At 38.9% G+C, this 70,567-nt stretch overlaps 7 protein-coding genes, 1 long non-coding RNA gene and 1 pseudogene across 41 annotated transcripts in view; 3 read left to right on the top strand and 6 right to left on the bottom strand.

Annotated features, from left to right (window-relative positions):
- Nucleotides 1-2,792, bottom strand: part of LOC125592942 — a 4,276-nt gene extending 1,484 nt beyond the window's left edge. Inside the window, exons 1-4 of one of the 2 annotated variants that reach the window (XM_048768665.1) lie at nt 2,296-2,792; nt 578-2,204; nt 224-494; nt 1-118 (exon numbers count right to left, since the gene is read on the bottom strand). The exon at nt 1-118 is cut by the window's left edge and continues 132 nt beyond it. In XM_048768665.1, coding sequence (XP_048624622.1) covers nt 1-118; nt 224-494; nt 578-2,204; nt 2,296-2,324 — 2,045 coding nt within the window. In that variant the 5' untranslated portion in view covers nt 2,325-2,792. Of the gene's footprint in view, nt 495-577; nt 2,205-2,295 lie in introns of both variants that reach the window. The other variant, XM_048768664.1, reaches the window with a different exon arrangement.
- A 242-nt stretch (nt 2,793-3,034) lies between these two features.
- LOC125592943 lies at nt 3,035-6,713 on the bottom strand. Its single transcript, XM_048768666.1, has 9 exons — nt 6,289-6,713; nt 5,329-6,117; nt 5,043-5,249; nt 4,873-4,962; nt 4,688-4,795; nt 4,374-4,607; nt 3,936-4,286; nt 3,546-3,857; nt 3,035-3,471 (listed from the first exon to the last, which is right to left on the bottom strand). The coding sequence occupies exons 2-9, from the start codon at nt 6,103-6,105 to the stop codon at nt 3,184-3,186; spliced, it is 2,367 nt and encodes a 788-aa protein (XP_048624623.1). The 5' UTR covers nt 6,106-6,117; nt 6,289-6,713; the 3' UTR covers nt 3,035-3,183.
- Nucleotides 6,714-27,402: 20,689 nt separating this feature from the next.
- LOC125592685 lies at nt 27,403-28,742 on the top strand. Its single transcript, XM_048768041.1, has 3 exons — nt 27,403-27,652; nt 27,703-28,171; nt 28,235-28,742. Exons 1-3 carry the CDS (start codon nt 27,403-27,405, stop codon nt 28,740-28,742), a joined length of 1,227 nt encoding a protein of 408 aa, XP_048623998.1.
- A 7,959-nt stretch (nt 28,743-36,701) lies between these two features.
- On the bottom strand, nt 36,702-39,010 carry LOC111213970. The gene has a single exon (XM_022715814.2). The coding sequence runs from the start codon at nt 37,794-37,796 to the stop codon at nt 36,819-36,821; it is 978 nt and encodes a 325-aa protein (XP_022571535.1). The 5' UTR covers nt 37,797-39,010; the 3' UTR covers nt 36,702-36,818.
- Nucleotides 39,011-40,355: 1,345 nt separating this feature from the next.
- On the bottom strand, nt 40,356-42,649 carry LOC106377633. Its single transcript, XM_013817897.3, has one exon. It carries the CDS (start codon nt 41,448-41,450, stop codon nt 40,473-40,475), a length of 978 nt encoding a protein of 325 aa, XP_013673351.2. The 5' UTR covers nt 41,451-42,649; the 3' UTR covers nt 40,356-40,472.
- Nucleotides 42,650-46,853: 4,204 nt separating this feature from the next.
- On the bottom strand, nt 46,854-49,276 carry LOC106362487 (transmembrane protein 245-like). Its single transcript, XM_048768662.1, has 2 exons — nt 47,287-49,276; nt 46,854-47,211 (listed from the first exon to the last, which is right to left on the bottom strand). The coding sequence occupies exons 1-2, from the start codon at nt 49,141-49,143 to the stop codon at nt 47,116-47,118; spliced, it is 1,953 nt and encodes a 650-aa protein (XP_048624619.1). The 5' UTR covers nt 49,144-49,276; the 3' UTR covers nt 46,854-47,115.
- A 14,693-nt stretch (nt 49,277-63,969) lies between these two features.
- LOC111204591 (ATP-dependent RNA helicase DEAH13-like) lies at nt 63,970-66,367 on the top strand. 32 transcript variants are annotated; one of them, XR_007328759.1, is made up of 8 exons: nt 63,994-64,295; nt 64,396-64,469; nt 64,552-64,612; nt 64,695-64,910; nt 64,996-65,031; nt 65,146-65,304; nt 65,436-65,538; nt 65,685-66,367. XR_007328759.1 is itself a non-coding variant. In XM_022699681.2 (7 exons), the coding sequence occupies exons 2-6, from the start codon at nt 64,227-64,229 to the stop codon at nt 65,267-65,269; spliced, it is 630 nt and encodes a 209-aa protein (XP_022555402.1). In that variant the 5' UTR covers nt 63,970-64,128; nt 64,213-64,226; the 3' UTR covers nt 65,270-65,304; nt 65,427-66,367. The 32 variants fall into 32 exon arrangements, 9 of the variants coding, with proteins under 9 accessions (XP_022555402.1, XP_022555406.1, XP_048624618.1 ...); XR_007328769.1 differs by having other exon boundaries at nt 63,996-64,295; nt 64,552-64,607; nt 64,695-64,927; XM_022699681.2 differs by lacking the exon at nt 64,996-65,031 and having other exon boundaries at nt 63,970-64,128; nt 64,213-64,295; nt 64,695-64,927; nt 65,077-65,304; nt 65,427-66,367.
- Nucleotides 66,368-67,830: 1,463 nt separating this feature from the next.
- On the bottom strand, nt 67,831-67,914 carry LOC125593696 (annotated as a pseudogene).
- Nucleotides 67,915-69,701: 1,787 nt separating this feature from the next.
- LOC106352070 overlaps nt 69,702-70,567 on the top strand; it is an 8,995-nt gene continuing 8,129 nt past the window's right edge. The window contains exons 1-2 of one of the 2 annotated variants that reach the window (XR_002657081.2): nt 69,702-70,218; nt 70,339-70,412. This is a non-coding gene — a long non-coding RNA (uncharacterized LOC106352070). The remainder of the gene's footprint in view (nt 70,219-70,338; nt 70,413-70,567) is intronic. The other variant, XR_002657080.2, reaches the window with a different exon arrangement.

The raw sequence follows: 70,567 nt of genomic DNA, 5'->3' as shown, positions 1-70,567 counted from the left end.
TCCACAAACTCATTTTCCAAAGTTATCAGCTTCTCCGCGTCAATAGCACGCTGACACAATCTGTTGAAGTAGTTACATACTCGAGTTACTGCCACTCTTGGTCCTCTTGGAAGCAACCCTCGTAACGCAGCAGGTAACAGATTTTGGATTAGTACATGATGATCATGGGATTTAAGACTTCCAATCATAGGAGGGTTAATTGAAACAACATTTGCAATATTACCGCAGTAGCCGTCAGGGCCTCTAAACGCAGACAACCTTTGACAAAATATCTTTTTCTCTTCCTTACTGAGCCAATAAGTTGCTGGAGGCAAGTAGAATCTCTTTCCCCGTACCTGTGTGTGCAAGTTTTTCCGGATTCCAATATCTTCTAAGTCCTGTCTCGCTTTGAGGCCATCTTTTGACTTAGCACTCTGCATCAGCGTTGATAATAATGCATCAGACAAGTTCTTTTCCACGTGCATGACGTCGATGTTGTGACGCACCGGCAAATCCTAACACATTGAAAACAGAATGATCAGTTAATGGATAAACAAAATGTGACAATCGTATCTCAGTCTAACAATAGCTATAATACCTTCCAGTACGGTAAATCGAAGAATATTGATCGTTTCTTCCACCTCCATTGATCACTCGTTTCATCATTTTCTTCGTCTTCAGCCACCTCATCTTCTGAGACAACATTTCTCTTCCTTTTTTTTTTCTTTGCTAAAGATCTTCCAAAGTCATTCCTGAAGTTCTTTAGTGTTGCAAATATTTCTGCACCGGTTTGAATCCTGTTTGCAGTCCCCTTCTCCACTGTATTATCAAACCATCCTTTCCTGCGTCTGTAGTGATGTCCAGGGCTTAGTCGCTTCCTATTCCCCAAATACACATACTTGCGACTAAACTTGAGCCACCTATTTGGTGTATCCTTTCCACAAACATTGCATGCTTGTTTCCCTTTAACTTTACAACCTGCCAAACTACCTAGAGCCGGGTAGTCGCTTATAGTCCACAACAACATAGCTTTTAGTGTGAACTTCTCTTTCAGGAATGAGTCGTATACCTGAATCCCCTCACTCCACAATTCTTGTAAGTCTTCAACCAGTGGCTCTAGATAAACATCAATGTTGTTGCTCGGAGCCGTCGGTCCAGGGATCAACATAGTCAACATGACGTTCTCAGCCTTCATACACAGAGTTGGTGGCAAGTTGTAATTGACTAACAACACTGGCCAAGTACTATACTTTGTGTTCTGGATAGAGAAAGGGTTCATACCATCTGTTGACAGGCCGAGTCGAAGGTTTCTTGCTTCACTAGCAAACTCTGGCCACTTATTATTCACTTGAGCCCAAGATAACGAGTCAACAGGATGTCGCATTATACCATCTTCAGTGGCATTGTTGGCATGCCATCGCAAATCCTCAGCCATCCTTGCTGATCTAAACATCCTCTTGAATCTGTCTTTGATCGGAAAATACCGTAGGACCTTTGCAGGAATTCCTTTCTTTTCTTCATTACTGTGCTTATCAATTTCCCATCTAGAAGCACTACATCTTGGGCAGGTTTCCAACTCCTCATATTGCTTCCTATAGAGAATACAATCGTTCTTGCACGCATGAATCATTTCGTAGCCAAACCCAAAAATCTTCAAGAACTTCTTAATCGAATCAGTCGACTTTGGTAGTACATTACCTTCTGGTAGCATGTCATGTAATGCCGACAGTAGCTGATCAAAGTAAGCCTCTGACATTCCACTCTTTACTTTGATGCGGTAAAGGGCCATGATCGCAGAAACTTTGGTGTGCTTGCTACATGTCAAGTACAATGGAGTTTCAGCATCTCTCAACTTCTTCCTAAACTCCGAGTCTTCATCAGGTTCACCATGTACAGGCTCTCCTCCAGTGTCATCAGAAGGCGGTTCATCAGGTTCACCACTATCAAAATAAGCCGTCCTTAGCAAACCATAAGCCTCTGTTTCTGATTGAGGGACACTATCATTCATATCAGACCTTCTCTCACCATGAAGACTCCAACAAGAACTCCTCATATACTTCTTATCCATACCCCTAATCACAAGATGCTCCGTTACTTTGTCTAAAACTTGATGGGAAAGGTTTCTGCAGTGAGTACAGGGACATAATATTTCTGTCGGATCTCCTAACCTCCTCGCTGATGCAGTAACAAAGCCTGTTGCTCCTTCGAAATATTCGAGGCTAGCCCTATATATATATATAAGGAACAGAATCAGAACAAAAAATTTGGAACAGAAGAAGAATTCGTCATGAATTAAAATGTCGAAAAGATTACTACCTTGGAAGCCAAACCCATGCTTTTTCCATATCAGAACAATATAACTTCGAGGGAAATCGACTGAAACCTTCGATTTTCGAAAAGGAGGCGTCAGCAAAAGGAACTAAACCTAGATTTGAGTAATCGCAGAAGGAGAATGAACAGATCTCCGATGGAAAGACGGAGATTGAAAGATTAAAAAATCAGATCCTACGGCTTCTATGAAGGCACGTCATCTATCCCCACCATTCCTTCTTATTGGTTTATGTACAATTCTATATTAATTTATTTTTAAATTACGAAAAATGCATGAAAATGATGGGAAATTATGTTATAAACAAAATTTAAATTTTAATAAATTTTATTATTAATTTTTTTTAACAAAAATATTATATGTTTGAAATAAGTATAAAATGATTTCTCTATATGGAGAATAGATGATGATAGGGTTGAATCCTTATGTGTTATATAGGGTTGAATCCCTAAATAAACCCTAAAATCTAAATTTGTTTCATCTAAATTGTATAAATTTGTTACAATAGGGTTGAATCCCTAAATTTGAATCCCTATATGATGATAGGGTATAAATTTGTTACAATAGGGTTGAATCCCTAAATAAACCCTAAAATCTAAATTGTATAAATTTTTATGAACAATTTATTTGTAAAAATTTTAATGGAACACTTAAATTGTATAAATTATTTTGAAACACTTATTTTTTAAAAATTTTAAAGGACCACTTATTTTTATAATTTATATATATGCCAAGCCTACATAATCTTATTAGAAATATGTCTTAACAACCAAACAAAATATGTCTTACAACCAAACAAGCAAAATATGTCTTAAAACAAAACAAGCATACTCCGATCCATAAATATGTCTTTGAGAATACTCGATCGAGTACATTTAAACATACAGAATCTTATCATTTGGCCAAGCCACTGTGCTGCCCACAGCATCTGATATGTCTTCCAGAAAAGAGTTTGGTCTCCATAGAGATGCATCTTCAATCAAGGCCACTTCAACCCAGACCCGACTTGCATTGGGACCTAACGGGACGTGATGGACTAAACACAATGGATCAGTACTACTTACTCTGCCTTCTGCGACTTTCCGTCCTGAGTTGTTGTGGTCCAACAAGATGCACTTCTTTTTACCACCTGAACGGGTGGAACTAGTGCTGCCACTTGGACTCTACAAGCACAACAAATACATCACACCAACTACATCTAAATAAGTTTGTAAAAGAGAGAAGTTTGTAAATTTACCAATGAAGGCCTTCTGACACTAGCTTCCCCTTCATCTTCAGGAACTTTAATTACTGATACATTATGGAGCGGCCATGCGATCTTTTCATTAACAGCATCACTCATTGTTGTCATGTCACTTGTTGGCCTCCATAGAAAAGCTTTCCCATTAATCACCTTAGCAACTCTCATAACTACAGCATTCGGACCCAAAGGAACATTGTTCACCATCTCATATGGGTCAGTCGAACCCATAAAACCTTCAGCGATTACCTCGACGCCCTTAACCCAATCGTAGATCTTGCACCTTTCAAGATCATCTACGGTAGTATTCTATATTGACAATGCATATGGTTAGTATCATGTTGAATTTTATAATACAAACGTAAGTATACGTGCTAATGGAATGACCTTTGATCTTAACACATCCGAGGAAACTGGATGGTTGTTCGATGCACTATCTAGTATCAGTTTATCAATTGGCCATGGAATTTTGCATCCCGCTGCTTCCTGAAGATTACGCACATCCGTAGTTGGCCTCCAAACAGATGCCTTCGGGTTTGATACCGACTTTACAACAACCGCCGCGGCGTTAGGACCAATCGGAATACGACCAATCTTGTATGTACCTTCAGCAGAGCAGAATTCTCCTTCAGCGACAACAACATCTTTTGACTCACACCAATCAAGTAGTTGAACTCTAGTTCCTTCTTTGTATACATAACTAGCCTCAGATGGAGAAACACAATCATCATTGTTTTTCTGTAAAAACATAAAATGAATCATTGATTTTATATCAATCAAGGAAATTCTACATTATATAACCAGTTAAAACTAAAGAAAATTCACCTTATTTCCAGCTAAGTCACGGACCAGAATCTTCAAGTCTTTAATCTCGCTTTCCAAGTCGGCAAGTTTGGAGTCTCTAGCTGACAAGAATGCTAGTTTCGTAGCAGTAATCCCTCTTCCCAACCCTCTGACTCGTCCAGGTTTGTCTACTCCCAACACTTGACTAACAGCATCTTCTTTTATATTAACACTGGATGTGGAGTCCATTTGACTATCAAGTGAAATTATTTTTTCCTGAGACAAACACAATATAAGTTATGGTCCTTTTCAATACCAAAAAGAGTAACTTAATTAATCAGACAATGAAACCTTACAATGGTTTCAGCAAACTCAGGTCTAACAGGTCTACCATCAGAGTGAGTGTGTCCTGCTATCCAGACCTTGCTCCGGCTAATCTTCTTAGGGTCTTCACTCTTTTTTTTCTACAAGAGTGATATATTGTTTTACTTATCAGTTTGTTCTATCTTCAGATATAATATAATTACATACTGTTACTTACCATTTCACAAGCTAGACGATTCATTCCTCTACGACTAGTGGTGTGAGGAATCTGAGCTCTCCTTAGTGCTCTGTACTTTTCACTCTTTGCCTACAATATTATTAAATCAAATTTGATCAATCAAATCTCCGAAGTAAACACTTAAAAACCAAATGCTCTGTATATTTCACCTTGAACACAGACGAAGTCCTACTCTTAACCCAAGCGCTCCAAACCTGAACAGATCGAATGTTGCTTGGTTTCAGTGCTGCTCTCTCTGTGGAGCTTTTTGCATTTCGCAGTTGTGATACAAGCCTTGACTTTCCAGATCTCCACAAACAGCCCATCTGTTTGAAGACTGAATCTTTTTGCCACTCTTCTTTCAAATCAAACCTCGCCTGCAGTAATGTATGCAAATGCCACACATTATAATCCTTACAAAGACATTATACAATAGACTTAAGGGCATATATATACCTGAATTTCCTCCCATAATGTGTCCTTTGTCTGCTTATCAAGATTCCTCCAATCATCAAGAAGTACAGTCACATGTTCGCGTACAAGGGGTCCAAGGAACGATGAAAGTGTCACTGATCCAGGACCTACATGTTCGCCAAGCTCAGTGAATGACACAGAAACCTTCTCTTGATGATCCTTGGCCACTTTACGCATCTTTGTGGGTCCTCTTTTCTTCTTTTGTTTTCCATCAGATGGCGATGCTTCTGCTCCTGAAATGCCATTCTCAGTTTCAATGTCAGCTTCTCTCGGCTGAGAAGGTTCTTGAGTAACTCCATTCTCAGGTTCCATGTCAGCTTCTCTCGACTGAGAAGGTTCTTGAGTAAATCCATTCTCAGGTTCCATGTCAGCTTCTCTCGGCTGAGAAGGTTCTTGAGTAACTCCATTTTCAGCTTCCATGTCAGCTTCTCTCGGCTGAGAAGGTTCTTCAGTAACTCCATTCTCAGACTGAGACTGTTCTTCAGCAATGACATTCTCAACTTCAATTTCCACATGTGGATCATCACCATCACCATCACCATCCGCCTCATTAACATCTTCAGAAACCTTTGTCGGGACTTCGTCAGCACTTTCTTGCCTTATCTCAATGTTTTCTTCTTCAATAGCAACTTCTTTTCCCTTATTTAACTTACGCATTTTCGTACTCTTTCTGGTTATCTCAATGAACTCTGTTTCTGCTTCCAGACCTTGGGAACGTCTGCTTCTTCTAACCATTCCTCCTCGTGTCTTCGGCCCCATGTTAATTTGTTCCTAAAAAAATCATTTTTGAGATCTATTGAGATAATAAGCAATCGATTAATTTTCATGATTGTAGATTGTAAAAATGGAAGACGATCGATACATATCTATTGAGATAATAAGCAATCGATTATTATCATGATGCATGCAAGTTAAAGAAGACAGAGATCAAAGAAGACAAACCTGAGATCGAAGAAGACAAAGAAGACAGAGATCGATGAAGACAAAGAAGACAGAGATCGATGATTCCGAAGGGGTCTCACGAAGAACACTTTGGGAGAGAAAATGCAGAGACGATATTCTTTTGTTTTAATGAAAAAGTACTAAATATTCTTTGCTTTGGTCAAAGATATATTTCCCACAAAATTTATCATTCGCGGGTTTTAATAAAAAAATAAGCGGTCGAGGATACCATAACGATTATTCTTTCTCAGTGCTATAATCTAAAGATCAAAATCCCAAAAACATGCGCGCTTGCAAATTTCATTTTGCCGCTCCAGATATAATAGCTTTTTACTTAAAGAAACGCTATTATATTTCTAGCCACAAACATACAATAGCACAAACTTCTTTTCCGCTATATTACATTGCTATTAAAACCCTTATTTCCTGTAGTGCAACTCCGAAGGAAGAACAACAAGTGAAGGTACTACTTCAAAGACTGTTGCTGAGAAAGTTAAGAATCTCCAGAAGGTGCTACGATCAGAGACTCAGCAGGAGAGAGGATGTTACTACTGTGGAAAACCGGGTCACATCAAGAAGAAATGCTATCACTATCGGGAGAAAGTAAATCAGTTGCTGAGACAAGGAAAGTACTGGAGGAATGGATCTCGAAATCAAGTCTGGATCAGGAACTCTGATTTAGGACATACAAAAGTGAAACCTACTCAACAACCTATCCACAGAGGTCTGAGATGCAGCATGGCATTTGTATCAGAAGCAGTGTGCGGACCGTGCAATCAAAGAAAGCAGGTCAAAGTCCAACACAAGATGATTCAATATATTCAGTCAAAGGATATGCTTGAAATGGTACACATAGATCTTATGGGTCCTATGCAGACAGAGAGCATAGCATGGAATAGGTATGTTCTAGTTCTGGTTGATGATTACTCAAGGTTCACATGGGTCAGATTCATTCGTGAAAAGTCTGATACACTGGAAAACTTCAAGATCTGGACACTTCAAGTTACAAATGGGAAGAGGAGACTAAAGCAGATTCACAGTGATCATGGGGGAGAATTTCAGAATGAAGCCATGAGTAACTTTTGTGGCCAACACGGAATAGTTCAGCAATTTGCTGCACTGAGAACTCCTCAACAAAATGAAGTGGTAAAAAGGAAGAATCGCACGCTTCATGAGATGGCGAGAGCTATGATGCATGGTAACAATGTGAAGCCGAGCATCTGGGCAGAGGCTATTAGCACCACATGCTACATCATAAACTGTGTATATGTCAAAAAAGGAACTATCAAGACTCCGTATAAACTATGGAAAGGCAAAACACCAAACCTCAGCTACTTGCACGTTTTTGGGTGCAAGTGTTACATTCTGAACGACAAAAGAGCATCTTGGCAAATTTCATGCAAAAAGCGATGAAGGAATGTTCTTGGGGTACTCAGCGAATAGCTCAGCATTCAGAGTCTACAACTTGAGGTCCCTGATGATCATGGAGTCAGTAAATTTCGTATTCGATGATGTCACAGCAGTGCAATGGAAAAACGATGAGGAACAGAAGAAAGATACACCATCGGATGCATCAAAGGATCCATCAACTGAATCAATGAACGACACATCACAACCTTCAGAGTTGACTCAGGAGATGAGTACTCAAAATATTCACAGAAATCACTCATCAAGTGATGTTACTGGCAAGGTGAATGAAGGAAGAAGAACAAGAGGTGTGAAGATCAACTTCAGAGAAATGGTGCAATCTGCATGTTTTGTCTCAAATATTGAGCCGAAAGACCACACTGAAGCACTCTCGGATGAGTTCTTGTTCCAAGCCATGCAGGAGGAACTAGAACAGTTTATCAAAAATGATATATGGGAGTTGGTGAAGAAGCCATCTGATGGTCACATAGTTGGGACTAAGTGGATTTTCAAGAACAAGATTGATGAGAATGGAATTGTGGTCAGAAACAAAGCAAATTAGTGGACCAGGGGTTTCGCAAATCGAGGGAGTTGATTTTGAAGAAACATTTGCTCCAGTGGCTAGATTGGAATCTATCAGACTGTTCATTGGTATGGCGTGTATCATGAACTTCACAGTGTACCAAATGGATGTTAAGAGTGCATTTCTGAATGGAGTACTGTCTGAAGAAGTATATGTGCATCAGCCAAAGGGTTTTGAAGATGCAACTAATCCTGAGTATGTGTACAAACTCAACAAAGCCATATACGGCTTGAAGCAAACACCTCGAGCATGGTATGAAAGGCTGACAAACTTTCTGGTTGACAAAGGCTACATCAGAGGAATGTTGGGGTCAAAAACGGTTGCGACGAAGTTAACGTCCAAATCCCCGAAGAAGAAAACGTAGAAACCTTCTTCGACAGATACTTTTTCGAAATAGATTCTTCCTTACGAAAAGCTTTGTGGAAGAAACGCGAGTCATCGGACAAGAGCTCGAAAGGGGTCGTTACGCAGCGACCGAGCTCGAGCCAAAGCTCGGTCGCTACGTAGCGACCGAGCGTCCATTTCGCTCGGTCGCTACGTAGCGACCGAGGTCTTCCAAAACGTCGATACGACATTAGTCCATGCATTCTCGTCTACCCTTCGATGCTATCTCCCGAAGACCGTAGCGAACCCATTTCACGTTCCCCGCCATTCTAAGTTATCGATCAAACTTTACCGTAAAAACTGCGGAAAGTTCGTTCTTTATCGAAAGAAGCCGTAATAAAAGCTTCGAGTCAGAAGACGGCCCAAAGGGACCTAAGACATGACTCGAGGCCCAACTTATGATTTCTTAACCAATAGCCCGTAAGCCGCATAACGGTTTACGCTTGGTTCGCAAGGAAAGATAAATATCAAGTTTCCGCGGAAAAATATGAAATTTTGAAGATAATTACGAAGATCGGAAAAAATGGAATATCTCCATTTTTATGCTATGGCGGCTTAAGGGCAGAAGAGGAAAAGCGTAAACCGACCTTGGAGCCAGTATATAAGGAGTCCTAGGTGAGAAGCATGGGAGATGACTTTTCACAGCAAACTTAGCACTTAGAGCGATTTTAGGCAATTTTCCGTTTTTGTTATTCGAGCTGCGACTCAATTAGGTTTTTGCCATCTAAGGGTTTAGAACTAGGAATCTCGCCGACAGCTCTCGTAGCCCAGGCACTTACCTTGTTGTAAACGCTCAAACGCAGATTCGGAATAAGAACTATCTTGCTCTCTTTTTAGATTTCTTATTTTATTACTGTTCTCGTTTCGTGTTCTGATTGCTTGGACCTCTGGGAAACTAGGATTCTCCTACTTTCCTAATTTAAACAGAAATCGACAGTGCGAATTTCGGTTCCCAAAGTTTGGCGCTAGAAGGAGGGGGGTACGGAACAATCTAACTCTCAACCACATCACGCTCAACCAGACATGTCAACTGACGACACGGATAACGTGCAGACTCCTCTTAACGGAGGCAGTGGCACTGATCTCCACACTCCCGCAGCGGACGTATCCGCGGCCAACGCACCAACCAACACCGCGGCGCTCGAGGAGTTTAAAAAGATGTTTGCCACCTACGAAAAAAGGTCGGAAGAACATGATAAGCTCGTGAGCACCTTGACCAAACAAGTTGAAACTTTAACGGCAAGGACTCGAGCAATCCGCCCCCGCGGAACCACCAAAGTCCGCGGGAAAAGACTCGACTTCGCAACCCCACTCAACAGGCCTGGAGCCGCGCAGGAATGACCTTCGGGTCAAAACCCTAGCGAGAAATCTCCCATCGAAAGGGAAAACTCTAAAAGCTCTCCGCCTCCCGCGAAGGCTTTGGAGGACAACGGAGTCGAGCAAGTCGACCTGGATCCTAGCGATGTCTCCAACGATACTGATGAGAACGTCGACAGACATCCAAGGAGGACCAGGAGCCGATTCACTCGGGAAAGCTCTCTGTTCTACAAACCAATGACAGAAGAGGAGGAAATCCTCTATTGGAAAGAACAAGAAGAGCTGGCTGAAAAGCAAACCGAGCTCACTCGCAGTAAACACCGACAAGCACGGAAATCTGCTGGCGAGACGTCGGATATACGCGATCTTCGCGACTATATCACCAAGACTGCGGCAGAAGTAAGAGCCGGAAAATCTCAAATCCATCACGCTACCAGCGCGGCCCCCGAGATCGACAGGCTGCTGGAAGGGGCTCGGAAGACCCCTTTCACCACTCGCATCTCATATACGAGGGTACTCGATCCAGGAAAAATCAAAGTACCGAAGTATGATGGCACGACCGATCCGAGAGCACACCTTCAGGCTTTCCACATCACGATGAGAAGAGCGAGGCTGAAGGACGGCGAAAGAGACGCCGGCTACTGCCGCCTGTTCGTCGAGAATCTAGAAGGAGCAGCCCTCGAATGGTTCGCACGCCTCAAGCGAAACTCTATCGGAAGTTTCCGACAGCTCGCATCGGAATTTCTAAAGCAATACTCTATGTTCATAGATAGAGAAACTTCCGATGTCGATCTCTGGAGTCTGTCCTAGAGGGAAGATGAACCCCTCCGCGAGTTCATCAGCCGATTCAAGTTGGTAATGTCCAGGGTCAGCGGGATAAGCGACAAGGTGGCCATCGATGCGCTCAGAAAGGCGCTCTGGTACAAGTTGAAATTCAGAAAATGGATATCCCTCGACAAACCGCGGATGATCCAGGACGCCTTCCACAAGGAAACGGACTACATCATGATCGAGGAAGAAACGAAAGTCTTATCGCAAAAACATAAGTCGGCGAGACCATCCTCAAAAGATGTAGATCCAAAAACGAAGAAGAAGAAGAACCCTCGTAACGACAAGTACGTCCATCACGAGGGGGAAGATCTCCAAGGAGCGCATAATTACGCGATCGGCCCGGACCAGGGCCGAACCACGGGTAATACGTGGACTCGATATCAAGGATATGATGAAAACACCTTCTGCGAGTTCCACCAGTACCGAGGACACTCCACGACTAACTGCAAAGTCTTGGGAGCAAGGCTGGCCGCGAAGCTACTAGCCGGAGAGCTCTCGGAAGTGACCAGCGCGAAAGATCTCATCCTCGAGACCGATCGCCCCCCGAAGCCGTACAGAAATCTTCCCGCGGAGAGATCTCCTCAAAGAAACCAATCTGGGGATAAACGCGGCAGGAGGCCAGATGACAAAGGGAACGATAACAATCGTCGCAGAGTCAACATGATCATCGGAGGATCGCAATTCTGCAACGATACGGTTTCGACCATCAAGGCTTACCAGCGGAAGGCGGAGTCGAGCGCAAACTGGCCTACATGGTCGCCTACCCGTGATGATCAGAACTGCTCAATCACCTTCACAAAGGAGGAAGTCGGCGGGATCGATCAACCTCACTACGATCCGCTCGTCATAGACCTCGTCATACGAGATCTAAAAGTCAGAAGAGTACTCATTGACACGGGAAGCACGGTCAATGTAATATTCCGCGACACTCTCAATCGGATGAGCATCAAACTCGGAGAAGTAACTCCAACTCCGAAACCGCTCACAGGCTTTTCAGGCGAAGTATCGATGACCCTCGGGTCGATTCAGCTACCAGTCATGGCCAAGGAGATCACAAAAATCATCGAATTCGCGGTAGTCGATCATCCTGCCATCTACAACGTGATCATGAAAACCCCATGGCTCAACGCTATGCAAGCCGTTCCATCGACGTACCACCTGGGTGTCAAATTCCCGACCCCAAACGGAGTCGCAGCTATCTGGGGATGTCAGAAACAGTCGCGACTATGCTTCCTCGTGGAGCACAAGTTAAGGCAGATGACGACCTCTGCAACGGAAAATCGCAAACGCACGAAGATTGATAAATCTTCGACCAAAAAACTTTCAAGAAAAGACGATTTAACACCGTCTGCTGACGGAAACGCTTCGGGAGTCGAAGCTCAACATGAGTCCGAAGCCGACACTACAACTCAACCGGAACATCCGGAAGAGAACACTGACCCAGCCACGATCATCACGATCAAGGCGGTCAGCACGGCAACAACCGCCGAGTGAAAACGCTCGCGGCATAAAACCGAACTACGAGATGGCTTGATCCTCGAAAGAGGTACGTAGGCAGCTCGTCGAAAGATGAGTTCAGCTATTCTCCTCTCTAAAAAGGGGGGGGGGAGTGGGTGCATATACTCGTATACTCCCACAGAGGAAAAGATGCGTTATTGTAATCGAGTTCTTTAGATATTTCGAAATTTTTTACGATCAATATGCATCGCTCTTTTTTAAGACACTTGCAAAAGTCTCAGAACACGCCTAGAAAATCTACAAACGTTAATACTCTTGCCAGTAGCCTCATACGGCCCAAAATCGCAAAACAATCTCACTTCAGCACCGAAAATATACGTATAGTCTTCGAAATAACTGCGAGACGTCGCCAAGTTAAAAATCGAGATGCTACGAACAAATTGTCTGAACGCGACAACTACAAATCTTCCACTCCGTTCGTCGATTGGCCCCGACGAACACATCAGCCGTCTTAAACAAACGCAACTAGATCACTCTTTTGATCTTCGAACGTCCACCACAAGGACGAAAACGCGCTACAAAAAAAATCCAAATTTTGGTCTAGCACTTCCAGTTGGCTTAAAAATTGTCTCTGGAAAGATGCTCGATTCGTACCATACAAGTCGTATAAGCCGAGAACCTATCGCGGACTTTAAATCGGTACGAACCAGGTAGAAATCGCAACAGGAAAACCGATAGCCGGCTAGTCACCGCACAAACCTTAAAACCGAGAGTAAACCTAGGTCTTGCCCTAAACCCATCGTATTAGTCTCAGACATCTCAAAGACATTATATCTAAACGATATGAGATCCTAAAACATGTCTCTCCGTTCATATCTCAACGTTCCCGAAAAATCGTAAATAATTTTTACAAAAACTCACGTCTCGAACAAACCAACAGATTGAACGCCTCAACAAAGTTAAATATGAGACGACAACTCATGTTTACTTCAAACCCACTCGAAACAAAGTAACTCAAACAAACATCCATTATATAAACCGCATAGCGGTAGGGGTTCAAAGCCACCAATGGTCAGTCCCGATAAAAACGGCCAAAACAGGCCCATACAAAGTTCGAAGGCCACACTCGGCCAGACATATATGAACAAAGACCACACTCGGCCGCTAAATACTAGATAAGGGAAAAACTTCTTCCCGTCAAAACACTCACAGATCAAAGTTAAAATTCCCGGACAAGAATGCTCCGAATGCATCCGCGGGATAGTTCACTTCCTAATCGTCACCGGCAAAAACAGTCGGGGTTTCTACGATATCAGGAGAAACCGGGATGGGATCCCAAAATCCCTGAATCTTCTCATCGATCGGAGGAATGAGCGTCTCAGCGTGAGCATGATCCTTCATGCCACCCTTCATTAACTCCATCTCCCTCTCGAAAACGTAGTCATCCGTCCGCATCTTCCAAAGGCTCCCGACAGAGCCGCGACACTCACGGAAGTCGCCCAGCGAGTTGAAAGCATCCTTAAGATTCCCGTCCTGAACCTGGAATTGAGAAGCGCGAGTCTTCATCACCTCAACAATTTCCCTCTTGCCCTTCCGTTCCACCCTACGAACAGCCCTGGCATGATCACGAGCGAGTTGGGCATCTCGCGCCAACATCTCGTCTCGCATGCGAGCAAGATCCTTTTCCGCCTTCTCCGCTTTAAAGCGATAGATCATGGCCTCTCTATGGCTCGCCTCAATGGCCGTTCCAAGCAAGTTCAAGCCCTATAAAACCGATTGACACGTTATAAGAAAAAAAAATAATAATAACGATCGTCAAAATTCTTAAAGTTTATACCCCGTTGATGATACGAGATCCTTCCGCGACGACTTTCGGCTTCCCCGACTCGCTCGTGGCCGGAGGAGCCCGACGGAAGACCAGAGAAGAAATCATCAAAGTCCGGAATAGGGACCTCGCTCGTACCGCTTCCATCGCCGAAAGCAAGGTCCGGATCCCATCCTGGAAGCATGCAATCGTCCACCAAAAACTCCAGGTCACCGAGGTCAATATCTTTCCCCTTCGAAGGGTTCAGCCCTGTCGCAATCGTGGGAGTGGCGTTGGGACCTTGGTCATCAGGCTCGGAATCACTCCTTGTTTCTCCGCCCAAAGCAGGACTAGGATGCACAAACCTCAGCGCCTTTCGAACTCTCTTCGGCGTAAAGGAAGTCCAGAAAAAAGGACCGTTCCTGAGCAGATCCTTCACCGCAATAATGTCCTCAGGAAACAGAGCAAGAGGGTTGATGAAGGGACGATCGTTCGGCAACCTCCAGAACAATGGGATACAACTCTCCTCAACGGACGCGGCGTCTACACGAACGAAGAAGAAAAACTTCTTCCACGAGTTGAAATTAGAAGTAAACCCCTTCACCACTGACATGAAGTTCCGAGGAACCAGCCTGTATGTGTTCGTATCCTTGATGATCTGTAACCAAAGAAGCGCTTCGAAGTGATCGACGGTGAGGGAGAGACCATGCTCGTAGCTCAGGATCAGGACTCCAATGAGGTGCTGGATACCAAGAGGATCCAGTTGGCTTATCGCCACCCCGAAACGATCCAACACACGGACGATAATCTCGGGGATCGGGAACCACAAATGGCAGCGCACTACGAATGCTTCGTAACAAGCAAAGTAACCCTCTGGGGGACTACTAGCGCATTCTCCTTGACGAGGAACCCTGAATTCCACCGCGTCCGAAATATGGTAGAACGACCGCATGACCTCGAGGAATTCACTAGTACTCCTACTTGGTGCACCTACCTCCACCGGGCGATGGCTCATGACCGGGAATGATTTTTCTTTGGGAGGCGTGATCGAACCGTAACACGCCACCCACCATGCCTCGTCCTCGGCCGGGTCTACCGAATGAGGAACGAATTCCATCTTCGGCACTCGAAGCTCTTCAGAAACGTTCGCGGGCAAGGACCCTTTCTTCGAACTCCTCTTCTTACTCGACATCTCGTGTTTTTCTTTTTTTTTTATCAAGAAGGAAATGATAGAGAGAAAGAGAAAGAAGAAAGAACTTTTCAAGAAACCTCTCTATGAGAATGAGTAAGTGTAAAGATTGTGAAGAAATTACCTCCCTTCTTATAGGCATGAGAAATTACTATTTTCTTGCGGATTTTTGGACACGAACTTCGCCCGAATACACCAATCTCGTCCGAACTCGCCATACCGCGCATTGGGATCTCACTAGAAATCCACGCTCCCAACGAGCTGGGGGCTAACTGTTGGGGTCAAAAACGGTTGCGAAGAAGTTAACGTCCAAATCCCCGAAGAAGAAAACGTAGAAACCTTTTTCGACAAATACTTTTTCGAAATAGATTCTTCCTTACGAAAAGATCTACGGAGGAAACGCGAGTCATCGGACAAGAGCTCGAAAGGGGTCGCTACGCAATGACCGAACGCGTGTTCCGCTCGGTCGCTACATAGCGATCGAGCTCGAGCCAAAGCTCGGTCGCCCTCGACCAGAAGCTCGGTCGCTACGTAGCGACCGAGCGTTCGGTCGGTCGCTACGTAGCGACCGAGCTTGAGCCGAAGCTCGATCGCTACGTAGCGACCGAGCTCGAGCGTTCGCTCGGTCGCTACGTAGCGACCGGGCTCTTCCGAAACGTCTATACGACATTAGTCCATGCATTCTCGTCTACCCTTCGATGCTATCTCCCGAAAACCGTAGTGAACCCATTTCACATTTCCCGCCATTCTAAGTTATCGATCAAACTTTAACGTAAAAACCGCGGAAAATTCGTTCTTTATCAAAAGAAGCCGTAATAAATGCTTCGAGTCAGAAGACGGCCCAAAGGGACCTAAGACATGACTCGATGTTAAGAGTGCATTTCTAAATGGGGTACTATCTGAAGAAGTATATGTGCATTAGCCAAAGGGTTTTGAAGATGCAACTAATCCTGAGTATGTGTACAAACTCAACAAAGCCCTATACGGCTTGAAGCAAACACCTCGAGCATGGTATGAAAGGCTGACAAACTTTCTGGTTGACAAAGGCTACATCAGAGGAATGTTGGGGTCAAAAACGGTTGTGACGAAGTTAACGTCCAAATCCCCAAAGAAGAAAACGTAGAAACCTTCTTCGACAAATACTTTTTCGAAATAGATTCTTTCTTACGAAAAGCTCTGCGGAGCAAACGCGAGTCATCGGACAAGAGCTCGAAAGGGGTTGTTACGCAGTGACCGAATGCGTGTTCTGCTCGGTCGCTACGTAGCGACCGAGCTCGAGCCAAAGCTCGGTCGCAATGTAGCGACCGAGCTCTTCCGAAACGTCGATACGACATTAGTCCATGCATTCTCGTCTACCCTTCGATGCTATCCTGAAGACCGTAGTGAACTCATTTCACGTTCCCCGCCATTCTAAGTTATCGATCAAACTTTATCGTAAAAACCACGGAAAGTTCGTTCTTTATCTAAAGAAGCCGTAATAAACGCTTCGAGTCAGAAGATGGCCCAAAGGGACCTAAGACATGACTCGAGGCCCAACTTACGATCTCGTAACCAATAGCCCGTAAGCAGCATGACGGTTTACTCTTGGTTCGCAAGGAACGATAAATGTCAAGTTTCCGCGGAAAAATACGAAATTTTGAAGATAATTACGAAGATCGGAAAAAATGGAATATCTCCATTTTTATGCTATGGTGGCTTAAGGGCAGAAGAAGAAAAGCGTAAACCGACCTTGGAGCCAGTATATAAGGAGTCCTAGGCGAGAGGCATGGGAGAGGACTTTTCACAGCAAACTTAGCACTTAGAGCGATTTTAGGCAATTTTCCGTTTTTGGTATTCGAGCTGCGACTCCATTAGGTTTTTACCGTCTTAGGGTTTAGAACTAGGACTCTCGCCGACAGCTCTCGTAGCCCAGGCACTTACCTTGTTGTAAATGCTCAAACGCAGATTCGGAATAAGAACTATCTTGCTCTCTTTTTGGATTTCTTATTTTATTATTGTTCTCGGTTCGTGTTCTGATTGCTTAGCGTGTGGTATTAACAGATATCCGGGACCTCTGGGAAACTAGGGTTCTCCTACTTTCCTAATTTAAACAGAAATCAAAAGTGCGAATTTCGGTTCCCACAAGGAAGTGTCGATAAAACATTGTTTGTGCTGAAGAATAAGACAGGGATCTGGTGGTTCAAATCTATGTTGACGACATCATTTCTGGAGGAACATCTAAACAACTTGTAGATGGTTTCACTCAAGACATGACCAAAGAGTTTGAAATGAGCATGGTGGAGGAGTTGAAATATTTCCTCGGGTTACAAATACAGTAGACAGAGGAAGGTGTTTTCATCTCGCAAAGTACCTATGCAAAGGCACTACTGAAAAGGTTTCAACTGGATCACTGCAAGGAGGCAAAAACTTCGATGAGCTCTACAAACAAAAGCTGCAAAGATGAGGAGGGTGAACCAGTGGACACGAAGCTGTATAGAGGAATGATCGGAAGCTTACTTTACCTTACGGCTAGTCGACAAGATCTAAGTCTAAGTGTGGGGAAATGTGCTAGGTATCAAGCAAAACCAAAGAAGTCTCATCTGGAGGCAACTAAGAGAATCATTTGATATGTCAAAGGCACAATTAACCTTGGGATCTACTACTCAAAGGGATTGAATGGAAATCTTGATGGATACTGTGATGCAGACTGGGCTGGAGTGTAGACGACCGGAAGAGTACCAGTGGGGGTGTTTCTTTCTCGAAAACAAGCTAGTTTCATGGTTGATCAAGAAGCAGAACTCTGTATTATTGTCTACCGCAGAGGCAGAATACATTGCTATGGGGAGTTGCAGCATGCAACTGATGTGGATGAAGCAAATGTCTGCTGACTATGGCATGGATACTGGATCATTCCTGGTCTACAGTGACAAAGAGTGCAATCGACATATCAAAGAACCCGGTGCAACACTCAAGGACAAAGCACATTGACATTCGACATCACTTCATCAGAGAGCTAGTCAATGAACAACATGTAGTGATTGAACACGTTGTCACAGAATTACAACCGTTCTGTTACTCTTCGAAACTTCATTGGGGTTTGTGAGATGTAACAAGTGTGTGTAAGTGTACAGGGGATGACGGAAGGGCTGATGCAGAGGCACCTAAAGCTCAGATTTTGTCTTACATCAGAAGCGAGTAGTAGAAAAGAGCTGCCAATTATGCCGTCATGATATCAAAAAGTACAGGTTTCATATTGTTAGGGGATTTTTGTGTACAAGTGATTCGTGCTCAGCACTACGGAATGATAGGAAGAAGGAGATTGGTCATCGTGGTACTTTCTCCTGCTTCGGTCGTGGATAAGCCAGGAGATCCTGCTCTGAGGGTAGTGCCATACGGGTATGGGCTGGTATATGTCGTCAGTGCCTTAGTAGCAGTAAGAAAGGTCGGTTGTTAGGCAGGAACCGCCTATCTGTAGTGAAGATCGCAGGTTCTTCTGGGTCTGCAGTTGATGGTCCCGACTCCAGGATCGGTCCATGGGTGCCTCCTGATCTGTAGTTGAGGGTTCCGGTTACCAAGGTTGGTCCTTGAGGAACCGAGGAAGATGTTTGGGATTTATAGCTGCATCCTTCAGGGGGGATTGCCTACGTACCCTTCAGTGAGGGATCAAGCCGTTCGTAGTTCATGTATTGGTGGACGCATGGAGCCTAAGTGGGCGCGTAGACTAATGGGCACATGGCCTAAGGAGCACGTAGCTCTGATGGAGGCACGTAGCCTGGATGGGCATGTGGCCTTGTAGCTGATAGGAGTCATCTGTTCTATGGGGCACATGGCCGAAACAGATGGTGGAGTAGTCGATATGCTGCAGGGAGCATGGCGCTTCGATATGCTTTGATGAGCATGGAGTGTCCTTATCGGTATGCTGGAGATCGTGACCTGGGCCAGTATGTAGAGTTGTAGACGTGCTGCATGGAGCATATATCTTCCCCTGGTTGATAGTAACCGCCGGGATCAGCCTGTCATAGGCTTGTCCGAGAAGAAAGTTTTCTATGTGTAGAATCTTGCCTTGGCGGCTGTAGATTGGTGAGCTCTGGTTATGGACGTCTTGGACCCCCCCTCTTTAGGTTTAGAAACCTATATTTATAGAAGAGGTTGTGCCTCCCTTCTTAGGATTTGGAAATATTCATTATATCCTTAGATAATAGAATATTTCCATTTTCTTAAGGGATGTCGTATGTATTGGAAAACTTCCTCTTTCTCTTAGATTTAGGGAAGATTTCCATTTATCTTAAGGCAGGAGAAATCACTTGGCCTGGAAGACGGAGGAAGGTCCCAGACTCGGGAACAGGGACCCGGGACCCAGAGGCATGGAACCGGACTTGGGGGCAGGGACCCAGGACCCAGAGGCAGGAACCCGGACCCTGGGGACAGGGACCTGGAAAACGGAAGCTGGAGTAATCTCTTCATGGAATATTTTTCCCCAACAGTTTGCCCCTTATTTTCTGGCTTCATGTTTGAAGGCAGGAAATAACATGACTTTCTTCATAGGACTTTATAAGTTTCACCGTATTATCACGCTGCCTTGTCGGTCGTTCTCAGATGCACTTGCGCTCGGTGTAAAAGGATTTGCAGCCTGGTTGGAGATGTATGACCTTTGATTCAGATGACTTGTAAGACTTTCTTCTTCTGCTTTATGAAGATGAGATGTTGCCCCCATGGTGGGGATAGGCCGAAGTTGTCCGAAAGTTTGATGGAGAAGCCGGGAACATCGGCATAAAGGGTGATGCTTCTGATCATACCCCAGGTGCTTGTGCAGCTTCTGTAGCTATACTCGGCCTCAGCTCAGGCAGGGCTATCTGATTCCACGAATCGTGTGGAGGAGTGTATGGGTCAGTACCCAGCAATTCTGAGAGGGAGAATCTTGGCGACGCTAAGGATCAGGAGGACGAAGAGGTTGAATATGACCCCGAGGCCGAAACTGAGGATCCTCATGCTTGATTTTACTGGCCTTGCTTGTGCCTCTCGAGCTTGTAAAGGCTGTAATAGACTTTCAGGAGGGTCTCCGTGCCGGTTTCCTTGTTGCGTTTAGCATACTTGATTCTCCTTTGGTGTTGATGTTGTAGTTGGAGCTTCTTGCCTCGTCTCTAGATCGTACCTTGACTTTTGGGTAGAGGGGACATTCAGCATGTTCGTCTTGGTGCCTGGAGATAACCTAGTTGATTCTTGGTACCGGAGTAGATCTCCGTGACATGTTGTTTACGCGAGCAGTAGTTTCCATGCCAAATAAAGAAGGTGGAAACATTGGTTGAACTCTGCCATTGATCCTTGGCCACTCTCAACTATGTAGTACTGCAATCTGCCCCTCGGAGGTAAGCCACCATCAATGCTGGGATGACCTTGCGTCGTGCTTTCAGGGAACCCAGAGGATTCTAGGCATGCTCGCCCAAAATCTGGAGGTTTTGAGATACATCTTTCTGAAACCCATAGGTTCGAGGATGTGATCGGAGATTGTATGGACTTTCATCCAGGAACCCGGAGGCTGGATGGACTTTAGTCAAGGAACCCGTTGCTTGCATGGACCTTAGTCCGGGAACCTGATGGTTGTGTGGACCTTCAAGGGGACCTTTCCGTATATCTTTTTGACTTGAAGTCGTCTTCGTCGGGTGGACTCTCGTTGATTGCTAGGTAGGCTTTTTGGAGCAGTGTATTCCTTTGCGTCGTCCAGCTATCCTTTGGAAAGTCTTAAAGACGGAACAAGATGTGTTAAACTCGTGAACCTGGAGTATAGGGATGCTTCACATTCCACCTTCCGTAGATAGGTTACTCGTGAATTTTTCCGATGAGATAGCAGGTCTCTCTTAGGGACCCGGAAATTTAATGGCAGGATCCTGGGATCCTACGGAACCGTGGTACTGTTTCAGAATCCGGAGATGTTGTTGGGACCCGAAGGTCATTTCTGGAGCCCGGAGGCTGCCCTAGACTCGGAGATCGCCTTTAGAACCCGGAGGTTGAGTGAGGACGCAGAGGTCGATGGGGAACCCGGAGGTTCCTCTAGACCCTGAGGTCATATTTAGGACCATGAGGTCGTTTAGGGACCTGGAGGTCGATTGGCAACCCGGAAGTTCCTCCAGACCCTGAGGTCGTATTTAGGACCCTGAGGTCGTTTTGGGACCCGAAGGTCGATTGGGAACCCGGAGGTTCCTCTAGACCTTGAGGTCGTATTTAGGACCCTGAGGTCGTTTAGGGATCCGGAGGTCGGTGGGGAACCCGGAGGTTCCTCTGAGGTCGTATGTAGGACCCTAAGGTCGTTTAGGGACCTGAAGGTCGGTTGGGAACCCGGAGGTTCCTCTAGACCCTCAGGTCGTATTTAGGACCTGAGGTCGTATTTAGGACCCTGAGGTCGCTTAGGGACCTGGAGGTTAGTTGGGAACCCGGAGGTTCCTCTAGACCCTGAGGTCGTATTTAGCACCCTGAGGTCGTTTTGAACCCGGAGGTTGCTTCTTGACTCGGAGGTCGTTTGGGAACCCGGAGGTTCCTTCAGACCCTGAGGTCGTTGTTGGGCCCGGGAGGTTATAAAGAACCTGGAGGTTTACCTTTTCCATGTTCTGAAGAAATTTGTTCAGGACCCGGAGACTGCATGGGGACCCGAAAGTTCTTAATAACCCAGGGGTATTTGATTTGTATTTTAAGGGACCGTATTCTGCCATCCTAGGTGAGGCCACTACCGGTACCTCTTAGGATTTCGCATTCTACCGCTCGGAAGCTGGTCACTATCGAGTTCTCGTGCTGCATGTTGCTTTCTGCAGAAAGCCACTATCAGACTTAAGGGTGCTGGTTATGGATTCGGAAACCCAAGTGCCAGGCTTTTTCTGCTTTCCACGTCTGGAGAAGCAGGAATTTATGTATTGCTCCCTGCACGTGGCAATACTTATGCACTATGCAATCTCCCTGAATTAACCCGGAGGTGTCAAAGTACTCTTGCTTATGCGGCCCCGATATGGCTCTAGGTCTATACCGGGGTTATAGGTAGTTTTGACAAGCATACTCAGGTTGATCAGACCTATTCCTGCCTTAAGTCTCATACCCATTGTTATTGTCGCTCCCTGTACAAACTCTGAGTTTGAATACAGTACATTGCGTTTGCGTAAGAGTTTGGAAAGTTTTTACCTTTCATTTTTACCTGGTGTTAAGGATAGAAGCAGAGGTCGAAGCCGGAGCTTCGTAGTCGGAGTCGGAGTCAGAACTTCTTCATGCGGGTGTATGGAGACCAGGGTCCTGCCCGGAAACAAGAGTAGTATTTTCCAAAATTATTTACTCCCAATAGTTTGCCCCTTATCTTTCGATTTCATGGGTGAAGTCGGGAGATAACATGTGTAGTTTGGCCAACCGGAGTCGTTCCATCTCAGCATGCTTATAGTGGACAGGACGCTGCTTCCCTTTTTCTGATTTCTTCTTAGGCCTGGACCGTGTTAGAACCTGGAGGAGAATTGTTTTTCCAGATGGTAGACATGGGTCTTGATGAGTACTTCCAGGTTCTGGACCTGTTCGAAGGTGATCTTGTAGGATTCTGGACCTTGATCTTGTATTTCAGTGGACGACAAGATTTGCTTTCCGGTCTTGTAACTCACGTAGGTTTCTCCCAGTGATGTAGAGTTCGACGGAGATGGACTTGCTGATGCTTCAGTGAGCTTTGACATTCGACAGCTGGATACAGGGTCCTTAGACCTGTAACAGGACCTTGGAGGAATGGAGATCTTTGTTGAGGCGTGGAGGCTACTTCTCTTGGAGGACCAGTAGATTTATCCTTGAGAGCCTGGAGGCTCCTTGGAACTAGTGCTCTGGCACATGAGGATCTGTAGATATCCTCTTTTTGTCGATGTCGTTTAGTAACTTCTTCTGGCTGATATCTACTCCCTCTTGGGTGAGCCACTCTCAGCGTTTCTTGGATGTCACCAAATGACCCGTCGCTTTGTCTTGAATCCTCCCATTAGTGGGCAAGCCAACAAGATTTGTTGACGCAAGTTTGCCCCTTGGGTTGAGTGTTAACTCGTTTGCCCCCTCTTTTCTCTCAGTCATCTCTTTCATAGAAGTTCAGGAAGGTACGTGCCTTGGACCTACTTCCTTGTAGACTGGCGTATTCTTGACTCCTTCACTGGGAATTCCCGTTTCTTACAACTTGTCGAGGGGTGCAGCCTTGGAGACTTGGAAAGGCACGGATCCTGAGTTTCCCCGGGAGTTTGTAGGGGGTAAAAGGCCTTAATTTCCTTTAGAGGTATATCAGGGTTTGTTACCGGGAAAAGCGGTAGTAAGGTGGTCGGATCTTGCTTTTTGTGGAGCCATTGGATTTCACCTCCATGTAAGTTGGGTAGCCGGAGACCCGGAACCTGGATCCGGGACCTGGGATCCGGGACATTGGATCTGGGATCTGGGACCTGGAAGCTGGAACCCGGAACCCAGAGATGAATAGTAGCTGGAACGTGTGTTCTCCATCTTCTTTTACCCTCCTTTGCTCTAATTGGACCCAAGAATCAGAAGGCCAGCATGTCTTAATGTAGAGTTCGCGTTTTTCTTCGGCTCCTTTGCAGGATGCAGAGAAGCAGTGTTCCCGGCGCTTGGGCAGGGATCCTTTCGCAGAACAACTCCAATGGAAGTTGATGAGTACTAAAAGGCGTTCTATCCACCCAGATATTAGGCTTATCTAGGATTCCACTACCACTTAGATTCTAAAGCCTAAAGAGAAAGGTGGTTCTTCGGTTACCTCTTAGTGGTTGCATGGTACGCCCGTGGTATTTCCAGGAGCTCTTCATCTGACTCCTCATGTCTTTAGAATTCGTCCAAGTTGTAAACCCGGGCGGAAAATGTTGTGTCCCGCTTGAGAACCTTGCATCTTTCTCATATGAGGTGGAGTTGTGAGTCTGGAAGTATGGATGTCGTCTAGGGCTTGCTTGGTGATGGCTGCCCCCATTGGGTCCGAAGGTTGTTGAGACTTGTTGCGTAGTGAAGATCCAGAACCAACAGGAGTCAATAATTGTAGACATCGGCTTTGGGTTGGGACCACCAGAACTGGCAGATCCGAAGACTGCGGGGATCTGATATGAGGATAGGACCCGGAACCAGCAGGAACTAGGGACTGCAGAAAGTCTGATCTGAGGATAGGACCCGAAACCAACAGGAACTAGCGACTGCGAAAAGTCTGATTTGAGGATAGGACCCGGAATCATTAGGGACCAGGGACTGCAGGAAGTTTGATCTAAGGATAGGACCCGGAACCAGCAGGAACCATGGACTGCAGAAAGTCTGATATGAGGATAGGACCCGGAACCAGCAGAAACCAGGGATTGCAGGAAGTCTGATCTGAGGATAGGACCCGGAACCAGCATGAACCAGCGACTGTGGAAAGTCTGATCTGAGGATAGGACCCGAAACCAGCAGGAACCAGGGACTGCGGAAAGTCTGATCTAAGGATAGGACCCGGAACCAGCAGGAACCAGGGACTGCAAAAAGTCTGATCTGAGGATAGGACCCGGAACCAGCAGGAACCAGGGACTGCGGAAAGTCTGATCTGAGGATAGGACCCGGAATCAGTAGGGACCAGGGACTGCAAGAAGTCTGATCTGAGGATAGGACCCATAACTAGCAGGAACCAGTAGGAACCAGTTGGTAATTCCTGTGTTGGGTCTTGTTACTTTTGTTTAGCGTTGTGTTATCCTCCCTTGAAGAGGTGTTTCCAGATGTGTGAGGTTTAGATCTGGTGAGAATACGTCGTATCTTGCCCCTAGATGGCTGGGGTTGAAATATTCTGAAGGAATGGATGTAATGTCTCTTCCGCTTATCACCATCATCACGTAGCATATGACTGCCCCTCCTTCTAGCGCCAAACTGTTAGGGGATTTTTGTGTACAAGTGATTTGTGCTCAGCACTACGGAATGATAGGAAGAAGGAGACTGGTCGTCGTGGTACTTTCTCCTGCTTCGGTCGTGGATAAGCCAGGAAATCCTGCTCTGAGGGTATTGCCATACGGGTATGGGCGTATATGTCGTCAGTGCCTTGTAGGTTATAGGAGTCATTTGTTCTATGGGGAACATGGCCGAAACAGATGGTGGAGTAGTCGATATGCTGCAGGGAGCATGGCGCTTCGATATGCTTTGATGAGCATGGAGTGTCCATGTCGGTATGCTGGAGATCGTGGTCTGGGCCAGTATGTAGAGTTGTTGACGTGCTGCAGGGAGCATATATCTTCCCCTGGTCGATAGTAACCGTCGGGATCAGCCTATCATAGGCTTGTCCGAGAAGAAGATCTTCTGTAGAATCTTGCCTTGACGGCTGTAGAATTGGTGAGCTCTGGTTATGGACGTCTTGGACCCCCCCCCCCCCTCTTTAGGTTTAGAAACATATATTTATAGAAGAGGTCGTGCCTCCCTTCTTAGGATTTGGAAATATTCATTATATCCTTAGATAATAGAATATTTCCATTTTCTTAAGGGATGTCGTATGTATTGGAATACTTCCTCTTTCTCTTAGATTTAGGGATAATCCTTCTTTCCCAAGCTGGTTACCTGATAAATGGAAGATTTCCATTTATCTTAAGGCAGGAGAAATCACTTGACCTGAAAGACGGAGTAAGGTCCCAGACTCGGGGACAGGGACCCGGGACCCAGAGGCAGGGACCCGGACCTGGGGGCAGGGACCCGAGACCCAGAGGGAGAAACAAGACCCTGGGGGCAGGGACCTGGAAGACGGAAGCTGGAGTAATCTCTTCATGGAATATTTTTCCCCAACACATATCGAGAGAGCAATCAAGAGAGGATTGACTAGTGCAGAGCGTCTTGCAGAGCATAGGTATGCGGGTTTTGCCTCTAGAGAGATCATTCCAGAACGTTCAGTGGATCTAAACTCAAAAGACACATGGGGCTATCTGAGTATAATCAAGAAAGGAAAACTTGAGAAGACTGTCACAAGGCCTAGGAGGTTACATTCCATAAATCGTGAAGGAATTTTATGCAGCCTTGCCTGGTGAGATGACCAGAGGACCAGAAATCATAGTTGTTTGGGAAAAATACTCAGGTACTACTTTCCTCTAGACCCCAGGCAGGACCAAGACCTCCGGTTCCCCGTTTTAGGAACGCTCAGGATCCCCAGTATCGGGTACCCTGGTATCGGTTCCAGGAACCGCCTCCAGCTCCAAGAAAATGCAAATTGCCGATAAGGAGAACCTTCCATATTTCTGAATATAGAAGACTTTCATCTACTCCAACCAACCTATAGACGACTATATAAGGGGAACCCAAACCCTAGAACAAGGGATCGACTCTTTTAGACTTGAAGGCTAGAATTATACGGCTACACTAGGGTTTCTTACTCAATACTTTGTAATATCTTCTAGTTTGATCTAATAAACGCTTATTCAAGTCATAACCTCTTTTACTACTCTAAAATCTATACGAAACCCAGCATATCCATCGTTCCGTAGTACTCTAAAAGATCCTACACAAAAATCTCTTAAAATTTTGGCGCTAGAAGGAGGGGAGTAATCTAAACTACGTGACGATGGCGGTGGATGAGCAAGACAACACGTCAGAATCTACTCCAAGAGAAGCCGAGCTACAAAGGCAACTCGACGGATTACAAAGCAAGGTAACCGACTTACACAAGGCTCAGGAAGCTACCGAGAACCCTGAGCTTTCCTCCGAAGTTCAAAGCCTGAAGGAAAAGCTAGATGAACATTCGAAGCAGCTGGAGCAAAGTGCTGAGAAGCTTACTCAGCTCGAATCTGAAAACCTTGTTCTCCGAGACAAGAATCAAGCCCTCAACACGACAAGCAACAAGAAGCGCCGCTTCCGCACACAGGTCCGATTCATGCCGAGCCTGGACACACCCAACACCGCAGGAGGTACCGCTCGACAGCCTTCAGGTGAAGCCGGGGCATCAGGCGAAAAAGCTGGAGATACGCGAGTCCATGAAACAATATCCAGCGACTCCGATCCAGACTTCGAAAAGGAAATATCCGAAGGAGCCGCGGCATTGCAGTCCTCATTGACCACCTATCTGGAGCAGATGTTCTCTAACAAGCTCGACGCCATGCAATCTATGGTAGAAAGGTTCCCCGGGGTAATCCATGTTCTTACGCCGATACTCCTTTCACAGAAAACATTGCCCTGATCGAGATGCCGAAAAAGTTCTCCTTCCCCAACATAAAGATGTATGATGGCACCGGCGACCCTGACGACCACATCGCTCAGTACAAACAATGGATGCTAGCTGTAGCACTCCCAAGGGAGTTCCACGAGGCCACCATGTGCAAGGTATTCGGCTCAACCCTGATCGGACCCGCGTTGCAATGGTACATTAATCTACCCATCAGATCCATATCTTCGTTCACAACTCTCAGCGATGGGTTCGTGGAGCAGTTCGCAAGTAGCCGGAACCTGAAGAAAACCTCGGACAACATCTATGAAATCCTCCAGCATCGGTCGAACCCCTTCGCGATTACATAGCTCGCTTCAATCAGGAAAAGGTATCGATTCCTGAATGCAACGTTACCACAACAATCTCAGCCTACAAAAGAGGCATGCTCCCATACGAGGATCTCTACAAGGAACTGACTAAGTATCAGTGTAAAACTATGGAAGACGTATTATCCCGAGCCTTGGCCCATATAAAATGGGAGGAAGACGTCGCAAGCCGCGCTAGGACTCAGCATAAACAAGCAACCAGGCAAGACCGGAGTGATCGAGACGAGAGGTCCTCCCAGAAACCCACAAAAGACCAAGTGGGCAGGAACTGGGGCAGGTACATGAGCCGTCCACTCGAGAGAGCGGAAGGGATGTCGGTGTCTACCTGGCCAGATATCTCACACTTTTATGTATCCCAACCAGAGCTAATCAACGCCCTAAGGCAGATGGGTCAACTGGTTAAATGGCCCCCAAAGATGAGGTAACCCGATTCCTTCTGGAACCCCGACCTCTGGTGTGAGTTCCATCGTGACCATGGTCACAGGACGGAGGATTGCATCGCACTGAAGATTGAAGTCAACGAACTACTCCAGAAGAGATACCTTCGGGAGTTCCTATCAGAAAAGGCGAAGAACCTCCTAAGCAAGGAGACACCCATGAAATCTGCTGAAACCAAGCCCGCGTCACCACCTCGACAGGACCGAGTGATCCATGTCATCTCCGGAGGTTCGAAGATAAGCGGCAAAAGCCATGCAGCCGCAAAGAAGAGCACGCGAAACGCCAAACTTGGCCTGGAGACGTCCAAATCAAAACGGCTACTCTTGGGATCAGACGAAATAGGCTTAATGGCAAAGGAACAAGAGAAGGTCCTAGCTCCCCATCATGACGCTCTGGTGGTATCGCTTACCGTAGCAAAATGCTTGGTAAGGAGGATCCTAGTAGATAACGGAAGCTCCAGTAACATCATCTTCCAGACCGCCTATCAGGACCTGGGATTGGATGAAAGTGTCTTAACTAGGAGGATAACCCCACTCGTGGGATTCAGCGGATAGGTGAAGGAAACCGCCGGTGAAGTGGTTCTTCCAGTCTATGCTGGAGGAATCAACATGTCAACTAAGTTCCTCCTCGTCGACTGCCAATCATCCTACAACATGATCTTGGGAAGACCCTGGATCCATGATATGGGAGTTGTCCCCTCAACAGTCCATCAAATGGTGAAGTTCCCAACTCCCTGGGGCATCAAGGCCGTCAGGGGTGATCAAGAAAACTCTCGATCCTGCTATCAAACCACCCTGAAGGGAAAAACCAAGGCCTTATAGCAATTACAGTACAGATCTCGAACCCTATGCGTACAGGGACCAGACACTAACAAGATGAAAGGATGAAAGGTACGCAACAAACTGGAAACGAAAGACCCAGAGTCCTTTCGATTCAAGGTCAACCGCTTCGCATGGTCTCTTTTGGATCCAAATCAAGCTGGTCAAGAGGTAGTCAAGACCCAGAGTCCTTTTGATTCAATGTCCAGACGCGAGGCATCATATCTGGAGAGGCGGATCCCTATGATGATAACCCCAAGGAAGAGTTCAGGGCCAGGGACCCGTACTAAATTTACAAGCTCCAGCAGGTTTATCCCAGAGAAGCATCATTCCCCAGCTAAGAAAAGGCGACAGCCTATAGGCGATATCTCCACGTGTTGTCAGATACATTGGCACCCAAGAGATTCCGGCTAGATAAGGAGTATCAAGAAGCGAGTTGAGATACCTTGTTTCCCCCATAACGGACGATTCGGGAGACCAATCTTCTACGTACACTCTAAAGGGGTCAGACCTCAGAAAACATTCGAAGTTCTCAATCAACCAGAGAAAGACGACTGTGGACCCCTCCTGAGGAGTCCCAAATCCATGATGACATCTTGGTCTTTCCAAAAGGGGGGCACGCGCCTCGAAGCTGGATCATCCACGAAACCGGGGCAGAAGATATCTAGACCCCCTAAGGTCCCGAAGAAAATCGCTACCAGTACGGGATCCTTGGGGCAAGCTCAACCTACGAGCAATGCAAGGACCTACGGGTCAGAAGAGAACCCGATAAACCCTGGGAGAAAATTATTATAGAAACCACCTCGAGTACTCAATCCCTGACTGGATATCCCCCAGACGATGGAAGGAGGAACCCTCTCTGCATTGAGCACAACCCCGAGGCTCATCATCCGAGAAAACGCCAAGCTGTCGGCCCGGGACCAACCCAACCGATGGCATACGACCAAGAGCCATGATGAGCAAGCTGAGACGGAGACCTCCCAACAAGGGGACGAGGTTCTACGACATGACATAGTCCACGAGCTATCAAAAAGCAATGGTAAAACGTAGTCTACCTATTTGGAACACCTTGCAACCTACTATTTGATATTAGGATCCCCAGATCTTGATTTATATTACTCTATTATATATTGTTTAAGCATTTTAGTTTCCTACTTATATGTATGCTAAGAGTCTCCGGAAAAAGCTTATCTAATGAAATAGTTCCGACTATAAAAGTAGTAGGAAACCACAATACTTAAAGGGGCATATAGGGCTGGATCGGGTTCCACGAAACCTTCGAATCCCAGCTCAACCTCACTGATACCTGGTATTTCCACGTGAAAACAAATGGGTATGAGACATAAAGCAGGAATGGGTCTGCGCAAGCCTGGGTATGTTGTCGATACTACCTAAAACCCCTGTATAGCCTAAGGCATATCGGGGTCCCCAAAAATCATACGCGTAAGTACATGTATTAAAACGCTCCAACCTATACGATACAGGGGACACTATATAAAAATGCCAAAGTATTGTGACATACATGGAGCACTCGACTGCTTGACCAGACGTGGAGAGTGGTAAAGTCTGGCACTTGGATTTTCATCCACACCAGCAAAACTTTAATAAGTCTGATAGTGGCTTCTGCAGAAGCAACATGCAGCACGGGAACTCGAAAGTGACCAGCTTCCGAGCGGTAGAATGCTAAATCCCAACAGATACTGGTAGTAGTCTCTCCTAGGGAGGCGGAATACGGTCTCTGCAAAAACTATAACTCCGGGTTAACACGAAACCCGGATCCAGGCCCACAGGCCCTCTAACAAAACTTTCACGAGAAATCTTGAAAGACCTCAGGGTCCAAATACCTATAAACTACGGACTCAAGGTCCATAATCATGCTAGGATTCCAGGGGTCGGTCCCAGGAACCCATATACTTCAAGGTCCAAAACCGACCGGAACCCCGAATTCTCCAAAAAAAAGCCACACGGCCCCCAGGAATCAAGAGTGATTCCCACCAAGAAATGATTCAACACGCAAAGTAGGGGCTAAAGAATCAATTCAACGCATGAAAGGAGTCAAAAGCAACAATCTCTTTAAAAGGGACCGCAAAGGATCAACGTTCGAAACGGTAGAAGACATTACTCAAAAGTAAAAAGCTCAAAACCCCAGCATAAAAAGAAAAAAAGGTGTCTCTAAAACATTAAAAAACGGATCTCCCGAGTATCGCGATCCCGCTGCAGATCCCGAGGTAGCTGCTTGAACCGGTCCTCCAGTCATTAGCTGGTCAACTCCTTCAGCCCAGAATAGGTAACGGTGATATTCTTCTTCTGGATTCCAGTGATCCACTTTCTTCTCCAGCCACTCCTTTATAAGCTCCCATCTAGTCGTAGCTCTTGCCCGGAGGACTGATTGGTCCCTATGGAACGCCATACCCCGCACTTGGTTACGAAGGAAAAACAATTCGGTGAGCAATCTCTGATGAACAGCCATAGGAGAGATACGAGCGGATGGAGCTTCGGTACCAGCCGGAGGAACGAAAGAAGGACCAGAGACCGATGAAGCAGCTCTAACCAATCTTGGGGGAGGAGTATAAAAGGGTTGTCTCTTTCGGGTCTTTGCCTTTTGATATTCATCATAGATAATCGAAACCGAAAGCCTTGCAACGTTCCCTGAAGAAAGACAACACGAAAAAATTAGAAGAAAGAATGGCAGCAAGAAGAAACCAAAGAACGAAATCTCACCTCACACACGACTATGGTATAGAGCCTCTTTGCTCATCAGGAAGTTCACCCACCGGAATCATTGAGGAAATCCCAACACGAGCTTCGCCACTACTTCCCCGATGAAATACACTGGACGAGCTACATCTGTCATCATAATAAACCATCAGTTCCGGACAAGCGGCAAACACAAGACGAAGAAAGTAACTTACCCACGATACGCCAAAACGAAGGATATGGAGACGATCCTGGAATCTTCACAAATAAATACTGTTTGTCCCAATTGTCTCCAAAGGGATAGTTACCCTTGATTCCCCTTGAAGGCTCCTCTACCAAAGGAGTACCATCGCGAGACCGAAGGTGATAGAATCCCGGCTTGCTCACCAATGGAGCGAAATAGTAGGAGTACATGATCTCATGTACTCCAACGACAAAGCCATGAAATTCCCCAAGAACTTGAATAGCCATTAGAGTTCTCCAGGTCAGGGGAGTAAGCTGAGAAGGACAGAAGCCAAAGAATGAAGATACCTCGGCAACAATAGAGGGGACGCCAACTCAGAAACCTCCCTCCAGATACGCTTCATAGATGGCTATCTCATCATATCCTCCATCCGGCCCTTTCAAACTCGGAAGGACATCTCATCACCACCGAGGGAGGAATCACAAACTTCTTCCGAATATTGATAAGGCTCTCCTACTGGATCTCGGAACGCGGGCCATCATCGAGGAAGTAGGAGCGACGTTGCCTCAGGGGTGCCATCGGAACTGCCTCATTATCAGCTTCTGAAATCTCTCCCCAGACGGAGGTAGGAGATGAGAAAGGGTCGGCGGAGAGATGACGCGGTCTTGTACGTCCACCCACGAACGAAGACGGGAAAGCTGGGGTATCAGGATTCATCTCAGAAGATCAGAAGCTCAAGACGAGTTGGAGCTACTCGAATGCTTTGCAAAACTTTATTTACACCAAGTTTCTCTTCCTCTATAGCTGGAAAAAGAAAATATTCATATTGTCTGATATTCTGGAAGATCCTCAAAAGTAGACAGGCCTGGAAGAAAAGGAAAGGACGATCTTCGCGAAAAAAGAAATACGCCGCGAGAAAGGAAACTTTGTGAAAAAGAATAAAGGCCAGAGATGTTCTCTTTAGACTCAAGAATCTCCGAAAGAGATCGTCGAAACTCCAGACTCTGTCCTCCATAGCAGATTCAAAGAACCTGAAGAAACACTACCAAGGCTGGGTCCTCTACAGAGAAACCGTCTCTCACTTGGGTCCGAAGAAGAAATTCCAGCCTACGAAGAACCCAAAATACGAGCTCATGGAACGCTGTCCTGCATGAGGGATACCTGCTGAGAATGAGCAACCCCAGTTGACTTGAGTGCACAGGTTATTCCTCGAAATCGATGACGAAATCGAGAAATAAGGGGCAAACTGTTGGGGGAAAATACTCAGGTACTACTTTTCTCCAGACCCCAGGCAGGACCCAGACCTCCGGGTCCCCGTTGAACGCTCAGGATCCCCAGTATTGGGTACCCCGGTATCGGTTCCAGGAACCGCCTCTAGCTCCAAGAAAAGGCAAATTGCCGATAAGGAGAACCTTCCATATTTCCGAATATAGAAGACTTCCATCTACTCCAACCAACCTATAGACGACTATATAAGGGGAACCCAAACCCTAGAACAAGGGATCGACTCTTTTACACTTGAAGGCTAGAATTAGACGGCTAGACTAGGGTTTCTTACTCAATACTTTGTAATCTCTTCTAGTTTGATCTAATAAACGCTTATTCAAGTCATAATCTCTTTTACTTCTCTAAAATCTATACGCAACCCAGCATATCCATCGTTCTGTAGTACTCTAAAAGATCCTACACAAAAATCCCCTAACAATAGTGACAATACGAGGGCAGAAGTATGAACTTTCTCCAGCTATGATTGATTAATACTTTGATGTGTCACCACTTGAAGGAGAGGAGGTAGAAGTAAAGGCAACCATGGATGAATTTAATAGTGACGAGCTTGCTGACTTCCTGGCCGAGGGAACACGGGAGATGAAGAACCTCACGACAAGCTCCTTGTCTCCGTGTAAAGTTGCGCTGCTGGTTCTTGCAGCATACAACTGGGTACCTTCGTCTAACAAGAATGTGGCGTCCATCGATCGTGCAAAACTCGTCTATAAGATGTTTCATGGAGTCTGTGTTGACATAGGAGTGATGGTCTACAATCAAGTTATTAACCTCGGAGTCATTCAAAAAGAGGGAGAAAAGAAGGACACGAGGTGGTTGATATTTCCACGTACCATCTATGGTGTGCTTCAGATGCAGCACATGGTGCAACGAAAACCAAGAGAGAAACTTGTGCATGTGATTCCATACAAGAAGGACCCTCGTCTGGGAGAAGAATATCTCAAGAATCAAAAGGAAGCACGAGAGGCCGAAAAGAAGGCTCAGAGGCAGGCCAAGAAGAAAGGAAAATCTGCATCAACATCAACTGCATCACCTCCTTCTGGACCACCTCCAAGCACTCCTCGACCCGAAAGGACTGATCCTTCTGGATATGTGCCACCAAGACAGTCTTCGCGGTCTGCTGGAAAGTTCCAGATCATTCATCTCGGATCCATTGCAGCTCCAGGACAGCTGATAGATGCTGAAGAGGCAAAGCTGGCTCTAGATACGGCTTCAGCAGCAATTCAACAGCTTGCAACTGCGATGCAGACTCTAACGAGTGTCGTAGGACAGATTGCAAGCATGTTGTACCCAAGTAAGTCTTCTATCTGGTTCATTATTTGCTCTGATCTTTATGAGTTTTAACTCTGTATGCTCTCAAGCAGGGGGAGAAGAAGAGGCAGACGATCCGCAGCAGCAGGATGATCAGGAGAACTAGATTATGGGGGAGAAAATTTTAGTTTTCTCGTTTTTTTAATTATGGGGGAGTGGCAGATAAAACAATGTTGTTATTTTTTTGTTTTGGTTTTATGTTTATCTCTAACTCTTGAACTCGCATGTTTTGAACTTCATTTCGATTTTAATGCACGTATTATTCAGGATATATGTGTTCGAATGTGTGTGGTTGTTTGAGCGGATCTGTGAAGGTACTTGAGAGGCATCGAAAGCTAAAAGGGGGAGATTGTAGATGCAAAGATCAGATGGACGTTCTGATACAGACGCAAGTACAGCAGCGAATGGAGCAGAGTCTGCAACAGAGAAGTGTACGTGCGGATGAACAAGTCAAGATGAAGATTGCAACTTGAAGAATGGATTGTGGACCAATGCAAAGTTAATACGAAGATATCTTGGAGAGCAAGTTTGAAGAGATCTCATGATGGAAAGTTTCTAAAAGACTTTGAAGAGGTTTTAGAAAACTTGCCTTATTTGGGTAGATAGTGAATATTGGGTAGATAGGCGTGGATAGCCGACTTGGTTGTATTGTATATATAGTCATACTCGACCCATGGATTAGGGTTGTCGAGAGAATTGTATTCTTAGCTTAAGAGTGGAGTTCGCTAAGCTTGTAATCGAGTGAATAACACTAAGGGGTAAGGGGTAGAGGTTCTAGAGATCTTGTATTCGATCTTAGGACGTGTGAGGATAGGGGAGCAAGTGAAGAAGGGTCTTGATCTTGTTCGAATTTTGTTTAAAGAAAGACTCGTAAGTTCACTTTAAAAGAATACTAGTAATAACATATATTTTTGTAGAGATATTCTCTGGCTTAATGTGATTTAATTTGTGGGTTAGTTCCTGCATTTAGATAAAGGACATGTGTTCCTTCATCTTTTTAGCCTCGACGACAATCTTGTTTTGTATATATGTCGGCCTCATCGACAATTCTGGGACCAATGGAGAAATATAACTTATTATATATATCATGATCATTGACCAATTATTATTTATTTTTGTAAGAGAAGAGGAAAATCCAGGGCAACATCAAAGCTTCATAATAGAGAGCAGACACGTGGGTTGATAGTAAGATCGAAAGCCCATTATCAGTTAGCCCACACGGCTCTGACTCGCCTTCTTTTTGGTGGTATATGTACTCCCTGACATCGCTTACACTTAACCGTTGTCTTTTGATTAGAATATGTTTTCATTTGCGTTTTCCGGATAAATACGGTTTTACAAATCGTTAATATGGCCGACCAAAAAAAAGAGGTGGTTTAGTGAATAAACTTTTGGATCACTAAGAGTTAATTTGACAGTGTTTGGGCTTTGCAGTAGAGTGATGTACGGATTTTTGGATTCAAAATTTCAGTCATTTGAAAAAAAAAATCATTTTGTTAATAAGAATATAATTCTGGTATGAACCAGGTTTCATTTTGCATTCTGGCCTCTTGAACGTGTAATAGTAATCCTCATATGTTTTGTTTTTGGTGTTTGTTACATTATAATTAAGCTATTTCAGTTTTCTTGTGTTACAAAAAAAAAAAAAAGCTATTTCAGTTTCTTTATCTTTCTCGTATACGACGATGAACACACGAAAGCAACATTTGTATAGAATTTACAATTGATTTTTGTATAAACATATATATTTTCACGAAGATTTTGCCTACACTATGTTTATGATGGACACAAATCAGATGATATATTTTACATATATTGCGTTTATGAGACACAAGTGTATATCAAATTATATCATTTACTTCGACCCAAAGTCCGATTCATATGCTATTCGTAAAACTTCAGTTTCAAAAACACAAATAAAAACCAAAAACCTTGTATATGGTTTCATTACTAGTACACATCTCCCGACACACTATAGAATACAGTCCAGAGCAACAAATCTCAAACAATCAACGACAAAGTAACAACCTTCCAAAAACCATTACAGAAGTAGTGAAACTTCACAAGGTACGTTACTGGTGTGTCTTCTTATTGTTTCGTGAAACTTTTGTTGCCAGAGAAAAAAACTTTACAAAAACAAATCAATGTGACGATGCTGCTAATACTGTTGCCTTTATGCTATTAGCGTTCTTGTGTGTAAAAGAAACTGCAACCACAAATGTCTAAACCAAATTGAATAGCTAGAGAATTAAGAAACTATATCATAGTTAGAATACAGAGGGAGAATTAACACACACACACAGAGACTCCTGAATCAATGATCAATGATCAGTGGATATTTACCTCCGATGAAGCTTGATAACGCACAACACTTTATCCTTCATCTCCTCTTCAGCAAGCCTATACTCCTCCATAATCCAAGTCAGAAACATAACTTCTCCGTCGACCTTACCAAGGTGCTTGTCTATATCCTTTTCGCAAAACTTGAAAACCCTCCTGTAACCAAACATCTCACCCACCATGATCGAAGAGATGGGTTTATCACCCTCCATGATCCTCCAGCAACCGCTTTCACACCCATCGGTATAACCACACGCCTCTGTCCGGTTAGCGAAGATGCAGAGTCCGAATCGTGCAAACATCTGATCACGATGAGGATCCACAAGCGCCGATGGATGCATGCAGTACACGTCGTTGGTAACGTAGCTAGGCCATTCGTTTTCATGATCGATCAAGCTCTGCAGATAATATGCACCCTCGTCTTCTGGATTAGGAAAACCGTATCCATAAGCTGGCAACGACTGTTTTGCAGGAAGCGGACCACACGAATAGGAGAAATGCTTAAATAGCAAGAAACCTATTTCGGTTTGGAATAAAAGCCGAATCTTGCAAATCACGTGATCTTGCTTAGGGTTCGGAAGCCTGTACTCTTCCATAACCCAGCTTCTCTTGTACTCTCTGCCTCTCGTCTTCGTCTTCTTTACGCAGAACTTGAGAATCTTCTTAAACCCTAGAAGCTTCCCGGTCTCCTCGTTCCTGATCAGTTTATCACGTACCATGATCCTCCAGCTACCATACTCACATCCGTCGGTTTTACCACACGTCTCTGTTCGGGGTTTGACGATCAGGAAGACTGTGTTCTCAGGATTGAATACTGTGCTTGGATTCTTGTTGAACACGTCTGCGTCTTCGGCGAAGTGTTGAGGCCAGGATGCTCCGTCGTCGATCATCGGCTTCAGGTAACGTAAGAGTATCAGCTCGTCTCCTGCTCCCATCAGCTCGTCTCTGATCCCTAAATAATCACCAGCAGCAGCCATAATGAAACTTAATCGAAAGAAGGAAGAAGAAGAAGTGGTTGTTGTTTCTTGGGGATGAAGCGAAGAAAAGGAAGAAGAAGAGCGACTGATGTTAATAGAGTTGCTTTTTCAGATTAGTTACTAGTAGCAGTTATATACTCCCTCCTTTTTTTTTTTTAACACTTTATACTCCCTCCTTTCTTTTTTTACTCTTTGGGGATCGAAAGATAGAGAAATTGGTGTGGATACACCCAAAAGTTCATATAATTTGTCATATACCCGTTTTAAAAAATATTTTTTATGACTATAATACCCTTATCTCTATCTCTTTCTCTTCTCCCTTTTCTGTGTTCTAATTTCTTTATCTCTCGGGCCTAAGGCAAGGCGACCCACTCTCTCCCTATCTCTTTATTCTCTGCACTGAGATACTGTTAGGTCTGTGCAAAAATAGTCAAGAGAATGTTCGGCTCCAAGGTCTTCAAGTGGCAAAGAAAAGCCCATTCATCAACCACCTCCTCTTCGCTGACGACACCATGTTCTTCTGCAAGACTAACGCGTGAAACTGCAAGATACTGAGTGGAATTCTCCGCAGATACGAGAGTAGCTCAGGGCAGTGCATCAACTTGAGAAAATCGACAGTAACCTTCTCCTTAAGAACCCCGGGGACAGTCAAGAGAGCTCTAGGTATAGAGCAGGAAGGAGGAATGGGCAAGTACCTAAGCTTACCGGAAACTTTTGGTAGAAGAAAGAGTGATGTGTTTACAGGCCTCGTGGATAAAATCAGACAGAGCTCTCAGTCTTGGACTACACGTTTTCTCTCTGGCGCAGGGAAGCACGTTTTGCTGCAGTCGATACTCACTTCCCTACCTACACACTCCATGTCTAGCTTCAAGTTCCCGATCTCCCTCTGTAATAGGATCCAGTCATTCCTCACTCGCTTTTGGTGGGATAGTGCACCTGATAAGAGGAAAATATCATGGGTAGCGTGGAGCACAATGGCGCGACCAAAGTTCTTAGGGGGGTTTGGGTTTTAAAAACCTTGAGGATTACAATGACTCTCTACTGGCAAAACTTGGTTGGAGAATTCACTCCAAGCCAGATTCTCTACTGGCCCAAGTTCTGAAAGGTAAGTACTTCCCTGAATGTACCTTTCTTGAGAGTAAAGAAACCTCAGGTTCTTCCCATGGTGATGTTAGAAGTTTTCAAGGCTCCTAAGACAAATGATGTAGTATAAAAGATTGTTGAACCAATTCTAAGGGATTTAAAAGCACTGAGAATGCAAGTACTCACTTAATCTAAGTGCAACCGGTTATTTAAAAGATTTCTAAACTAATGATTAATGCTAATGCAGTTGCAGAATAATAAAAGCGATAAATGAAGTAACTTTCTTGACTAAAGGAAAAGAGAATTCATGGGCATAGGGATTAGACCTTGGGTGATCAAGTTTCGAACTAAGGATGGCAAACGATCAATCAAACTATCAACCTTAAGCTTAGACACAGTTCTAAACAAGCTCTATGTCTAGATGAATGTTCATTTACTAACACATTTCAAACATCAAATGTCTTTGGTTGAATAATATGAAAGCAATCATTACTAACAAGTCTAATGGCTATCTTAGCACCTCTAACAACAAATGTCTTTGGCAAAGTATGCTAAAAGGTTAGAAGAGTTGTCTCAGGCATTTCATCAAACACCTTTTGGGTGGAAAATGCCTAAAGATCAACTTTTGAGAGGCCAACTCAGAAGATGCATTATGAATACTCTACTAGCAAGGACTAAGAATGATCTACACTAAAACATCTTAGCTCTAACCTAATCACGCTTAATCTCCCTAACCCAAGAATTCAAAAGGTGATTACTCACTAATCTCCATGTTTCCTTTTAAACTCATATTGGATTTCAGATTAATCATGTAGAGAAATACAGAGAATCGATATGAAAACAACATGATTGCAATAACAAAAATGATCAACTGAATCAAAGAGATGAACTTTCCAAGAGGTTTTTGGTGGTTTTCTTAAGATCAAAAGATAATCTGCCTCCAGTGGCTTACAAAAGGTACTTAAACATAGGTTTAGAAAGTGTAAAACGTGCATAACAAAATGACCAAAAAGCTCTTGATAAATCATAAGTTCGACCAAATAGACGACGCGCAGCGACCTCGGGTGGTTGCTCCAATACGTCGCTCCGGGCTTCGGGAGCGACCTGGGGTGGTCGCACTGGCAGGTCGCTCCGGGAGCGACCTGGGGTGGTCGCTCTGGCAGGTCGCTCCGGTTTCATCTTTTGTGTCTCCAGACGAAAAAAGGGCGAGTGACTTCGTGGCGTCGCTCCGGTAAGGTCGCTCTGAGAGGTAGGGCACAGCGACTTCGTGGCGTCGCTCCGGTAGGGTCGCTCCCATGCACTGCTCGTCCAATGAAATCACATCTTTTGAGCTCCAAATGCACCCAAATGTCTCCAAGAACTCCATGTTGGTACTTCAATACCTAATAAAGACTCATGTATGCAAAATGCAACCTAAACATGGTTAAATCCAATTTGTTCTCAATTGTGTGTAAAAGAAACTGCAACCACAAATGTCTAAACCAAATTGAATAGCTAGAGAATTAAGAAACTATATCATAGTTAGAATACAGAGGGAGAATTAACACACACACACAGAGACTCCTGAATCAATGATCAATGATCAGTGGATATTTACCTCCGATGAAGCTTGATAACGCACAACACTTTATCCTTCATCTCCTCTTCAGCAAGCCTATACTCCTCCATAATCCAAGTCAGAAACATAACTTCTCCGTCGACCTTACCAAGGTGCTTGTCTATATCCTTTTCGCAAAACTTGAAAACCCTCCTGTAACCAAACATCTCACCCACCATGATCGAAGAGATGGGTTTATCACCCTCCATGATCCTCCAGCAACCGCTTTCACACCCATCGGTATAACCACACGCCTCTGTCCGGTTAGCGAAGATGCAGAGTCCGAATCGTGCAAACATCTGATCACGATGAGGATCCACAAGCGCCGATGGATGCATGCAGTACACGTCGTTGGTAACGTAGCTAGGCCATTCGTTTTCATGATCGATCAAGCTCTGCAGATAATATGCACCCTCGTCTTCTGGATTAGGAAAACCGTATCCATAAGCTGGCAACGACTGTTTTGCAGGAAGCGGACCACACGAATAGGAGAAATGCTTAAATAGCAAGAAACCTATTTCGGTTTGGAATAAAAGCCGAATCTTGCAAATCACGTGATCTTGCTTAGGGTTCGGAAGCCTGTACTCTTCCATAACCCAGCTTCTCTTGTACTCTCTGCCTCTCGTCTTCGTCTTCTTTACGCAGAACTTGAGAATCTTCTTAAACCCTAGAAGCTTCCCGGTCTCCTCGTTCCTGATCAGTTTATCACGTACCATGATCCTCCAGCTACCATACTCACATCCGTCGGTTTTACCACACGTCTCTGTTCGGGGTTTGACGATCAGGAAGACTGTGTTCTCAGGATTGAATACTGTGCTTGGATTCTTGTTGAACACGTCTGCGTCTTCGGCGAAGTGTTGAGGCCAGGATGCTCCGTCGTCGATCATCGGCTTCAGATAACGTAAGAGCATCAGCTCGTCTCCTGCTCCCATCAGCTCGTCTTTGATCTCTAAATAATCATCAGCAGCAGCCATAATGAAACTTAATCGAAAGAAGGAAGAAGAAGCGGTTGTTTCTTGGGGATGAAGGAAAGAAAAGGAGGGAAGAATAAGTGGTTGTTTTCTTTGGGGATGAAGCGAAGAAAAGGAAGAAGAAGAGCGTAAGAGCGAGTGATGTTAATAGAGTTCAGTTAGTTACTACTAATTTTAAGAGTTGTGTATTTTTTTATTGTAAATGACAAATTAGTTTTTAGAAGATGTTAAAAAATTCTAATAATTGTTTTTCTACAATTATTAGTTTTAAGATTTGTGTTTTTTCATTTTGTTACAAATTATTTATTAAAAAATTTAGGAGAAATTGGGAAAAATACCTTCCAATAAGATTATATTTTGAAATCTACATCAGTTTTTAGCTTTTTAGAAAAATACACTTATATATTATAAATTACTTAATTATCCAATTTAAATGTTTATAATTATCTTAATATCTACATTGATAATTTTAATGAAAAAAAAACAGAAATAGTTTTTAACTATGCAATTGAGACGTCACCACACACTCTTTTTCTTGTTCTCCAATTTTAATCAAAGCATAGAGCTTGTTTAAACACTTTTTGAAACACTACTCTCAAATTATAAAGCGTATCTTCTCCACTTTGCTTCTTTAAATGTCTGGTATTATTTTCTTTGATTTGAAACTATTAGATCTTTTTTTTTCCTTTATTTTTCTATTACCTTGTTTTTGAACTGCATATATATTTCAAGTGTGATGAAATAACTTAAACAAACAGATATAAATGAAAAGAATCAAATGTTTGCTTTACATTGCATCAAATTCTAAAGTTTAAACTAAATAAATAATAATATTTCAATCGCACAGAATTCTTCAAAATTAATGAGGTTCTTTTTTTTTGACTAAAAAATTAATGAGGTTCTTGCAAACCTAAATCTGGGTATGGCAAATACATACGAAAAAACAATAATGATCATGGTAGAAAATCTATCAAAATATAATCTATAATTCAATCATAGATTGAACGTATATCAAATTAAAGTATAAATATTGATCTAATATAAAATGCTAACAGAATCGTATGATTGAGGAATATATATACCTATCTCAAACGTAGTAGTTCGACTAGATCTCGATCCGCGCAACCACGCGGATTTTTGTATTCATTTATTTTTATATAAATATTTTGTTTTCAATTCTAAATTAGTATATATTATAATATATATGTGTCTATCAATTTTTAAAATATAATAAGTTTACGGTATATTTTTTCATTGAATAAATTGTTTCAAACTTTCAAATGTATTTGTATCTTCTTCTATGTATATATTTTCGGATTATTATTTCATTATTAAAATCGTAAATATATATATAAAGATTAGTAAAATATTTTTTTATTATCATATTCAAAGATATTGTAACATTTCACAAATTTAGAAAGTTTTTTAAAAATTAAACTTTTCGCTTCATAGATTTATATTATCGAGTAAATAATTAAACATTTAGTTTTTGTTTAATTTTTTTAATAAACTATATAATTTAAAATTTGTTTTCATTGGTTTCCGGTAGTAAAGATTAATCATTGTTAGATAATATGATTTTTGTTATTTTAAAAAAAATCTTTATAATTTTAAAAATTAACATCGACAAATATTTTAAATATTGAACATACAGAGGTATAGTATTAGAACATTATATTATATCTATTTAATTTATACTATTTATAAATTCAATGGATCATCTATTGTTTAAATCCAATTATTGATAGCCCAATAAAAATTTCTAGTAGGCTCAAAATTTAAATGATAAGATTATAAATTAAATGTAACATGACTTTCTAGTAATAGGTCCATTAAGTCTTTTTAAAAAAAAATCACATGAGTCAAAGTTGTGACTTCTCTTTTAATTACTTTAATTTTTTAGTTTTAATTAACATTAAGATAAAAATGTCTTTTCACATGTAGGAAAGTGTAGTTTTCAAAAAAATTAAAAAATAAATGTATTTTTCAAATTCTAAATCATAAATGGTATATTTTTCAAATTATCCCAAAAAATTATTATAATATTTCAGTAAATGTATTTATTTAATTATGTATGTGTCTTTTCATTATGCAATAAAGTGTCTTTTAATAATCATGTGCCTATTCAAAATAAATTGTGTCTCACCCCTAGCATAACAAAGGCGAATCTTAACAGAGACCTCTCATTGATCAAGATCGGCCGTACTTCCTTTTGCTTTCCTTTTTTATTTAAGTTATCAATTACACAAAATCACAACATCTCCAAGTTCGTAGTTTTACTCTTTATGAAGGATTTGTAGAATTGTCGATCTTGGTGTTGTAGACTTGTGATGCTTTTGGCGTTGATAAAACTAACTACACCAATATCTTCTAATATTCATCATAATCCTGGAGACTGTGATCGAGAATACAGAGATGGTGATGTACAACCGCTCGTTTCAGAGTCAATCTCTGTCGATGGGTAGTTTCAAACCGTCAACGACCAATTCACATTTTTTCAAGCAGTTTGTAATGCTGGTTCAGTCTCATGTTATCTCTTTGGTTTTCGTTCTTCTACTTTCTCGTGCCGGTTCTGTGTAACCGTTATGTCCCTTTCAATAGAGTTTTTGTCTCCGGTGATCTTTTATTTAACCGGTGGAGTTTTTTTTTCTGGTTTCTTACCAGGGTTTGTTCTCTCATGCGATATAGAGATTGTAGTTGGATGTAGAATTCTACTCTATATGAAGGACTAAACCTGTTGATCAAGCAGTATTGCAGTGGCTTTAATAACGACGAAATTCTTCTCAAAAATAAAGTATTACGTCTCTGGTCCTCTAAGTTCGAGATTCACTACTTATCTAAGTTAGTGTATCAGAACTTCTATGTAGTTTCCGTTTTATCAGTTTTGCCATCTCGTTTGTTATTGGATAAGAAAAAATGGTGGAAGGATGATGGCAATCATATAAACGAAGAAGTGTTTTCTTACATTTGTTTAATTTATGGATTTGACTTCCTACTGGTGACTAAAGGTGTGTTTATCAGAACTCATTTACATCAAGGAAATAATGGAATGGATATAGACTACGTTATAGATTGGCATGGATTTTTTAGACCGGTGAGAAAGAGAGCAAGTATTTGATGGATGTTGGAGTTTGGATTATAAATGTCCAATTTTTTTATTGGAGAGTTGGTGGACAAAAGTATATAAACGAGGTACATAATAAATGTGATCTATTTATGGCAACAAGATTTCAAGTAACGGAAGCATTGGGTTTCACTATGAGGTGTACAAGTAAGAGTCTTAGCATGGAGTTACTAGCTAAACACACAATTCGCATCAAAAGAAGTTTGCTTATGGAGAAGAAAAAACATAGAGTGAACACTTTATTAGCGGATAAGTCTTTATTTTGGGAAGCATAGTTAAATTCACTTCTCCTATTCTATCATCTTTTCGGAAAATGGCACACATTTCTCCTAAAGTAATAATTTGTTTCCTGGAAATTCTGTTTACTGACTTTTTTTTCTTTGGATGTTCGATACTTGTAGGATGACTTTGTGTTTTAAAGATTAAAATAATCATTTTGTCAAAAAACGTTGATGTACTTGTAGTAATAGTAGGAATATTAATAAATGTTTAAGGATGTAACTTTTTATTTTAGCATTGTGTCTTTAAAAATTGCATAGGTTTAAAATAAGTTATCAAAATGTAGAGGTATATATATATATATTTTTAATAATGTGTCTTTTCATAGTACAATTACATTAGTTTCAAATTAGTTGTCAAAATAATTAACATGTAACTTTTCATTCTAAAATTGTGTCTTTTCATTTTAAGAGTTGCATTGGTTTAAAATAAATTTTCAAAATGTATAAATAGGTATCTTTTCAACTTAACAATGTATCATTTCATCTTGAAAATTACATATTAATTTAAAAGAAGTTGTCATAAATGTAGATGTATCGATTCAAGCATTTCATGGGTTTGAAAGAAGTTGTCAAATGTACAAGTGTGGCTTTTCATCGTAAGAATTGGATAGTCTAAATTTTTTTTTTATGCATGAGTTTAATTACACTTAAATGGGAGTGGACTGTTACAGATTGTAGTGAATTTTTGCACCAATTAAGTGATCATTTTAATTGTTTGGTGAATAGTTACAACTGCTTAAATGAAGCATTCTGAGTGTTGGTGATCGCATTTTTTAGCGATGAACTATTGCAATATTTGGTGATGAATCATTACCATTGTTGGTGATTTTAGTCTTTAGTGATAAACTATTGCAACTTTTGGTGTTATACATTGAAACTTTTAGCTAAGCAATGTTTGGTTATCAACCATTGCAGCTTTATTCTTTTATATAGGGCATTATGAGAATTAACAAATCACAACTAGAAAATCACAACAATTATAAATAGACGAGAAAAAGAGAGATTCATTGTTAGAATATCATCAAAAAAAATTTGAAAAAACCATATGGGGATGATTGGTAAGTGATGTAACTTTATATTTTTTGCTGTAGAATTTAATCTGTAGATTTATTTGCTGTAGCTTTTCTTACTGTAGATTTCTAAAGCACTAATTTTTTGCTCCGGAAATAAAGCTCTCTACAGCCATATTTTTATTTTGCAGAGATTTTTTTGTTGTGAGTTTTTTAAGAAAAGCAAAGCTCGATTGGTTGACATATATAGCTGTAGACTAAATTTTGGCTGTCCAGAACATCTACAACCCCCAACCAATCATCCTCGTAGACACGAATAGCTCTATTTGTTATTGTTGTATATATTAGCCTAGGCTTGGAAAATTTAATTGAGAATGCATTAACTTCAAGAGTATTTATATTTCAGTACCACATCACTTCAAAAATTACAATTTAAAAATCCAATAAATGACATCAATAATTTTTAAAAAAGTTAAATCCATAATTTATTAACTTAATTAAATTTATTTAATCATTATGTTAGATTAATATAATAATTATCAGATTTTTATAAGAATTCTTCCAAAAATTAAAAGCAGTATTGTAAATGAAAAGGGTCATGTCAACATAAGTCAACGTACATTTATTACGATATCTAATTTATTTGATACTATATCTCATCAAACAGAGCATATAAATAAAAATATAAAAATACTAATTTTTGCCAACATGAAAACATGAATCATTTTGAAACAATTTTTTCTGTAAAACATGAATGATTTTGAAAGTTGATTTTTAATTTCAGAAACATTTAATTCGATTTTATAATTATATAAAAACATTTTGTATTCCTAAAACTTTCTTAAATTTTGAAAAAGTCTGAAGTTACCTCCAACAACAACAAAAACGTTACTTATCTGTCAGTCATGTCTTTCGCTATAGATAATACATCAAATGATATCATTTCCATCGACTCAAATTCTAATTCCATATGCTATTCGTAGAACTTCAATTTCAAGAGAACACAAATAGTATAAACCAAAAACTATTACACGGTTTCCCCCAAAGAATCAGACCTCATAGAATACAACAGAGAAACATACTACTTACACATTATAAATTACATTCCAAAGCAAACAAATCTCAAACAATCAACAATATAGACTCCCCTCTCTTTCTCTCTCTCTCTCTACTAATCTACATGATTCTTCTCCCAAATACAAAGCAGCCATGGCAGAAGCAATTGAAGCTCCTATCAAAGAAACCAATACCAGCTAATCGATCTTCTTAGGATCATTCAAGACAAACTCTGCATACAGATCCTTTAATGCAATCACCACCGTCGTTATCAACGGTCCCATTATAGCTCCCTGCAACAACAAAGAAAACATCACAAAAGCGCCAATAAAATTCCTAAAGATTTATCTATCTTTTTATTTTGTTACCTCGAGGGCAGAAGGAAACAGAGTCACTCCACCAATAATGCTTAGTCCAGTAAGGTAAGCATTAGACCCTGGAATGTCATCTTGAATCTCTGAAGCGCCATACTCCATCAACACAAGATGAGTCACCGACAAAGTCACTGCAATAATGTATCTTCCTTCCAGCACCAGCTGCAATGCCGCTGGGATCGTGGCGAACCAGTAAGGGAAGATCGGTAACAGAGCGCTGATGAATGCGAGAACGGTCGACATGTAGAGGAAATGTATATTGTATAGTCTAAACAATAACCAAGTGAGACATCCTTGGAAGAACGCAATCTCCGCTGTAGCTAAAAGCACGCCAGAGATAGCCAAGTCTAGGACTTCAACGCATCTGACTCTAGCAGCTGCGTTGATGGGAAGCATGTTCATGACTTGCTCAGTAACACCGCCTGATTCCGACGTGATAAGAATGTAGAGAACCCAAATGAAAACCATTAGCTGAGAGACAAAGTTGAAAAACTCCGCAGCTCCTGAAATGATCGAGGTTCCTATAGAGAAAACGAACTTAGCGCCGCCTCCAACAACGGAAGCGCTGCTTGAGAAGACACGTTGCGATACATCCATTCCTTTAACAGCAAAGCCTTTAGCTTTCTCCACTAAATCCTCTCTAGTGATGATAAGCTCCCTGAAAATCACATCCACCTCCGAGTAAATCTGACTCCACTCTCGGTTCTTAACCCGGTTCCTCAAACTCATGAGCTTCTCAGTGTAAGGAGACGGAGCTATAAGCGCGGTGGACGGCGTCGACGTGTTCTGAGGATGCCCGATCACGAAATGCTTAATCCCAGTGACCAACTCCGTCATGTTATACTGCATTGCCAAACTATCAATCTGCTCAGAAACCGTCTCGTAGAACTGCGTCGAGTACATATCAACCATCCCGGGGACATCGTTCTCATCCATCCACTGCTTGATCCCAATCTTCTCAGCGTAATTGCTCTCTTCCACGTGAGACTTGAGAGAGTAAACAGCGTCTTTCCCTTCAACACCGATCTTATAAGAGAAGAAGATGACACCAGTCAAGGAACCAAGAATCATCAACACAATCAAACCAATAGCGACGATCGTATTCAGCCTCGTCATGATCCCTCTGGTGAAATAGGCAGTGAAATGACTTCTCCTGAAACTGTTACTCCTCAGGGAAGACACAGCAGAGAGCGTGGAGTCCACATTCTTGGAGCTAAAGAGAAACCCTAACGAGAGGATCACAAGAGAGCCAATAGCACCAATCCTCTCATAAGCAATGACGAACACACCGAAGGAGACTAACCATTTAACCAACCTCGAGAACCCACCGGTCCTCTTCCTCGTCGTCCTCTTGGGTTTCGATCTCCTAAGAAAGACCCTAAAGCAGACGTTTTTAATGTCCACGAGGGATCCGATGAAGACGTTGAAGACCCAGACGGGGACAGCGAGGATGACTTCGGTTAGCCCTAGCTTCAAGGGCTCGCTCCAGAAATCGACGAGGGTCTCTTGGATGCCTCTCAGCGGAATCGAACAGAGGATCGCCCACTGGATCGGTCGGAGATACTCCTGCAGGAGTTTTCCCACGAAGTAGAGGACGAAGATGGCCAAGGCGAGGCCGGCGTGGGCCATGGCTATGTAGATTGCGAGACGGGCCTGGGAATCGACGGAGGATAGCGACGGGTTCCCAGATCCTCCTCCATCGGCGGCGGGAGGGTTTCGCGTCGGAGAAGACGGAGGAGGAGAGGGGTCTTGAGGTTTACGCGTTGAGGCGGAGCGGAACATGTCTTGCCAGGCGAGGTTTTCCGGGATTGATGATTTCGTCGTCTCCGAGTCGTACGGGACCAGTTCCATCAATCGATCAAATCTCTCTGTCTCCTCCGTCGATTTACAAAAAGAAGTTTCTTTTTTTTTTTTGATAAGAAAATGCGTCGCCTTCAAGCTTGATAGATGTTTTTCAGATAATTGTTTTTTTTTTTTAATTACCAGATGATAATTGAATGTTTATGATTGGTTATTAGTGGAGGAGACAGAAGGAGATGAATTATTTTAGTAAGTCGGAATTACGACCGTGCCCTTACCGACGACGTAGTCTGTGACCACGAGGTCCACGACGAGACGACCACTTTATAAAGTTCCCTGATTGAACAATATCGGTAACTAGATAACATTATAAGAATGTGGTAAAACCTATTTGTTTATTCGATGTTTGTAACTATTTTAGAATGTAAATTTCAATTGACTGAACACAAGTTGTCAACCAGAATGCCACATGATTCGAACATGTTATACTAGACACGGCAAAGCCAGATATTTAAGGCAAGTCACAATCTAACACGTTCTCGTGTCTCTTTGATGTGTAATAAAGCGAAGTATTTTATATGACTATATCCCAAAACAAGCATTCTTTACCACCTTTTACACCAAAACGTGTGCTTACCATTCTATTCTTATCTTTGCAAGAAGTTCCTCCTTTTGGTGATTGTAGTGTAAGATATGGTTTCATTTCTACACGAGTGCAAAGCAATTAGAATAAAAAGAAATTCCCAATAAAAATATAAAATTATATTAAAGACGATACTGGTGACATTTGAAATCTTCTATTCGATAAATTGCCCAATAATTGTATTTACAGGTAGCAAGTATCATGCAGTATCATGTAATGACTTCGTTGATGGTCCTCATCCTGGAATTTCTTCACCGGTAAAACAGATGGCTTGTAAACCGGCCCAGTCGACTGACAAAATGTTGGATTTGGATCAATTCAAAACAGGCCTAATCATTAGTCTTATACTCCAAATAAACTTTCATATAAAAAGGAAGGCTTGGTTTTGGCATTTCAGAGTTTCAGGCTTTTAAAATCTTTGATTGGTCTACAGTTATCTGTATATTGTCACGAAAAATAAATAGTTAACAATTACTCCCTTTTCCCTTTATTTTACGATCCATTTCTCCTTACAATTGATTTATTATCATCAAAATAAGTTTTGGCCATTGTTGATGCGAGATATAAGAGGGAAATTCATAAAAATGGAAGCCATTTTGCGATATGAATGTAAACCTATTATTTATTGTTTATTAGTTTGAACTTCCATCTTTGGGGATCTTAGCAATTGTTGTGTTGTAACTGATCATGCACACAGCTACGTAAACCTTAGGATTGTTTAATAAAATAAAAGAATTGTTTAACTTGAAATTCTAACTAAATAACTATGATTTTCTCAAACTCATGGGAAAAGTTTAAATTTTTTTTTGTCAACTCGAGATTTCATTAAACTATGCCCAATGGGGCATTGTTACATAATGGTATTAGGTTTTACAGGAATTAAAAGCCCAAACAGAGAACGAAATTACAATTTTTTTTTTTTTTGAAAAAAAGCATTCTATTAAACAATAAAAAGAGAAAAGAAAAAGTTACAGACCCAGCTAGGCAATGTTTATGGAGCTTAAAACCCATTAGTAATATATGATATTAGGGGTTTTCTCGCGCTTCGCGCGGGGTTTGAAATTTTTGTTACTTATTTTCTTGATAGAAGTTTTGGTTATCTATGGTTAATTGTATATGGATTTGAAAACATGTTAGTAGGAAATAGTGGTCTTTGGTTTTATGTTCGTTGAGATATATTAGTTGGTGTAGGGGTCCTTTGCTAAGACTTGTGCGAGTAAGTTTGTCCGAATAATGTGTGTCACGTTTGATTTTGTCATATATTGTTAAAATGAAAAGTGTAATTGTTTTTGTGTGTGTGTGTTACATAGTGTACTTATTGATGCCAAGGTCATTTAGTTTTGAAATATTTAAATAATTAGTAGTATTGATTAAGTAGTAAGGATTCTATAGGTTTGAAAAAGTGAAAATAAATATTGTATAATACAAATGATATTGAAACTAAATATATGGTGTATTAAGGTTTAGGTTTTGTTTTAACTGTGAGTTTTGTAGAATTGGATTTGTTAAAATGAAGAGGGAGGTGATTTTAAAGGGATATGAGACTGGTGGGTACGTAACATGGGTTTCATTGTCGGATGTCTTTAGTTGCTCTCTTGATTAGAGAATAGTGTTAGGGATTGTCGAACTGCTTGGTAAACATCGATGTGCAATATTTAGTTGCTCTCTTGTATTATAGTGGTTTCTTTGCGTAGTTTGGATAGTGGTTAGGAGTTGTAGATTAATGAGACGGGTATTTTATTTATCATGGCATTCAGTCACCATTGTTTCTAGATTTTTATAAAATCTCTAGGAAATTTACGTGTCTGGTTGGTTTTGTTTTTGTAATGTTTTTTTTTTGATAGAGTGTTAATTTGTTGTGTGTGTATATCTTATGAATAATAGAAAATGTTAGTGTTTTTTTTTAAAGATGTCATTCTATTAAAAAAAGCATTACAGTCCAGCTCATTTCAGTGTTTTCTTAGTTAAATCCAGGGAAGCCCAATTAGTAATCATTACAGCAGTCCATTACAAAAAGATTAACGAAAGTTAAAACAGATTTTGTTAAGACATGCAGCCAAGGCGGTGAAAGAAGAAACCAGAGAATCATGGGATGATCCATCATAGCGTCCTAGCGATCATCAATTAGTTTAACTGGAGAAATAGAGAATCATAAAGCCTTCATAGTAAAGTGAGTGGCAGATCGAGCTTACAAAATGTTTTGTGTTTGTGTTAATAATATAGAAGCGGTTACTATCAATTCCTCAGTCATCCCTATCTTCTCCATCCTTGCTGCAGAGTTTCTTCTCCATGTTTTCTGCCTCTTCTTAATCTTTTCTCCTGATTCTACTGCTGTTTCTCCTGACTTCACCAACCACATCTGCATAGGATAGGGGGAACAAAGATTTTTACAGCAATACCAAGAGGACAGCGTTGGAAAAAAGGTAGGAGACAAACCTAGTAACTCGGTGTTGGTGATGGCAAGCGAGAGCAGCTGGCCATAAGAACGGAACCGGAAGATCTCGCCAGGGAAAGGGTTGAGTGTTGCTGCAATCTCAGTGATTTGGTTTTGTCGTTGAATCGGATGGAAACATGTATCTCTGTCCTCTTGGTATAAAGCCCTGGGCTCTACTCTGGGCTTCATGCACAAATATTATAAAGCCCAGTTCACACTTCCTTATCAGAAAACGTAAGAAACAAAACCAAGAAAAAAAAACACAGTACAACCAGGTGTTGACACGTGGCGCGATTTGCTCCTCCCTCTCTGGTGATGTGGCGCAAGGAAAAGGGAGAAAAGCCCCCTTTATTGTATAAGATGATGACACATAGAAGAGAACCAACTAGAGTAATGAAGCCCAACCCAAAGCAATTGAAGAGACCGATAGTTGAATTATGCGTTCCACACAGCAAAGAGAGAGGATGATAGTCGCAGAGATTGGTCACGGAGGGCAGAGATTTTTGATCGGATTGTGGCTTCAATCTGTTTCGAAATTGAGTCCGGCGGTTTGAAGATCCGACGATGTAGGCGGGAGTTCCTTTCAGACCAAATATAGTACCCATTTAAAAAGAGAAAACGAGAAGTTTCAGAAGCCACGCCCCCATCACTGCATTTTCTAGGGAACATGTGTCCAACATGCATCTACAGATGTTGCGGCCACCGCTTCGGAGCTTCACCACCGGAAAGGCGGAAACTCCCTGAGTCGATCGGATTCCTTTGCTCCGCTGAGGCTTCTCCCTGAATTTAGAACAAAGTAAAATAACGGCAGTTTTGGGCTTTACTCTGTTTTTTCACCGTAAGACTCCTGGAGATTTGCTCGGAACTCTCTATGTCGTCTATCTTGTTTAAAACATTGATGCCAAAGACCTTTCATTCTAACCTCGATTAATTGATTGAAGAAGCCATGATTCATCGTTGATTAAACCAAGGGGAAGCTCCAGTCAATTGAAGTAAGATTTTTTGTTGGACCGTTATCAAACGCCAGCTCTACTAAATCATCTTCATAAAGACCTAAGAGACCCATAAAAACTCAATCATCCTTTGACTGAGATGCTTTACCCTAAGTGCCGATATATGGCTAAATAGAGGGTAAAGACTGACTCCCGTAGCAGGGTGTTCAGTTGAAACGATTAACACGGTTTCAATCAAAAACCGACGGGATAAATACGAAGATCGCGAAAGGCCAACACAAAATATTAAAACTCAACCATAGAAACAAAGATAAAAGGAAAATCATAAAGAAAAACTATGTTTTGGTTGAAAAGAAACACATCAAAAATCGCCAAAGCGAAGTCTTATCCGCTAACCGGAAACACAATAGGGAAATCGTCAAAAATATTATTTTCAAACTGCCATTTTTCGTGTTTACACTAACCACTTTTACCCTCATCTTTTACGAAGGATAAAAAACATTTATAACCATTTGATTAACTTTGACAAAAAAAAAACATATGATTAACTAATTTAAACTTAAAACATACTCTAAACCCTAAATCATCAACTCTAAACCCTAAACCAAGAAACATTAACTCTAAACCATAAACTCCGAAACATCAACTCTAAACCCTAAACCCTAAACCTTCAGATCTAAACCCTAAAACATCAACTCTAAACCCTAAACGTAAACTCTAAACTCTAAATCTACACTTAAAACATCAACTTTAAACCCTAAATCATCAACTCTAAACCCCAACTCTAAATCCTAAACCCCGAAACATCAACGCTAAACCCTACACCCTAAACCTTCAAATCTAAACCCTAAAACAACAACTCTAAACCCTAAACCCTATATTTTTCTGAAATTCGAACCTTAAACCCTAAAACCCTAAACCTTCAAATCTAAACCCTAAAACATCAACTCTAGGGTTTTAGGGTTTAGGGTTTAAGATTTAGAGTTTAGAGTTTAGGGTTTAGAGTTGAAGGTTTAGGGTTTAAAGTTGATGTTTTAGGGTTTACGGTTAATTTTTCAGGGTTTAGGATTGATGGTTTAGGGTTTAGAGTTGAGTTTTAGGGTTTAGGGTTTGAATTTCGAAATAGTTTCATTCGAAAAAAATTTAAAAAAGTATTTTTTATTTTTTTTTATTTTTATTTATTTAAATATTTACTTATTATATATATAAAGAACAATGACATAAGAATCTTTTGCCACTTAACGAATAAAATATTTTAAAAATGTCCATTTAGTGGTGATAAAAATGAAAAGTGATAGCATGAAAGTGGCAAACATGTAATTTTCCCGAAAAAGTATCTCACATATTAATAATCTATATTATATAAAATTTGAGGCTATAAGCCTTCGAAGACGTCCACGTATGATTTAAAACGACTAATACACATCATTATATTAGTTTGTTATTTATAGAAAAAATTAATATTTCCAAAATTATATTAAAACGAAATTAACATTCCATACATAACTTAAACTAATAAAATAAATGTTAATTGTTATATTAAAATGGAAAATCAAAAGTAATATCGTAATATTAACAAAACATTATTGTTTTCTTAGATATAATAAATGTAAAATATATTTTATGCAAAAATAAAATAGTAATCTAATGTTAAAAAATTAAAAGTAACAAAAAATCATCTAAAAATTTCACAATGTATGAAAACAAATTTTCTAATATCCTTTCAATTACAAAATAGGAAATTTGACGTTAAAGAATTTAAAATAACAAAAACTAAAACATTTAAAAAGGAAAATTCACTTAATATTTGTGAATTTCTTCTAAAATACATTTTATAATAAAACGGAAAATAAAAAGTAAAATAGTAATAGTAACAAAAAATTACTTCTTCTTAGATATAATAAATCCAAAATACATTTTATACAAAAATAAAATGGAAATTAATGTTAAAATAGTTAAAGTAGCAAAAACAGATTATGTTTTTTTTATTTTTAAAATGTTAATATCTCCAAACAATAAAATGAAACAAAATTAATATTGTATATATATATATATAATCTAAACTAATAAAATAATATTAACATTTAAAATTGTACTTAAAAATGGTATCTATTATAGTAAAATGGAAAATGAAAAGCAGAATAGCAATGTTAACAAAAAATATTAATTTTCTTATAATATGTTGAAGCTATAAGCAATGGAAGGTGTCCACATAGGATTTAAAATTACTAATTATAATATGCTAAATCATTATTTTAGTTTACTATTTTTAAAATGTCAATTGTTTTTTCAAAATAAATAATTTTCCAAAATAAAATAGAGATCTATACAAATAAAACAAAAATCAACTTGATATATATGATTTTTCAAAAAAATAAAATATATATTTAAAATACTAAACTTAATAAAAATTAAACCTATAATAATTGAAATCACATATATTTTGAAATATATACAAATAACATAAATTAACGATTTTTAAAAAACTATTATATATAATTTTTATTTTGGAAATTAACATTTAAAAAAAACAATTATACTATACAAAAGTTAAGGCTATAAGCCAAATATGATTTAAAATCACCAATCGTATTTTGACATATCATTATATAAGTTTATTAATTTTTAAAAAATGTTAATATTTCCAAAAAAATATTTTCAAAAAACGAAATTAATGTTCTATATATAACTTAAAGTAAAAAAATAAATATTAACATCTGACAACTTACTTTAATAAATGGTAAATATTATAGTAAAACGAAAAATCAAAAATAAAATAGTAATAGTAACAAAAAAATACTTCTTCTTAGATATAATAAATCTAAAATATATTTTATACAAAACTAAAATGGAAATTAATGCTAAAATAGTTAAAGTAGCAAAAAAAAGATTATTTTTTATTTCTAAAATGTTAATATCTCCAAAAAAATAAAATAAAACGAAACTAATATTGTATATATATATATATAGATAGATATAATTTAAACTAATAAAATAAATATTAACATTTAATTTTTTTTTAAATGGTATTTATAATAGTAAAATGGAAAATGAAAAGCAGAATAGTAATGTTAACAAAAAAAAATAATTTTCTTATAATATGTTGAGGCTATAAGCAATGGAGGGTGTCCACGTAGGATTTAAAACTACTAATTATAATATGCTAAATCATTATTTTAGTTTACTATTTTTAAAACGTCAAATTTTCCAAATATATAATTTTCCAAAATAAAACAGAGATCTATACAAATAAAAAAAAATCAAGTTGATATATATGATTTCTCAAAAACTGAAAAGATATATTTAAAATACTAAACTTAATAAAAATCAAACCTATAATAATTTAAATCACATATAATTTTGAAATATATACAAATAACATAAACTAATGATTTTTTTATTAAAAAATATATAATTTTTATTTTGGAAATTACAATTTTTTTTAGAAAAATAAAATAAAATAAAATTTTAAACGAAGCTATAAAAAGTTAAAGCACATATGATCTAAAACCACATATGACAAATCATCATTTTAATTTACTATTTTCAAAAATCAATTTTTACAAAAAAAATTGTTTATATTGGGCTGGTCGATACCATGAGTTAGTTAAACCCCTACGCAAAATTGTTTTATTATATTCAACGTATTCAAGAAAATTAACATTTTGAGTTGTTAGCAATTGTATGAAAATTGCTAAAATACATTGCAGTCGAGATTTTCAGTAATGTAACTAATACATTGTAGTCAAGACTTTAAGTAATGTAAAACTAATTGATGAAAATGGAAAACTAGACTAAAGATTAATATTAGAGGTTTCAACTAAATTTCCAATTAATTAATTTCAATGGCATGTTATCAAGTTATATATATATATATATATATGCAAATGATCTCTTTGATTAGATTGCTCTTATTATAATTCCAGCACAAAGAAATAATGTGGTTTAGATCAAAAATTGAATCGGCTAAGATATTTGCTCCTACTTTGGTGAAGGACACAGAAAATACAAGTGAAACATAATGGCTATGATACACAGAGACAGTACAACAAATCACAACATTGATTACTATATTTGAGCTTAACAATGAATAAGCCGAAGAACTGAAGAAAAAACTGCCAGGAGAAGTCTACAAAAAGCTAAACTGCGACTAAGTGTGTCAATTAAAGGCGATGGATGTGAGAACAGATGAGTGGTGCACCTTGACACTTCTTGAGAAATTATAAGACCGGTTGATCTTGGACTGAATCCATTGCACCTAGGAGCGGATCTAGCAAATTTCATAATATGGGGTATACTTAATTAAATAAAAAAGTCGTAACCAAAGGTGTATGGGGGCATTGGAGATTATAAGCCATTTAAGGTCCTTGATTTTCAATGCAACTAATGAGAAAATAATTTCTGCATGTGGCAAGTGCCCCACCTAGATCTTGCCTAGGTATGCCTCTCTCTGTTGCACCCGCTGTGAGGTTAGGAAGAGGATTGACTTTGATTTCAGTAATAGTTTATGGAAGGCTGATGACCACATCGGATGTGATCAGAGTCTTTTTTTGGAATGAGATAAAATAAAATATCAAAAAAATTCAAAAACAAATTGTTTTGAAATTTTTTTTATAGAAATTAAGATAAACTTTAAAACTCATTAAAACGAATTAACTTGACATATATAATATTTTTTGGAAACTTAACATAAAACTTCAAGAATTTAAACTATAAGAATTTAAAACACACTTATTTTAAAAGTTGATACTACATGTTATTAAAAATGTACCCATATAATTTAAAAATATCAAGATTTTCAGAAACAAATATTTTTTTAAAGAAAAATCAAACCATATCAAATAATAATAAAAAAATATAGGGGAGATTATTTTAAAAAACTTATGTGGAAATAACGTCAAAGAGATTAATAAAAAATTGTGTTCTAAGTATGTTAAAGCACAAAATATCATATATAATTAATATCAAAACAATTCGAGACTAATAAAAATAGAAGAAAGTTAACATGAAATTTAATCTAGATTATTAATCTAAATTTATAATAGGTTTTACATGGTTTAAAAAAATATTAGAACAGTGGCTGGTTTCACTTCTTTTTTTTCCTTTCTACGGAGCCAATTTATTCATTGACTTACAAAACATTTACTTTAAAAGAACCACATGTAAGAATAATCCAGTTGTGTGAAACACATATTGTTAAAAACATATTATTTAAGAATTTAAACTGATTCTTTTCAATCAAAAGAAATTCACAAATTTATTTATTCATCAAAATTTTGAAATTGTAATCAACACTATCATCCTATATAGATTATAGATAATTTCATTAACAATAAAATAACCTACATGATGGCCTCTCATAAATATATATCACCAATAAAATTCTAGGTTCCATATAATAGATAAAATTAAAATGATCTCATACAAAAATGGTTGAAAACGATATCTGATAAAAATATTTATAAAAAGATAAAAAAATAAAGGGTCTAAAGTATTACGTCTAATAAATTAGTTGAATTTCAAATAAATTTATATGTATAACCAACAGTAAAATTATATTATGAATGACAACCTACAAAACAGTAAAAAGAATGGACGATGTGTGATTCCAAATAAATTAAACTACATGATACTTTCTTATAAATATATAATTCGTTCACCGATAAGTTCCATATAGTACTTAAATTAAAATTATCTCATACGATTTTGGTTGAAAAAAGCTATTTAGAAAACAATGTTTATAACATAAATGAACAAAAATAAAGAATCTAAAGACTCATGTCTAATAAATTAGTTTAATTTCAAATAAATTTATATTAAATACCAACAATAAATTATAATATGAACGACAACTTACAAAACAATAGGAAGAATGGTCAATATTCATTTATAAATGATAATATACTATATGCAATCAACAGACCAAAAAAAATTAAAAACTAATAAAAGTTATAAAAAGATTACAATGAATATGGTATTTAAACTATGTCCAAAATTTATTGGCAAGTAGACGAAAACAATATTTTAGGTTATGTAATAACTTTCAAAAAGTCTTACAAATCTTTATGTAAAACTCGAACACAAACAAACATTATTTGTTTAGTATATATTGACTTTTATTCTTTTCTTAAAAAGATTAATTTTTTTTATATATTACAAAAATTATACAATCATACAAGACTCACTACTCTATAATATAATTAATTATACCAAGTATAAGATAGATATTATACTCTAACTTCATTATATTATTTTCTCAATAATAAAATTTATATAAAATGAGTAATTTCATAATATTTATTGGAAATTTTATTATCCAAGAAAAGTAGTTGACAATAGGAAAAATTCATTAAAATATTAATTGTAGTTTAACTTTATATCTAAATATTATACCTTCACATACATATTTAAAATATTAATTTATGTTTTCAAAAATGTTTGTACACACAGTAAAAATGTAACAGTTATACATTATAGGGTCCCTACATCATATAAATTTTAAATTTATATTAATGAAATATATATATATATATATATTTAAATTATTATATTTTTAAACTAAATTATTAATACAGACTCCCGCTACTATACTATATAAAAGTTGAGGCTATAAGCCATTGAGAGCGTCCACGTAGGATGTTAAACGACCAATCGTATTATGACACATCCGATATTTAATTTGCTATTTTTAAAAATTTTAATATTAAAATTAATCTTTAAAAATGAAATTAATATTACATAAATATACTAAACTAACAAAACAGATATTACCTTTTCATAACTTACTAAACAATGCTAACTATTAAAGTAAAATGGAAATTCAATAGAAGATAGTAATATTAACGGAAAAATATGTCTTTTTAGGTATATTTTAATGTTAAAATAGTTAAAATAACAAAAACAATTAAAACTTTTTTGACTAATATATAAAATAAGAAACTTTCTAATTTCTAATATATGAAGTATTGCGTGACTATAAATAATTGTCTAAGTTTCACATGGATCAAGATCTTCCCGTTCGGTTCATAGAGTCAGTATGAATGTATAAGTTGATGACAAAAAAAAAAAGTTTCCAAGAGAGTCTAAACTATGATTGCTTCTACTTACTTTGAGAAAGTGATAGATAGTGAAAAAAAAGGAGAAATCTAAACTATGGTTGCCTCTACTTTTTCCTTGGTATTCCACGACCTCGAGCATGGTTTTAATAAGGAATTGTTTATTAAGGGCTTTGCAGAGTGGTTATTTTTTTGGAGTTTACTTATGGGTTCATTGTTTAACTGTCCATATAAAAAATATACAATTTTATCGTAATGTTCTAATGATATACCTATTTTATATAGATGCCCTTGGAAAGTTGGTTCTCATCAACAATGAGAATTTTAACTATCCAACTGGTGATGCATTCTAATTTGTTATTTTTAAATATGTCAATATTTCAAAAAAAACTGTTTATTTCATAATAAAAAGAAATCAATATCGAATATGGCAAACTAAAAAAAGTAAAAACATTATACATATATTAACTTAATATATATATATATATATATATATATTAATAATTTCGAAATTTAACATAAATTAACTAAAAATAATAATTCATTTTAAATGCAATAATTCAAACAATTATAACTATAAATTTAACACATGATTTTCAAAATTTAGGCTATAAGCTATTGAAAATATTCATAAATAAAATACATTATATATAATCTAAGACTATAAATCAGTGAAAAATAATTCATTGTACTTTGATTAGGATTTAAAAAGTTCCATAAAATCATTTAAAATAAAATAGAAACCAATAGCAAACAAGGTAAATTAACAAAAGTAAAACATTATATGCTATTAAAATATTCAAAATAACATATATTATATATAAGACTATAAGTCATTGAGAGTGTAGACATAGGATTAGAAAAAAAAAACAATCAAAATATGAAAAATCATAATTATAGTTTACTATTTTTAAAATGTTAAAATTTCCAAAATTGATAACACAAAATGGAATTTAACATCAAATAAGGTAAACTATTAAATAAAAGTTAAGGCTATAAGTCATTGAAAGCGTCCACGTATGATTTAAAACAACCAACCATATTATGACAAATAAGCATTTTAATTTGTTATTTTTTAAATATGTCAATGTTTCCCAAAAACTGTTTATTTCATAATAAAAAAGAAATCAATATCGAATAAGGCAAACTAACAAAAGTAAAAATATTATACATATATTAACTTAATATATATATATATATATATATGATAATTTCAAAATTTAACATAAATTAACTAAAAATAATAATTAATTTTAAAATGCAATAATTCAAACAATTATAATTATAAATTTAACTCATGATTTTCAAAATTTAGGCTATATGCTATTGAAAATATTCATGAATAACATGCATTATATATAACCTAAGACTATAAATCAGTGAAAAACAATTCATTATATTTTGATTAGGATTTAAAAAATTCCATAAGATCATTTAAAATAAAATAGAAACCAATATTAAACAAGGTAAGTTAACAAAAGTAAAACATTATAAATAAATTTACTTAATATATAATATTTCTAAAAATGTAACATTAAAATAAAATACAAAATAAGAATTAATATTAAGAATACAAAACTTTCAAACAATTATAAATAAATTAATTTAACTCATGGTTTTCAAATTTTATGCTATATATTATTGAAAATATTCAAAAATAACATATACCATGTACAAGGCTATAAGTCATTGAGAATATACACATAGGATTAGAAAAAAAACAATCAAAATATGAAAAATCATAATTATAGTTTACTATTTTTAAAATGTTAAAATTTCCAAAATTGATAATACAAAATGGAATTCAACATCAAATAAGGTATACTAAGAAATAAATCATCAAAATTAAATTGATTCATAGATATCGATACAATATTTTTCCTTCCAGGAACACAAAATAAAAATATACTCTTCAAAATAAAATTTCAAAAGTGTATTTTAAAAATAAATTATAAATCAATATCCTATATGTTTTCTTTAATAATATCCAAATCGAAAAACCAAACTTAATCTTTTTGAACAAGGAACGCGTCAAGAATATAGGACTTGAAGTGAATGAACAATAATAGTGAATGGGAAATAGTACAAAGAAAAATGTAAAACATCCGCGAGAGAAAGTAGACATACAAAGCCGAAGACAAAATCCAATAGACAAAAAATGTATCACACCAAAAGATTGGATAGAGTAGAGAATAATTCCAATATAAAAAAAATATTTGAAATTTGCATTTGCTCTCTCTGAAAGATGTTAAATAAGAGAACAAAGATAGAGAGAGAGAATTGCAAGCCATAATTTATTTATGAGTTTCAAATTATTTTTAATCAATAAAAAAACTAACGAATTTATTTATCCATTAAAATTTTAAATATTAATCAACATTATTATTTTATGTTTGTACAAATATTGTTTTAGTCAGTTAGAGTCAAAATCTTCATAGAAACTATACAAATAAGCTATAGTGAAATAAATCTAACATGATGTGATCTACAAGATTTTTAAAAACAATTGTTATTAGAGCAAACTAAATGATGAATTCTTATAATCATTAGTCTGATTCACCTCATATAACATATAAAGTTTAAGATGGTCTCTGTTGAGTTATGTTGAAGAAAATATTTAAATAACAATGTTTAAAAGTTAGATAAAAATAATAAAGAGTTTAAGAAAGCATATCAAATAACTTGGTTGAGATTTTTAATAAAATTATAAAGACGACCAGCAATAAATTAGCATGAAAGATAACATAAAAGAATGATAAAAAAAATAATCAATATGAATTTATCATCAACAAACTCAAAACATACAAATTTACAAACTTATAACATTTTAAAAAATCTCAAGATTACAATGAGTACGCTATCTAAGACGTTCGTTATCTTATCACCAGCATTTAGCAACTAGAAATATTTTTTTATCAAATTATATAATAGTTTATAAAGGATTTTAAAAATATTCATGGAAACTCCGAAACAAACATATATTATCTATTGTACCAAAATAATATTTTTCATATAAAAAAGTAAATTTTGATATATTGTAATGCTATACAACTAAATAATTAGATCAAGTAATATATAAATATTATACTTTAGGTTCTCTATAATATTAATTCAATAAATACAATATTATTTAACATTTGGTTAATTCATTATATTTACTTTAAATTTATATTATTTTACAAATATTATTTAATATTAATTAAGGTTCATCAAAATATTTGTTGCCATTAAATTTAAAATCTCAATATTATACTATTACATATCTAGATATATATGTATAACAATCACACATTAATTATAAAAAATTTCTGAATATAAAGCAAAATTAGATATTATACAGATAGTTTAATCGCTTATGTTATTCAAATAAAAGATGTAAAATTTTTTGATAAAATATTATAATTTATTAACAGTTTACATATATTGAGTAATCTACATAATATTTTAAAATATAATTTAATATTTCAAAAACTATGAATACGTTTATAAACATAATTATTGCATCTATAAATACAAATAACTAAATAGCTAATAACATGATATAATTATAAATAAACATAAATATTAAAAGCAACAAATCATATTTCAGATAAGAAAATTATATAAATCAGTTAAATTGTTAGCTTCAAAGTTATTATAAAACTAAACTAAATTATTAATACAGATAAAATCTAGTCTATTGTTATAAGTACAGTTCTCTTAATCATGGTGCCTCCACGTCACCCACCACGTCAGAAAGTCGACTTCTGTGCTTGCGACACGTGTCCTAATTACCCAAAACGGCAGCGCTTCATTTATTCTGAGAAACCTTATGTTTTTTTTTGGCAAAAGAAAACCTTACGTCTTCATCCGCCTCCCATAGCCTTTTAGGGTTCATCCTATTGTTCGATCTCCGACGACTTCTCTGACTCCATGAATGGAAGTCGGAGAGATTTAGTGGCTCAAACCGATGTAATGATGTGGTTCTCTCTCTGCTATAATTTTGTCTTTAAATCGATCCTCGCCTTCTTCTTCTTCTTCTTCTTCTTCTTTCAGTTTATCGGCAAAGCATGAAGGGGGACGATTCGATCTTAGATATAATGCCTCCAAGGAAGAAGCAGAATAAAGGACCCAACAAAGTTAGGTTTTAGATAAACCCTAATCATAGTAATAAGATTTTTGCAAGTAGTTCTATCTATCGTACTAAAACCTGTAAACAAATGTTTGAGCAAATCTCAGAAACGGAAGCTGAAGAACCTTGAGGAAGACAGGGAGAAAGAGCTCCTCTCTGCAAAAACTTCCAAGTTGTTAGAGTATGCTTACACTCTTTTCTTCAGTTCCCAATTCATTCATCATCTTTTGTTTATGTGAGTTTGGTATTGAGTTTCTCTGCAGCAAGTATAAAATATCTCAGGATTTGTTTTCGCTTTTCCAATCTTCAAAAGCCATAGGTAGAGTAAGCAAGCAACCACAGTCTCTCTCTTTGTTAAAAAGTTTAGTCAATGGTGTTGTTCTGGATCTCCTTTTGTGTATTTCAGTCTGATAAGAAGCTGGAGAAACGCATGAGACCAATGCAACTATCTAAACCTGGTGTTTTGTCTGATGAACCAGTCAAGGAAAATGACAACTCTGATTCATGTATGGACGAGCCTACCACACCTGAAATCCATATCCCGACTCTTCATACTGATTCTCACCAACTTATTCATCCCAATGAACTCGATTCCAAAGTAATGATAATCTCTGCTGAAGAGGTCCGTGAAGAAGAATGGTTTGTGAATTTTTTTAAAAAATTCGGCTATGATGTGTGTGTTTCGTTTGATTGGTTATTATTTCTAGAAAACCGGTTGCTGTAAGACCACTCAAGTTCCTCAGGTTAGTGGTTTTGCTCATGTCTAATCCTATTTCTGAATCTTTCAGTTCCTTTATGAAGCTAGTTTTGGTTCAAAGCAAGTTAATTCTCAAAGTGGGGTTATTGGAATTACACAGCCACGTCGTGTTGCTGTCCTCGCCACTGCCGATAGGGTGGCTCATGAGCTTGGTGTTCACCTCAGTCAAGAAGTCGGTTTCCAAGTTAGGTGCGACAAAAAGATTGGCGAGAACTCAGCTATAAGTTTATAAATGATGGGATAAATCCGTGAAGTTAAGGTAATTTTGTAGACTCTTTTTTCCCATCTCAAATGTACGTAAGATAATTTGTTTCACTTTAACAGTCATCATGTTCAATCTGTCTATGTTCACACGTACTGACGAGAACCTATTGATCGCAGTGATTGCAGGCAACATAGATTTTAAAAGATCTTTAAGCTACAGAGGCATTCTTCATACACCCACCAGTCATCCTCTAACTTATTTGGCTTCCTAATTCCATGTAACATTTATGTACGTACATTTGCATCTGTGAAAACAGAGTATTTCTTCATACATGCGCCGGTCATCTTCCAATTTATTTAGCTTCCTAATTCCCCGAAACATTTACGTACTCTGGATTTTCTAATCATTATAACAATCGCGTATTTATTATTCAGGTTCAGTTGATATAATATATCCCTCCTGGTAATAAGATCTAGGGGAGCAGTGGCCATGTGGTTGACGGAATGATGATATCTTGCATATTTCCATTGTTTTATCCATTCTCTAATGTGCATTTTGATTATATAGACTAGGATTTAGCCATGTTTAGGTTGCATTTTGCATACATGAGTCTTTATCAGGTATTGGAGTACCACATGGAGTTCTTGGAGACATTTGGGTGCATTTGGAGCTCAAAAGAGGTGATAAAGGTGATCATTGGACGAGCAGTGCATGAGAGCGACCTCACCGGAGCGACACCGTGAAGTCGCTGTGACACCCCTTCAGAGCGACTTGGCCAGAGCGACACCCCGATGTCGCTCGCGTTTTTATCTCTTGGAGATACAAAAATAGACCTGGAGCGACGTCCCTAGAGCGACTACCCCAAGTCGCTCCTGAAGCCCGGAGCGATGTGTGGGAGCGACTATCCGAGGTCGCTGCGCGTCGTTTCTTTGGTCGAACTTATGTTTTATCAAGGGCCTTTTGGTCATTTTATTATGCACGTTTTATACTTTGAAAACCTATGTTTAAGTATCTTTTGTAAGCCATTAGGGGCAGAATATCTTTTATCAAAAGAAAACCACAAAAACCTCTTGGAAAGTTCATCTCTTTGAATCAATTGATCATTTTGTTATTGCAATTCTGTTGTTTTCATATCTATTATCTGTATTTCTCTACATGATTAATCTGAAATCCAATAGGGGTTTAAGAGGAATCATGAAGAGTGGTGAGTAATTCATTCTTGAATTCATGGGTTAGAGAGATTAAGGGTGATTAGGCTAGATCTAGGATGTTATAGTGTAGATCCTTCTTATTCCTTGCTAATAGAGTATTCATAATGCATCTTCTGAGTTGGCCTCTCAAAAGTTGATTTTTAGGCATTTACCACCCACAAGGTGTTTGATGAAATGCCTGAGACAACTCTCCTAAGCTTTTAACATACTTTACCAAAGACATTTGTTGTTAAAGGTGTTAAGATAGCCAATAGACTTGTTAGTGATGATTGCTTTCATATTATTCAACCAAAGACATTTGATGTTTGAAATATGTTAGTAAATGAACATTCATCTAGACATAGAATTTGTTTAAGATTGTGTCTAAGCTTAAGGTTGATAGTTTGATTGATCATTTGTCATCCTTAGTTCGAAACTTGATCATCCAAGGTCTAATTTCTATACCCATGAGTTCTCTTTTATCATAACCAAATAAAGTTACTTCTTTTATTGTTTTATTGTTCTGTTATTGCATTATATTATTAGTAGTAGTTTAAAACCATCCAAATTATCAGTTGCATTTAGATTAAGTACGTACTTGCATTCTCGGTGCTTTGAAATCCCTTAGAATTGGTTCGACAATCTTTTATACTACATCATTTGTTTTAGGAGTCTTGAAAACTCTTAACATCAAATTGGCGCCGCTGCCAAATTCTGAGTAGATTTGAACATTGAGATTTAGTCAGTTGCTTGAGACTAAGTCATTTTTATTTTCTTTTGTTACGGATTCTCCTTCTTCACCTCCCTTTAATTTATAGGTGTATGAACTTGAGGAGCAGGGGTCCATCAAACCTAGTTCCAAAAGCTGCAGACATCAGAGCTTTAGAGAGAGAGTGTGTTAGAAAGAGAAAGAAGAAGAGCAACAAGCTCACTTGCAAAGATTGGATACTGATATGGGAGACATACCTCAAAATGATGCGGACGCCAATGGAGCTAACAACGTTCCACAAAACCAACAGCGAGCAGCTCGACCCATTGGCACTTATGACCGCCCCAACTTCATGGTCATAGATTGGGAATCCGAGCACCAGCTGTAGCAGCCAACAACTTTGAGATCAAATCAGGACTCCTCAACGTGATCGAGAACAACAAGTATCATGGCTTGGCTCTAGAGGACCCATCTGATCACTTGGACAGGTTCGACAGCTACTGTGGGTTGTTAAAGACCAATGGTGTGTCCGAAGATGCCTTAAAGCTCAAGCTATTCCTTTTCTCTTTGGGGGATAAGGCACGTCAGTGGGAGAAGTCTCTACCCAGCGACTCTATAACCACCTGGGATGACTGCAAGAAAGCATTTTTGGAGAAGTTCTTCTCTACTTCAAGAACTGCTAAGCTGAGAAATGAGATTTCCAGCTTTCAACAGAAGAACTTGGAAGCATTCATTGAAGCAAGCTCAATGCCCACACCATGGCTTCTCTAAGGAAAGCTTGCTGAGCACATTCTACCGGGGTGCTCTTCCTAAGTACAGAGCCAGACTAGATACAACTAGCAATGGGTTCTTCTTGGGATGAACAATTAACCAAGTAGGATGGGAAAATAAATCTATCAATCATAACTGTGATTAAAGCATTAATAAAAACAAGCAGGTCGGATTTAATCAAGACTTAAACAGATCAGAATTATTAAACTAGCATGATGAGAATAATAAATCTAGCAACTTAACGGTCAAACAATTCTAGCAACATAGCATCAGATTCAATTAGATTTAAAACCTCAATGATCAAAACCGAAAACAGTTTTGATTTCAAAAATATTCGATTAGGGTTTTAATATGTGATTTGATAATTATAGTATAATTAATTCTGATACTTATATTATTTAGGGTTTATAGATATAGGGTTATGGTTTATCGGATTTTAACTTGTAAAATCCGATTTGGGGTTTTAAACATGTAGGAACATGATTTAGGGTTTATCGGATTCTCGATTTGGAGTTTTAAGGTTTTAGGGTTTAGATGTTTACCTTAACCTCCAAACGGGTTGAACGGACCACCGAGAATCGAGAAGAACTTCGCGAGCTGGTACGTGCCGGATCGGATCGTCGGGTCGCGAAGAGCAGTCGGGATCGTCAGTCGGATCGTCTATCGGATGAGCTATCGGGATCGCCTGGTCGTCGGTACGTCAGAATGCGAACATATCGTCTAGTCGGGTACTTATCGGATCGTCGGATCGACTGAGCTTCTATCAGGTCATCGGATTGACTGGTCGTATCGGATGGCTTTATCGGATGAGAGGGTAACCGCCGAGAGAGAAAAAAAATTAGGGTTTATGATGATCAAGGTTTCAAAACGAGAAAAAAATAGGAAAATAGGGTTTCTGGTCGATTTTAGAACTCACGGAATTATGGAGCTTCGTGCTGATAACGTGTTATAAATTAATGGGAGAAAGAGATTTGTCTATATCTCATAATTATGGAGCCATTTATATATATAGGGAACTAGGTGTCATCTTGCACCATGTGCAGTAAAAAAATTTAAAATATTTTTTAACAGATAAATATAAATTATATTTTAAAATAAAATTTTATTAATATTGTAAATTTTCTTTTTCGTATCAATATTTTAATATAAATTTGATTTAATTAAACATAAAAATTATATTTAAGAATATGCATGTATATATTTGAAATTATAATCTTAGATAGATTTTTCTATCTATTTATTTTAATTAGATATATTAAATAAATTTGTAAAAGTTGCATAATTACCAAAAATTAAAATTAAACAATATTTATAAAAATTGTAGATATATAAGAAAATAATGATTTTATGATTAAATTTTTATAATTTTCTAAAAAAAATTTTGAAAATTTTAGTAATAAAATTGTATAATTTAAAAATATATAATTATATTATATTTCAAAATTTATAATGCCATATTTGAATATATTTATTTTAATGATGATTTATGAGTTATTCCCATATTATAAAAAAAATTCCAAAAATATAAATTGACATTAAATGTAATATATAAGTTATTACCATATTTTAAAAAGTTTAGCAAAAATATAAATTAACATTAAATGCAATTGTCCATGTCATATTAAGTTATAAGACATGTCATCAATTTCAGTAGTCATGTCATATTTGTTTTGTGAAATTGATTATAGAAAGGACACGTGGCAAAATCACCTCGCAAATATAGTCTAGGGGATTACAATAGACCGTCATAGATAAATGGAAAGTATACAAATCCTAAAGTGATTAGGAAAAGGAAATCCTAAGCATACAAAGAAAAGAAAATCGTATAAGTAGAAAGAAAATGCCTATTTGGTTATGGCATTCCCAAATCGGTTCATAACAGCAAAGCACGGGAGAGAATACTAGTGGAAACTAAAAGAATAGCAAGAAAAATTCATTACTTGAACGACAAAGAAATACAAGACCGGTTTGGTTTAAGAGACACACAAACGACACCGTATAAGTAGTAGACATCGTTAAATATTAAAGGCCGGTTTGGTTTAAAGTGGAAAAATATAACCGTTAGAAAATGCAGGCTGAGCGGTTCAAATTCGAAACAATCGAACCAAGTTTTAAAATATAACCGTTAGAAAACGTGTCTTCAGTAAACGCCTCCGTTAATCAAGTATAGACGCGTTAAGAATAATCGTGTGCGTGTCAATTTATTTCCACAGTTCCTCTTTCTGGGAAGGATTCTCTCGATCGATTCTTCCAAAATTTGCAAAACTGGAAAAAAAATCCGATTGCAATCTTAGATTAGTAAGTGTTTCGCTCTCTGTAAATCGTGAATTGGTTAGAGGATTTCGAAGTTTGGAATATTCTTTGATCGCGATTTTGTTTCAAATTTTCTGAATTGTTCAATCTTTTCTTGTTGATTAGATTTTGTTTTGAAGGTTGATTCCGCCTAAAACCCGATGTGATTGTTTGGGCTCCTCTCACTCGTCATCGTTGAGGTATATGTTAATTAATTAGGGTTTTGTAAGGTTTGTGTTAATTTCGCGATTTCAATTTACCAATTTGTTACTTTTACAATGATCTTTTTGTTTAGTCATCTTTGCACTCTGAGATTTGCGATTAGTTTAGAAACGATCTTATGCATACACTCTTT

This window comes from Brassica napus, chromosome C9 (assembly GCF_020379485.1).
Source record: "Brassica napus cultivar Da-Ae chromosome C9, Da-Ae, whole genome shotgun sequence".
Taxonomy (NCBI): Eukaryota; Viridiplantae; Streptophyta; class Magnoliopsida; order Brassicales; family Brassicaceae; genus Brassica; species Brassica napus.
Note: the sequence above shows the minus strand (reverse complement) of the source record. Positions and strands in the feature narration are given on the sequence as shown.

Excerpts from the sequence above, each read along its gene's own strand:
- LOC125592943 (XM_048768666.1), bottom strand. The coding sequence starts at position 6,105 with ATGGGGCCGAAGACACGAGGAGGAATGGTTAGAAGAAGCAGACGTTCC. Across the intron at positions 4,963-5,042 it reads GGACTTCGTCTGTGTTCAAG|GCAAAGAGTGAAAAGTACAG; the intron begins GTGAAATATACA and ends ATAATATTGTAG. Across the intron at positions 3,858-3,935 it reads CGGATGTGTTAAGATCAAAG|AATACTACCGTAGATGATCT; the intron begins GTCATTCCATTA and ends TTGTCAATATAG.
- LOC111213970 (XM_022715814.2), bottom strand. The coding sequence starts at position 37,796 with ATGGCTGCTGCTGGTGATTATTTAGGGATCAGAGACGAGCTGATGGGA.
- LOC111204591 (XM_022699681.2), top strand. The coding sequence starts at position 64,227 with ATGAAGGGGGACGATTCGATCTTAGATATAATGCCTCCAAGGAAGAAG. Across the intron at positions 64,470-64,551 it reads AAAACTTCCAAGTTGTTAGA|CAAGTATAAAATATCTCAGG; the intron begins GTATGCTTACAC and ends GTTTCTCTGCAG. Across the intron at positions 64,613-64,694 it reads CTTCAAAAGCCATAGGTAGA|TCTGATAAGAAGCTGGAGAA; the intron begins GTAAGCAAGCAA and ends TGTGTATTTCAG.
- LOC125592685 (XM_048768041.1), top strand. The coding sequence starts at position 27,403 with ATGCCGAAAAAGTTCTCCTTCCCCAACATAAAGATGTATGATGGCACC. Across the intron at positions 27,653-27,702 it reads GTTCGTGGAGCAGTTCGCAA|CATCGGTCGAACCCCTTCGC; the intron begins GTAGCCGGAACC and ends GAAATCCTCCAG. Across the intron at positions 28,172-28,234 it reads AAATGGCCCCCAAAGATGAG|GACGGAGGATTGCATCGCAC; the intron begins GTAACCCGATTC and ends CCATGGTCACAG.
- LOC106362487 (XM_048768662.1), bottom strand. The coding sequence starts at position 49,143 with ATGGAACTGGTCCCGTACGACTCGGAGACGACGAAATCATCAATCCCG. Across the intron at positions 47,212-47,286 it reads TGTTTCCTTCTGCCCTCGAG|GGAGCTATAATGGGACCGTT; the intron begins GTAACAAAATAA and ends TTGTTGTTGCAG.
- LOC106377633 (XM_013817897.3), bottom strand. The coding sequence starts at position 41,450 with ATGGCTGCTGCTGATGATTATTTAGAGATCAAAGACGAGCTGATGGGA.